Raw genomic sequence first — 72,089 nt, 5'->3', positions numbered from 1 at the left:
CTTCTCGCAGTATACTAATAAAACGATTTTAATACTATATAACTATAATATTAACGCTATCTAAGCGCGCCTTAAATAAATTTAAGGTAATAATAAATAGGAAATAGGAATTAATTACCGCATCTTATAGTGTACTTTCGCCGGTAAGTTTAAGGTTATAAATATTATGGATAGTACTATACTAAAGGATATAAAGGCCCGCCTACGGAGTAGAGATAGACTAGTAATACTAGAATTTGCTAATAAAGAGGATAAGAGTAGAGAAGGTAGTGGGATAGATAGGGAAAATAACGGCGAGAATAAAGACAATTAGGGGTTTAATAGTATAGTGCTACTATCGCGGCGGGACTTATATAAATATTAAACTTAAAATAGTAGGTTAACTAAAGGGCGTTATTAGGCGTATTAAGGTTATACTATACTACTATTAAATCGAAATGTGTTCTTTATATAATATATACTAGGCGCATAAAATAAGCAAAAAATACTAACTGCGTAGAATAAGTAAAGGGTACTAACTACGTAGACTAAGTAAAGTATACTAATTACGCGGAATAGGTAAATACTACTAACCGCGTAGATTAAGTAAATACTATTAAGTACGCGGGAAGAGCAATACTTATTTATTACTTAAAGTGAGTAAGATATATAGAATGCGCGAGGGGGGTATTATATATTAATTGCGCGTTAAGTGTAGAGAGAACTTAATAAAATAAAGGCACTACTTACTTAGGTGGCTATAAATGCGCAATTAGCTGTACCACGTTATTAGATACGGCAGTATACTTATACCACGTTATTAGATGTGGCAGTATGCTATACCGCGTTATTAGATGCGGCAGAATACTATACTACGTTATTAGATGCGGCAGAATGCTATACCGCGTTATTAGATGTGGTAGTATACTTACACCGCGTTACTAGATGCGGCAGTATACTGCACTACGTTATTAAATACGGCAGTATACTGCATCGCGTTATTAGATGCGGCAGTATGCCGTACCTGAGTTAATACTATACGCTACATGTTACAGTGCGCGGATTACGCATTTGGCCGCCAAATGCCGCCAAATGCTACGAAAATGCTAGTAAATTTTTTCCTGACGTAACTAGGACTAGCTTTCTTTCTTATAGCTGCTTTTTCTTACTTCTAGTAGAAGTAGAAGGGGTAGGAAATGCTAGTATTAAGGAGGGTAGAGAGGACGAAGTAGGGAGGTCCTTCTTTAGCCTCTCTGCGTAGGTTTCTTTAGTAGGGGCTACCTCCTTATAGAGAGCTCTTACTTCTTTAACTAGTCCTTTTAGGATATCTTTTGTTTTTTCTTTTCCTTTTATAAAGGGATTTTCTCCTACTAGGATACTACGTATATAGTCCTCTAGCTGTTTAACTTATTTCTTTTTATCTTCTTCTTCTTTTTCTTCTAGCCCTTTATAGGCCTGGGTTAGGCTATCTAGAGCCTTTTATAGGTGTTATTCTGGAGAAAGGGGGGAGAAAGATATACTAGGTATACCAGCCGTAAAAGTTATTAGTTTAGTTGTCTTTTTTATAGGTTTTTGGTTTTCTTTTTTAGTAGAAGACTAAAGATGTCCTCTTTTTTCTCCTGTCCCAAATAGGCTAGGAGAAGGAGAAGGGCTAGAAAAAGTGAATGTAGATATAGACTTATTATCACTTATTTTTATAGGTTTCTTTTTAGGCCTATCGGGCCTTGGCATTTTGTGTCTTATAGGGGGGTTTTCCTAGTTTTTACTATCCTTATACCCTTTTCTCCTTACTAATCCTACTAGAAGATTTCTGGGGAGATTAGGCTAAGAGGTAGTAGAGAAACTAGCCCCTATTTTATAGTTTTGGTATTAGTAGTAGTAGTAGTAGTAGTTTTAGTGTTCCTATTTTATGCCTCGCTTATTAACCCAAGGTACGAGTGGTCTATACTTTTAGGTGTAGGTGTTTAAATTTTTAAACTCCCGCTAAGCTAGCTTTTAATTAGTTAGAAAAACCCGCCAAGCTAGCTTCTAGTTGGTTAGAGAAAAAGTTACAGGCGGTATCTACCTGTAGAATACACGTGACGAACATTAAAATATTTAAGATCTTACTATTAAAAAATTAACCTCTTTATTAACATCTCTATTAATACTACTATATGCGTCTTACCTATAATAGAACCTACTTTAATTAAGTGTAGTAAGTGCTGTTTAATATAACCCCGTATTAATTTTATTAAAAACGGCCTATCTACTAAGCTTTTAAAGTAATGTCAATCATGTTGGTTAAAGGCGCGTTTTTCCTATATATTACTTCTACTTTTACTTATTTTCCTAGGGCTCTAAATATAGTTTAAATAGGCGGAAAGCAGAGCTTGGTTCTACTAAGACTCGTCCTATAAAGCGCCAGCGAAATGCTTTACCTAAAACCGATACTAAGGACGTCTTCTTACCTCGCGGCTAGAACAGTTAAGATACCCCTAAAATAGCTCAACGGCGGAAGATAATTAGGGTAATATAATAAGAGCACCGCATTCTTAATTAGTGGGGTAAAGCTCACTTGCCTACTCCTCCGCTATATACCATAGATAAAGCTCTATATAGTGGGAGAGGCACTCTAAATAACCTAAATGCGTCCTTGTTGCAACTAGCTCCTATACCTACTCTACCGCCAATACCTACTCTACCGCCAATACCTACTTTACTGCCAATACCTACTCTACCGCCAATACCTACTCTACCGCCAACACCTACTCTACTGCCAATACCACCTTCCTTACGGCAAGCTCCCTTATGGCAAGCTCCCTCTTAGTGGCAAGCTCCCTCTCGGCAAGCTCCCTTACGGTAAGCTCCCTCTTAGTAAGCTCTAACTACGGCCACACCACTACCCGTTTTAGCCGTCGATTAGAAGCAAATTAAGAAGTTTAGGAGTATACTATAGGCTAAATATATAGAGACGTGCAGTCGTTATAAGAAGTAGTAGTTCCAAATAGGCCTAGCTACGGAGGGTAATAATATAGGTGTATATAAAGCCTGCATTAAGGACGCTAATAGTCTTAAGGATCTAACCCTCCCCCCCTATTTAGTAAAAGTAACGGGCTCAATCCGGGGCCTGTTCCTAGCTTCCTGCCTATACTTACCGCGGTAGAGGAGCTTCTAATTACGCGCGTACACGTTTATCTACAAGTTATGCATATACGCGGCCAGCAACATCGCTATACTAGCTACGTCTGCTACTTTGGCCAGAATATACCAAAGACTTAGAGGCAGCTACTACGGCTACCTACTAAACTCGATATACTGGTTGTGAGGCCTACGGCAGTAGATAGTGGCGAATACCTAAGCCGGCGGTTTACCAAACGGTACACCGTAAGGCGCTCTGCTATATCACTATAGCTTTACTTTTTAAAGGTTAATCATCCTAATTATCGCAACGTTGAAATATATAGCACCCGGCTTACCAGCTTACCTAAAAATGGCTCTATATTAGATTAGCTACCTTATATTAATAAGCCGAAGTCAGATTCTAGTGGCCTAACGGCTTAGCTTACTCCTAGATTATAGGCTGCGTTAGCTTCTACGGGCAATTCTACTCCTGTGCAACGCCCTCCTACTATTAATCCTCTACCTATCGAGCCTAGCAGTGATATACTAGATAGCGAATTTAATAACAACGTACTAGATACTTTAGTTCCTAATCTAGTACTTAACCTTAATAAATTAAAGCTTTTAAGTCGCGAGGTTTAATAATAATAAGGCCTACAAGCGGGCCTAAAGGTTCCTACTATACGGCAAATACCTCTCTCTAAGCGATTAGCTAGTTTTATTATACGCAGCGCCTTTCCTACTCTGTTTCCTTATAGTAAAGCCGACTTTAATATGCCACGAAGCCGTATAGTTACTCTAGCTGCGTACGCCAAGCATATACTAAAGTATTAGGACGGTCGGTTTGGCCGCTACCCCTTATTTCGCTACTATATGTTTAATTAGATTATAAAAGAGTAAGCCCTTAACGCCACTCGCTTCCTTTACGGCCGATTAAATAAAAATAGTCTATCTTTAGATAAGCTTAATAATCTTATAAATAGTAGTGGGGGCAACTAGGTTCTAAATAAGATTGTATAGTATATATAGAAGCTTAAGGGCACTAGGCCCTACTAGAAGCAGAAAAGGAATAAGCTTACAGCTTATACTAAAAATATTAAGAGCGGGTCTCTATTCTTTATACTTAGCGCTATTAATCTACATTAGTATAATCTACACTCTTATATACCTCTATTTAATAAATATAAGGCTACTAATAAGGTTTAACGCTACTAGATTGCTTCTTAAAATCTTAATAATAATCTACATATTGCTGCTTACTGGCTATATTGCCGCTTCGATCTGCTTAGGAAGCACGTACTTATAGGTCTATTTAATAGCACTAACTTTTAGTCCCGATATAAGTAGCAGGTGTGAGGTAGCGGCTATATATATAGCTTTTTATAGAGTTTAATAGCCCTAAAGCCAGATCCGTTAACTGGTAAATTAAGGGCGGCTTTTACTAAGCACTAGGCTGCTTTTATATCTATAATAAATCCTAATTAATCTAGGCCTCTTAATCTTTAACATCCTTCTACTCTTAGCTATAAAGAACACCTTAATACTAGTAAGCTTCTTACCGCCTGCCTTAATCGATTTCAACAGCACCGTAATTACACTAAATCTTACTACTTAAGATTAAAGAAAGGCTCCACTGGGGTAAAGGAGTGCTACTTCTACTTTTTACGCTCTCTCTGCGATAAGGCCGCTGTATTAAAGGATTAAAATCTATATTACTGGACGTTTTATCTACAGCGTAATAATAAGCTTCTTAATGGCTATAATACAGCTATAATACTAGCGTGGATGGCAAATATTAATACGTCGCCCGCTATAAGCATATTTGTAATAGATAACTATATAGGCAAATATTGCAGTAAGGAAGAGAAGAAGTTAACTTCCTACTAGGAGTTACTCTAATTAGTACAGCTATACGCCAACAGTCTTTATGCCTTTAGTTTAGTAGTAGCTAAGTTTATAAATAAGCTTATTGCTAAACGCGATTAATTAGCATAGGAGGTATACCATCTACTTTTTAACATTTCCCTTTCCGAAGGCTTAAGGAATATAGTAACTTTAGACTGCCGCTAGAAGGATAATTAAAGCACTATATATAAGCTTAAGGATGGGCAACTAAGAGGGTACGGACTGTCTAACTATAAGAAATATAAGCGCCGCCTAGATAGGGTAGAGGACATTACTTTCCTCAATTTTCTACTCTATTTTAATTACTCTACTTATAAGCGTTAACTAAGAGCAAGGCCTTAAGTTATATCGTACTTTCCACGATATAAAGGCGATCCTTTCTATCTATAGTATTCTAAGTTCTATTATATAAAGCTTATTCTTTATTATCCGTAAAGGAAGTATAAGGATATAGCTACTTATACTAATGGATTTGGGGCCCCTAATTATATAGCTTCCTATTAGGCTTACGTTAACTCTTATTAGCACCTACCTAACTACTTCTGCAATCGGAAACTAGAGGAAAGTTATAAAACTGCTAATAATATTAATAAGTTTAAGGGCGATTTCGTAGACGACTTAGAGTATACTAGTCCTTTAAGGCCCTACATGCCCGCGTTTAAAATACCAACGGAGTTAAAATTAAGGATCCTAATAGGCTTAGTAATAGGGAGCTTAATTGTAACTATAACTAGAGTATACATTAGGGTACATACCCGCAGCTTAATAAGAGGACTTATTAGTAGGAAGTACGGCTATAGCCTCTACTATAGAGCTGCCTATCTTAAACGGTAACTCCGTCCTCCTTATAACCAGGCCAGCGTTATATCTATAACATTATAGTTAATTACTATAGGCAGATCTAAGTGGGCCTTAGCCCCTCCCTACTGCGGATTAACGTTAATGGAGAGGCAGGAACCGGCAAATTACATTTTATTGCTGTCCTCTCTACTACGCTCTATAATATGGCAAGGGCTAATAGCAAGCCAATACCATTGGCTTAAGCGGCCCCTACTAGGGTAGCTACCTTTAATATTAACGGCAGAACTATATACAATCTATTAAGGTTGCTAGTAAATCGCCTGTTTAAGGAATTGCCTACTACCAGTCTTACGCCTCTACAATAAGCTTTTAAGGATATTTACTATCTCGTCCTTAACGAGAAATCTATAATCGGGCAAGTATATCTAGCCTAGATTGATCGCCGCCTCCGTTAGATCTACCCTATATATAACAACAACTACTTTAGAGGCTTAAACATCTTACTAGTAGGCAATTTCCATTAGCTTCCCCCTGTAAATTAGGCGGCCTTATACAGCAATCTACCTGCTAGGCTGTTAGAGCTCGCTAGCTATAGAAAAGGAGCCTATAAGGCAATTAACTAAACTACTATCCTAGATTAAATTATGCGGCAGGACGGTAATAACGCTAAGAGCTTTGTATTTAGGACCGCCCTTACAAAGCTATATAGTAATTCTATAAGTAAATCGACCTAGAAGCTTCTTTTAACTAGGTATAAGCAGGGCCTATCTACTAATAAGGTTGCGGGCTTTGACGATATAATTCGGCTATATAGCATACGCGCTGCTATAGGTAAGTATAACACTACTCGGCTTTACAACCTTTTACAGCCAGTAATAGCTATTAAGTTAGTTAACACTAGTGTAGGTATACGGAAAGTTACTCCTAATTAGTGCGATACTATAGAGAATCTAACCCTATATATTAGCGCAAAAGTAATACTAATATAGAATATCTAGATTGAACTAGGCTTAGTAAACAATACTACTAGTATAGTTAAAGATGCTACACAGAAGGAACACGCGGATATTAAAAAGGATCAGCCTTAGTTACTACTAATTACAGTAGATAGGTATAACGGACTTACCCTATTCACTCGGCAGGATAGTAAGAAAGTCGTCCCTATATTTTCCGTGCTTTATAAATAGGAGGGTATAAGAGGCTCTTACTTACGGCGTTAATTTCCAATCACTCTAGCTTTTGCTCTTACCGTACATAAAAACCAGGGCCTAATACTTAACTAGGTGGTTCTAGATATTAAGGAAAAGAATAAAATAGCCGGGCTAACCTATATAGCAATCTCATAAGTTAAGAAGCTTTTAGGGCTTATATTTAAACGTAGGTTTAATATAAAACGATTTCAGTCATCTATAAGTAAGACTAAAGAGGTATAATAAGAAGATTTTGTATAGAGGTAATAGTAACTACTCGTAAACGACTTTCCTAATTAGGAAATCATATACTAGCTCGGAGGTAAGCAGAGAATATAGCATTTGTCTTAGTTTTCTAACTTTTAAATAGCTTAACCGCGAAATCTAATTTTCTAAAATTTAACCCCCCTATCCGTCCTACCTTCTTACCGCTTCTAAAGCTATTAGATATATATATAATAGTATATAGGGAGAATTGGCAGTACTGCCGGATTAATATTGCTGCTATCTATAGCGTTAATCAATTTTTAGAATTTTTTAATTTTTTTTAAAGGGCGGAAATGTCGCTTATATAAGAAGTTATATAACCTCCAAGAATATTTAGGACCGCATATTAGCAGCTACAACTTCTCTACACTATAGTTAAGATTTTATATATACTGTACCTAGAGCTACTTATAATAACTGTTACCTATAGATCTGCCAATTTACAAATCAAAAATTAGACGTAGTTAGAGCTATTAGTAGGGGTTATTAATCGCGCTCCCCGTGACAAAATTTTAGATTTTGGTGATCTAAACTAATAAATTAAATTAAAAGTTCGGAACGTCTAAATAAGGTTCTACTAAGACGCTAGCTAAACCCTAACCTAGACCCTTCCTAACCTATTAAATTCTAAAAATAACAACCTNTACNNAATTAAAAATNAACCTTATCCTTAATAAGCNATCTAATTNGATTTAATNGTTCTTTATTATCTAAGACACAGCTAAAACTAATGAGGTATAGCAGTATATCGACCTATTTAAGAAGAAAGACGATCTTCTAAAGCTAGAACTACTAAGTTGGCCTACACCAAGGGACATACTACCCACGGCTATATTAATAGCAAAGTTAGACCCAAACCAGCTTACTGCCTATAACTAGCTCTACGCTAAATATAAGGACAATTTACGCGTATACTAGAAGTAAAAATAGGCTATAAACAATATTAATAACTACATCGTTTGCACCATATTGGTAGCCTACCTTTTACTTATTAACAGCCTTAGTAGTCGGTTACATTAAATATTTAAGGCGTCTCTACTACTATAGTAGCCACTACAGTGACAGAGACACCCCGTATTTTAGTAAGCAATTAAGCCCATCTTATACGAGAATCTTATGCTATTAGTACTTACTAAATCACGTACTTATAGGGCCTCCTCCCGTCTATAAATACTCCCTCCTCTATACCTTCCTCTCTTCTTCTTTCTTCTTCCTTATAAGAGCTAGAGGTGCTCCAATACCCCTCCCTAATCCCCACTAAGGGATCTATTAGTCGACGTAGCGATATAGATAGCATCTAACGAGGAGACGGGTAAAAGAGGAGATAGAAAGAACGGAGGGGCGTTTAGTAGGTATTAGTTAAGTAACGTTAATGTCTATATTATAGCTGCCTAATCTCCTATTCGTAGGCCTCCTCCCGTCTATAAATACTCCCTCCTCTACACCTTCCTCTCTTCTTTTCTTCTTCCTTATAAGAGCTAGAGGTGCTTTAATACCCCTCCCTAGTCCCCACTAAGGGATCTATTAGTTAACGTAGTAATATAAATAGCATCTAATAAGGAAATAGGTAAGAGAGGAGACAGAAAAGACGGAGGGGCGTTCGGTAGGTGTTAGTTAAGCAACGTTAATATCTATATTATAGCTGCCTAATCTCCCATTCGCAGGCCTCCTCCCATCTATAAATACTCCCTCCTCTACACCTTCCTCTCTTCTTTCTTCTTCCTTATAAGAGCTAGAGGTGCTCTAATACCCCTCCCTAGTCCCCACTAAGGGATCTATTAGTTAATGTAGCGATATAGATAGCATCTAACGAGGAGATAGGTAAGAGAGGAGACAGAAAGGACGGAGGGGCGTCTGGTAGATATTAGTTAAGCAATATTAATGTCTATTATAGCTGCCTAATCTCCCGTTTGTAGGCCTCCTCCTATCTATAAATACTCCCTCCTCTATACCTTCCTCTCTTCTTCTTTCTTCTTCCTTATAAGAGCTAGAGGCGCTCTAATACCCCTCCCTAGTCTCTACTAAGGGATCTATTGGTTAATATAGCAATATAGATAGTATCGGACGAGGAGACGGGTAAGAGAGGAGATAGGAAGGACGGAGGAACCTCCGGTAGGTATTAGTCGAGTAATATTAATAGCGGTTTTCGTTACCCAAAAATTGCGTTATATAATAATATTTGGGAACGTAAATATATACCCCCGTCCCATACTTACACCACTACTAAATATTCTAGATTTTATACTTGGAGCTACTTATAATAGGCATTCCTAGGAAATCTACTAGTTTAAAGCTCTATAATTAAATGTTGTTAATGTTTTATATAGGGGTCGTTAATTAAGCTCCCGGGATATAATTTTTAAAGTTTAATACCACACTAATATTACGACCTTCTTGCAGTGGCCAAGCTACCCCTAATCTCCTCCCCCTCCTCCCCCCTCCCATTACTCGGCGTTAAGCTATTACGTTATCGCTAAGCCATCGCGTCGTTATACGTCCGAACTAGGTAGGTAATAACGTAGTTACTTAATTATATTAGACGTCTCTATATACAGTTATATCTCTTCCTATATATATATTTAATTAAGTTAGGGTAGTAGACTTACTTTAATTCCAGCTATGCGGCAATTTAGTTATTAGGTATTAAAAATATTTAGTATATAAAGCTTTAAATTGGAATTATAATCTACTATATCAGATCCTACGTAGAGGGCTCTATATTAAAGCTCTGCAGTCTAAATATATACTAGATTTGTAACCAATATAATCCTTAAGCCTAGCTTAAGTAGGGCGCCTTAGTCACTATATTAGATCCTTACCTAGCAGTAACTAAGGCGCCTTAATTTTACTACTACTTCTAAATTAAGCAAAAGCTCTATATAGGGGGGTCCTAGGGGGTCTCCCCCTAGAAAACCTTATCTCTATATATATTAATTAAAGTCTATATAATAAAGCTCTAAAATTAATTGGCTTATTACTTATAAACTCGGGTTAAAATTTACGTTGGGGGATTAACATTCCGCATGTTAAGCTAGGGCCACTCTTAAAGAAATTTTTCTGTTGGGAAAAGGAGGTAAAACGACAAATAAATCCACCTCTAGCTCGCTAGGCAGTAGGAATTAGGTCTTGAAAGTTAGAAAATCGATTGTTTTTGATGATAAGATGAGTATGCGTAAGTCTTAGAGTGTGGCGCTACCTTTTGGTAAGGTTGCATGTGTGGTAAAGGTTTCCACCCTTATGGTAGACTTATTAATGGGCTAGGTATATAGGTAAATAGGAAGTTAATAACGTAAATATAACTAGTGGAGCAGGTTGCTTAATAGATTAACTCTAATTATATTCTAAGATTTACTAGAAAAAAAGAACTATTTAGGTAGGGACTATGTCCTTTTAAATATTTAATACTACGCCTAAGAATATACTAAGTATATTAGTACGTCGCTTATATTCCTATATTCCTATATTTCTATATTTTAAACTTATAATATAACTAGCTACGTAACTTAGCTACTCCTTATTTTATAGCCTAATTAGTTCTAGCGCTTTCTATACTATCTTAACTAACTTATTTATATCTCTTAGTAGTTATACTACTACTAATACAAGATCCGTAATACTATCCACCTTCTTTTTATCTTTATTTTTAAAGATATCTCCCATCTCTAAGTTATTTATTAGAGGTATAATATTTCTATTTTTAATTTAATAACTGTTAGTATGCTTTAACATAGTGCAATAGACGTAATATACATTCAGTGCGGTGTGTAGTTGGATTCTTAAGGTTCTATTTACATGCCTCCCTATTTTTATTACAAAGATATTAGTTCCGCTTACCGCCCTCAGTTAAGCCAATAGCGATTTTTTATGCCCGGCATGGAAAATCCTAATTAGTGCGTTTAACGATAGGGCTGGTAGAATTCTACACCGCCACCCTGCCGAATTCTGCCGTATTCTGCCACCCTATTGCATTCTACTATATTCTGCCTAACCGTCTTCTTATACTGGCAACTCTTTTAAATGCTAGAAGACCAATAGAACCTCTCTTGTAATAGTAAGTGTGTTTTAACACATTACTGCTTTTAACTTCTTTGTATCAAATCTCCTTTCGCATTAAATGTCCTTCTGTTCCACCTACTCTATAGCCTATAGTTTTAAGTAATTGGTATCAATTAACTTCTTAAGGGCTATAGATGCCTTGCTCTTAGTTATTAAGTCAGTAGGGTTACTATTACTATTAATCCACTTAACTTCCGTAATCTCTTTACGTTTATATAACTAATAAAGACATATAACGTCTATTATAAGGCGTTTCTCTTATATAGTACCTAGCTTAACGAGATATTTATAAAGTAATTTTAAGTTAGTGTAAAGTACGAGTGGGAGTTCAATCTATAGGAGTTATTCAACGGTTAACTTAACTGTGGCGCCGATATTAAATCCGTAGGCTATTACGTAGAGTTCTGAGGCTAGTACGCTTCTAGTAACTCTCTTACACTTAATTAATAACTAGTGGATAATGTTAGCCTTATATAACGCGTCCTCCAATACCAGTATATATCCTATTTATGACAAGAGGTCCTTATTATTAGTAAATAAGGCGTTAGTAAAGGCAAGTAGGCGTAATATATTAATGTCCAATTTAATAAACGTAAGGCCTCTTATTAGATTATTAATCTGCGATTATAGTTGTTTATTAAGTGCTATAACATCTTCCTTCTTAGGGTTAATTACCTAGGCGGCAAAGGAGAGGTTAAAGGAAGCTTCTGGTTAATATACAGAGGCAATATACGCACCTCTTGCGCGTTACGCAACGTATTGTTCCTTTATAGTTAGTGCATTACAGATAATGCCTTTTAAGCTCGTAGTTATAGCTATCTTACTAAGGCGGACCGTATTCAGGTTCTTACACTAGTATTCCTAGGTTATTATAATATTGCCTTCCTAAGAGAGTTAAATAATGCATTTATTAAATTTAAGTAATTACTCAACCGTAAGTTGCTCGCGTTCTTTTATAAGAAAGTAAGCCTTTTCCAAATGTTGTTGCTCCGCGTCTATAAAGGTGGTATTAGCTAGGAATAGGGTGTTATTAGTTTAAAGGCCAACAATACTAAAGTAGTTGGGAGTGTTGCTCTATAGGAGGCAAGGATTGTACGTTAATGAGTTTATATTCAGCTCCTTAATATAATAATTATAGTAGGTCGTAAACTAGTAATTACCTACTTCTAGAACACCGTATAAAGGCTTAATTACTTTTAGGATTGAGTTCTTTCTAATACCTAGTTAGCTTCCCAACTTATAAGGTGGTCGGATATAGAAGTCTTAATTTAACTTTATAAGAGACTAGATATATACCTAGGAGATATCTTATAGGTATAACTGTGTGCCATTGCCTTATAGTATCGCTGCGATACATAGAATAAGGCGTTAGCTAACTCATTAAATAGTAGGTAACTGGGTTAGTATAATACCCTTTTTAAGATCGTTATACGCTTAGACAACGGGTCTTAATTTCTTAAAGGCTTTATTAGTACTAGGGTTCTTAATCTTATCTATAAATCATAAGTTAAAGATTCTAACTCCTACGGGTATGTCCTAAGGATTAATTATCTTAAATACGCCCTTTTTAATCAGCCCTGTAATTTCCTTTTAATGGGACGTCTTAAACTGCTTATAGTTGCTATCCTCTTGCAAGAATACAGTAATATCGGCAGTATTAACGTAAGGGGGATACTTGCGGGGTCTTCCTCTTCCTCAGCAAGGTGGTTGTGCTTCTCTAGTTTTAGTAAGGGACGGTTCCTATATAGAGACGGTTTCTATAGACGGTTTATATATTTAGGTAGTTTTTAAAACAGTTTCGTTAACTTGGATATTATTAACTTAGGTATTATTAACTTAAATATCTTTAACTTAAATATGTCTAAGGTCTGTTAAGTACGGTTTAATAATAGTGTTACGGAACTTTGTAGGGCCGCTAGGTAGGTTAACAGTATACGTTTCTCCTTTAATATTTAGTAGGTTATATAGTCCTACCTAGTATCTAGGTTATCCTATATTACCTTCTCTCTAGACTAGTACTAGAGAGTTAAGGGGTAGATTATAAATTGCGGTAGTGCTGGGGCTATTATATATATTAAGTATATCTGCAACCTAGCGCTCCGCTTATATCTTCTTTACTTCCTCTATAGCTTTCTTAAATGCAATCGCACGTTATATTACTATAGGTAAAGGTGCGTCGGACTCTATTATTTAGGGGTACGCTCCAAATACCAACAGTATAGGTATTAGGCCGTCTGGTCCTGCGGAGTCGTTAATTACTTTAAAGGTTATTTGCAGTGCTATATCCCTATCAATTCCTAGTATCTTGGAAGTAATAATATGGTATATACGTCGTAAGGGGCCGTGGTAACGCTCTACTATGCCGATTGAGTTGTGAGCTTCAACTGGTGCGCTTTTTGTAGTAGTACTCATATTAGTCGCGTATTACTTAAACTCTCTACTAATAAAGTTCTTACTAGCGTCGTGTACAATTACATTTGGGGGGCCTAGGTATATATTAATCCAGCACACTTATAATATATCCTATATATGCTTAGCGCTAATATTCTATAGCTATCTACCTACTTAAAATCGGGTGCCTTTATTAACAATATAAAGTATAGGCTTGCCGTTAATATATATAATATTAATAATGATATAGTAGTTGAAATTAATGTCGTCTTTTAAAATAAATCTGAATCTGCCTAGTAACTTTCCGTGTTTTTAATAGTATAAGCAATAGCAGGTAATATGCTTAAGGGTCTTGCGATTAGCATTGTTTTTATAGCCAGCGCGGTCCAATATTCTTTTAAGTCGCTCTACTAACGGATATCCAAAGCGTCAGTGTAGGCGTCGCAATTCTATATCAGTTAAGTAGCATGGGTTTTGGTTAAAAGACTCCGTAATAAATATGTATAATAAAGTATTCTATAGTAGAAATAGGTGTCCAAATCGGCATACGACTAATACGGTCTTTAAGGGGGCTACTAGAACATTCTTTAGGTTGTTAAAGTACACTTATAAGTTATCCATATCTGCTAGGCAAAGCAGGAAGGGGGTATCAACTTTAATAACGTGAAACTCCACTGTACCTATTGGTATAGCTACTTTAATAGAACTAATAGAAGATGTAGAGCCTATTCCGAACTATACGCTAACTATACCTCTCATAGACTCGTTTAACTATACTTTATCAATCTTTTTAAGTACAAGAAATTAACTATATCCTACTATAGAACGTTTAGAGGCTCTAGTATCAATTATTATACCCATAAACTTTATAGAGGTGTAGTATAAGGTTATATTATACGCAAACGGGTCTATGTCAGTAGGGAATGCATCTATTATAGTATTAATGGTTATAACTACATAGCTATATGCTCTATTGGCTAGTTCTAACACTATAGCGGTTATATTGTCTAGTTTAATCTTACTATATAAAGTATAGTATACTATAGCCTAGTCGCCCTCATCTAATAAAGTGCTAGGGTCCATGTTGACTACTAAAGCGTTAAATACGTCGGTGATCTCGTCGTCCTTATCGTTGTCCTCGTCGTTGTCGCCTTTATAGTCTATAATATATTGCTTTATTCGCTCCTAGAAGCGGTCCTTAAACTTATTTTTAAACTTAGTCTTAGACTCTTCTTACTCCTCTTTAATATGTTTCTATAAGCGATATCCTTCTTTATTATATATAAAGCAACGTAGTTTCTATCAGTTGCGGTTATATAGGGGGTTGCTACGGTTACTGCGGTTATTACGGTTATAGTTATTATCTCTTCTATAGAATTATCGGTCCGTAAAGAAAGTTTATATCTTCTCCGTATACTCTTTCTTGTATGCTATAATAGATAATTAAAGTTTATTAATAAGGGCTCTAAAGTTATCCGGTAGGTTAGAGACTGCATATCTATATACTAGTATTCCCTAGTAAGAAGTAATAATTTTATTATAAAGGAAGTCTATGGTTTATAAGGTGGGTCTAAGGCCGTGCTGTAGTTAATAAAGTCTATAAATTAGCAATTAGAGGCATTCGCTTATAAACTTATTTATATTTCCTGTTATTACTATTATAAGTATAATGGTATTCCACTCGTCTAGGTTCTTGCATTAAAATCCTAATCCCTTAAAGAAATTCTAAAGGTGCTCGCAAGCTTTAGCAAATAATAGGTAGGATAGTTAGTTTATATAGAAGTGGTCTAAAGCTAGTCCTTTTAATATGGTAGGGAATGCCTTAAGGTAGGCTTCTTAGGGTACGTCCGCTTAATTACAGATATCATAGAATATTGTCAATTTATAGTTAAGGCTTTTATTTATGCCGCCGTATTTCTACTCCTCTGTATATATCTTAGCTGCATTTATAATTTCCTTTCTATAGCCAGTCGCAGTGATAGGGCAGTTCTCCTCGTCTATAGGTTATACGTAGAGTTACTATATTATTATTGCAGATTAAGGCGTAATAGATAGTGTAAAGGTGGAGGTAGTTATAAGTTAAGGTATAGCAGATAGTGTAGAGGTAGAGGTAATTGGTGTACTAGTTAGTTAGGTTATAGTAGCTTTAGCTTATTATTGCTCCTCTAAAGTGCCCTTTATTATATATACCTTAATTAATCTAGATAGTATTAGTCCGTACTTATTATTGGCTAATTTAATCATTTCTCTACTCTATTTAGTTTGGTCTTCTTCTTATACTATTTTATATAAAGACTAAGGGAGCGTTTTACCTTATTTATAGTTAATATTAACCTATACTCCTTTGATATTTAGGTAATTATATAGTTGCTAAAGCCAGTATAAGGGGATTTGCGTAAAGATATCGACCGTAAAGTCCTTAAAATCTCCCTAGAATAATTCCTAGAGTGTTAAGTCTAGTTAGTTATATATCTCCGTATTATACGTAGTCGGTTAGCTCATCCTTAGTGACTTCTTTTAGGTTAATTCTATCTTCCTATTTAGCTACTTCTTCCTCCCAATCTTTCTCTATTCCTAACATCTTGTATTTTATATATTATTTAGGTGGGTAAGGATAAGGGTAAGGGTATTTATAGGGTAAAGGTAGTAGAACGGTTGAGGAGGCGGTTAAGTAGGATAAGGTGTTTTACGCAGTGGTCCTTTAGAATAGATAGAACGAGATATCTAGTAGTCGTCGTGGATACTAGACAAGTACTTCTAGGTAGTTTCTCTTCTTCTCTTTAACTGAAATAGGCTGATATAAAAGGTGGATAAGTATAACTATCTTCCAATCTGCTGTAAGGTAGGCAGTATAACTGTCTTCTAAGCTATCTACGTGTCTCCTAATCTATGCGCGCTTACTAATTAGTGTTAGTATACTTTAATATAGTGCAATAGACGTAATATACGTGCAGTGCGGTGTGTAGTTAGATTCTTAAGGTTCTATTTACACGCCTCCCTATTTTTATTACAAAGATATTAGTTCCGCTTACCGCCCTCAGTCGAGCCAATAGCGATTTTCTATGCCCGGCATAGAAAATCCTAATTGGTGCGTTTAACGATAGGGCCGGCAGAATTCTACACCGCCACTCTACCAAATTCTGCCGTATTCTGCCACCCTGTCGCATTCTGCCATATTCTGCCTAACCGTCTTCCTACAATAACCTTAATTTTTTTAATACCTTTTATTAGGTCCTCTATATCTAATTATTATAACTAGCTTATAACTACTATATTATTACTTAGTAAATTTATACCGTCCTATTCTTATTATACTAAAAATAAGTTAATATATATTATAATTACGGCTATATCTAATTACTAACCTTCTTTATATACTAAGTATATATAAGCGAATATGGAATTATTATATAATGTTTAGTATACCTTTAACACTAAGTATACACGTCTTATTATTTTTTATAGGCGTTTAACGTCTTTTCTAATTTATTATAGAGTTTTGGATTTAATCCACCGCTAAAAAGTTAAAAGACTAACTCTCTGTAGCCTATGGTAACCTTAAGCATTTATATAGTAAGTAAGATTATACTATAGCTAAATTTAACGTCTTTATACTAAAGAGTCTTAAATACTTAATACTTAACTAGCCGCTTATGTTTAGTTATCCTATCTTAAGAAGGGTTATAAAAAGTTTTACTTAAAGGAGCTCCATCTTACTAATAAGGCTTTTATAAACTAAAAGAGGCTAAAAAAAGAAATTCCGTTCTAATAGAGAGGGAAATAACTCTAAGTAACTTATAGTAAAATCTCTTTAGTACGATACGGTTTGCTTAGCCGAGCGTATCGTAATACTAAGGGTATTGTTGTATTATATACTTATATGTAAAATGCACCCAAAATCAAAATTAGGTAATGATATTATGTATCTACGCGCGTGAAGTCGTAACTAGGCGATCGGGTATACTAAAATATATCGCGATCGATTGCTGCTTGGTGTTTTAAGGTCGTCGGCCTTGAATTTAACGCTCGTGCCTTAATAGAGTCGTAATTACGTCTCTATTAGAATTGCTTTACTACTCCTTATAAAAATAAAGCTTTTATAAGGCCACAAGCGCCTTATTAAGCTTAATTTAAAGTTGCTTAACAACCTCTTTATTTGTTTCCGTACCGCAATCGGGCTCTATATAGAGCTCTGCTACGTGCTTAATAAGATCCTCTAATAAATCCTCTACTTTCTTACCTAGTAGCTTAATAAAATTCTAAATATTTATTATAGCGCGAATTCTTCCTACTATAAGTAGTTGTTCTGCTATTTACTGCATCTTATTAACTATAGGAGAATTTAAATAATCTTTAGGGCGAGGCCGTGGGCCTATATAAGAGCTAAATAATATAGATTTAATAAAGCAATTCTTAATCGTTTATAGTGTAACTTCCTTTTAAGCTTTAATTAACTATTAAATTGCCTATAAGACGTGCATCTACTTAATTAGATCCTTATCTTAAAGCGAGAGCTCCACTATAAATTACAGCTAGTATCGCTAGTAGAGCAGCTTAAAGTTTGCAATTATCCCTTAATTAAAAGGTTAATATAATAAGGTATAATTAGTAGGAAGGAACTCTACACGTATATTCTTAAGAGAGCCATTCTTAATAAGTGTTTAAACAGCTGCTTTATGGGCGCTAAAGCCGTTAATTAAAAGTAGTATCTTCCTACCGTGTATCCCTTTATCAAACTAGGTAAGCCACTTAAGTATAATTACCGTTGTTATCTAGGCTTTCTTATTATACCTCTATATAATATTTATAGAGGCTATATTAATCCGATTACTTATAAAGTAATATAGCTTTAGTAATAAGCTAATTATAAGAAGAGAAAACTTATCTAAACTATTTGTATTAGAGTAATTACCTAGAGAGATTCGTGCCTTTTACTTCTTTATTTCTAATAGAGCCTTAGTAGCTAATGTAGTATCTAGTATAGCCTTCTAAAATAACCCTATCTTATCTAGATTATAGACATCCTTTAGTAAATAAGGCGCGATAATTGCTTAAAGCTCTACTATACGATCTTTTGCTCCCTCCATATTAGCTAAGGCAGCCTTACCGTACTACTTCCTCTTATAAATACCCTTGCGAGATTTAAAGCATTCCAACTAGCCAAGCGACTACTTTAGCTTAATTATTATCGCTAGTATAGGTATTTGTTGCTATAATTAAGTGGCGGCAGTATATATAAGGTCGCCAGTAATAGGAATACAAGAGTTTTATAGGCGCTAGTGCTACTTAAAGAGAGCCTTCTCTAGAAGAGGATATTCGGTAGCTCTCTTTCGCTCTTATACACTTTACCCACGTTATAATTTAGCTTAATTAGGCTATTAGGATTTATCGCTTAGTATTTCTAATATTAAGAATTAATTAATATTATAATGAAGGAAGTTACTTACCTAGCAAGAAACCTCTAATTATAGTAGACTGGGGTGTTTTTAGTAGTGGGTGCGTATTTTCTGGCGCTTATAATCGGTAAAGCCGTAACGGCATCGCCTTATAAAAATTTAATGTCTTACTATAATAAATAAGATAGAATTAGGTATAGAGAGTAAGATCTAAGGGTAATTTTAATGGATTTTAATTGTTATGTAATAGATTTAATAGCTAAACTTATAATAAGTAAAGGCTAAATCCAACGAATTAAAATCTGCTTATACCGATATTAGTAGTAGGTGCTTAACAATATCGTTAAAAGTTAGATTATCGTAATGTTGTACCAAAAAAGGCTTGGTTAAGGAGTGTAGGTTATAATATAGATAATATTATTATATACCCTATATCGTGCTAAGGAGGTTTTACTATAGTCTTATTATAGCCTATCTACTTTATTTTATACTATATTTTATTATTAATATCCTTATAACTAATAATTCTTAAAACTTACTATTTGTCTTCTTACTATTTGTCTTCTTCTTACTATTTGTCTTCTTCTTACTATTTATATATATTTACCTTATAAGCTAGTGGCTTAATATTCCTATATACTAGCTCTAGTATTACAATATATTATATAAGGTAGATTTTATTTTAGCTAGTAAGTCTAACTTAAATATAACTAGTAAAATCCTTTATATAATTTTAAAAGGTTCTAATCTAACATAGCCCAATTTCTTACTTAGTCGTTAACTCTTAGAATTTTTATATAGTGTGGAAGGGTACGGGCTCTCTTAGACAGGAAGTCACGGTGCTATTAGTTGGTTTATTCGGTCGTAGTTAGTTAGTAGTAACTAGTAGAAAAGCAGTCTGTAAGAAAAGAAGAAAAGAGTATATTTAAAGAAACTATCTATCTATTAGTCGTGTCTAAGTTATTAAAGACTCTAGGGCTTTAAATCAATTTATATAACTATAGAAGGCCTAGGCTCTCCTAAAGCTATACCTAATCTAAATATTAAATCTTGGGGGCCAAATTATACTACTATATACCTCCCCTACCTAGGTTGTTATCCCCTAACGACTTCTAAAACCTATATTTCTCTCTATCTTTAAAATAAAGGTATAGTTAGTAACTGTATACGCTCCTTACCCTTACTATAAACCTAAAATAGTAAGCGAGGGGACTCCATTCTAGTTAAATAAGACCGCTCTTATCTGTCTAGCTAAGTAGTATAAGACGTATTAGACTAGCGGCTCTTGGATAATATAGCTCTTTCGCGTCCTTTTATTTACTTAGTTCTATCCTATAATTCTTTAGGTAACTTTATATAACTCTGCCTTTCTATAATAATAGGAAGTACCCTACTTAGATCTACTGCAATAGTTAAAGGATTAATTCTATTATTAATAGAGTAAAAGTATAAGCGGCTATTAAAGCGATCTATTTTAGTTGCATATAGAAGCTAAAACGTATCATTGTAGTTTTTAACAGCCCTAAGATAGTAGGAATATATCTATTCCCTAACTTTATTTCTACTATAAGCGAGAAAAGGTTATAGTCTTAAATTACTGCTAAGTAATCCTATTATTATCTACCTAGAAGAGCATTAAATAAGGCGCTAGTAGCTATAAGCTTAGCAGCAGCAGAAAAGTAATATATAATTACGCCGTAAAGGTTAGTATATCTAGATAGCGTATAGGGCGGCGTTTTTAAGTCTTAGTAAGCATCTACTAGCTCTACCTAGGTTCCTTCTTCTATAACCTTAAGGTTATTATAATTATCCTAAATACTAACAAACCGTAGTAGTATTATTCGCTAGGTCCTAGTTAAAGGTCCTTTTGCCGTATAAGGAAGGTAAGGCATAGTTATACGTATATCTCCTTTCTTACACAGCTAAGCTACCTAGTTAGTTATATATTTATCTATATCCCTAGTAATCTAGTTATAGTCCGAGATCTTATATATAAATTTATTACCCTTAGTTAACCCTTATACCTTAAGAACTTCCTACTTTAATTCTAAATAATAATATATACTAGGTAAGATAATTATATAGTTATCCTTAGTCTTTTTTTTTTTTTTATCCATTGTATTATACTACGTACAATACTGCGCATGCAGCCTTAGGCTATGGCGCTATAGTTCTATATACATAAATCCTTTCTAGGCAGCTTAATATGTACTAGTAGCTATGTCCTAGTAGTTTATAAACCCCTAAATTAGGAGTTTATAGTTTCCTAGTAAAATACTAAGATACTACAACTACTAGGGAATGAGAAAATGGTAAGAAAAACTATAAGAAATCCTAACCCCTGTCCCTGTCCTTTTGCAATTTATTTCTGTCCTTTTGCTCTCTAATATCTTTTTAAGAGCCTAGTAGGAGTTGCCTCCTTCTAGAATCCTATCTGTTTTTATTCTTCATAGAATCTTCTTCGCGTACTAGTTTAGCAGCTTTAAGAGTCTCGCAGTCCTTTACTATTAGCAAGTGTTTTTCTTTACAATTAATGCAAAGAGGGGTGGTATGCTGGCAAGGCTTGCCTGTGTTATACAGGTAGAACAGGAATGGTCTTTAGATAAATGTGCAGCCGCACAGTATCTGCAGGCCCTAGTAGAGCACCTGTCTCCTATATGGTCAAATTTTTGGCAGCTCGTACACTGCGTAGTAGGAGAGACTTTGAGGTATTTTACTACCTTAGTAGCTGTACCTGCCAATTGATATCTCTTTTTGCTTAAGGATTTCTTGTCTTTTTTCCTTCGCTCTCTATAGTAAAAACTATAGAGCCAAATCTGGTCTGTGGATCGTGTCCTTTTTACACTAAATGAGATCCATCTAGGTAGTCCTTGTATCCTTATAGGATTAAAGGTCTCAATTTCTTCTTTTAGAAGCTAGAGCCCTCCTTCTCTAGGAGGTAGGGTAGGAACCCCATGGGCTATAATTTGAACCCATGGTTCCAGTTTTTGGTTCTCTTTGAAAGGTAAAGCAGTTATCCCAGATTTCCTTATATTTAACTAGGAATCCGCATTATACTCTTCCGTAGTCGTAAGGAGAATATTTTGTTTTCCTTTAGTTCTAGCTTATAGACGCTAGTATGGCTTTTCTACTTGCAGTTTTAATGCAAATAGTTGGTTGACTTTGTTCCGTATAAAGAAGTATCTAAAGGTTGGTCCTTTTCGTCTGTAATTAGACGTAGCTTTCTTTCTTTGTAGCTGCTTTTTCCTACTTCTAGTAGAATAAACTCCTACTAGAAGGGGTAGAAGGTAAAGAGAGGAGGAGGTGGGAGACGAAGAAGTGAGCCTTTCTTTTAGCCTCTCTGCGTAAGTTTCTTCGAAGAGCTACCTCCTTACGAGAGCTGCTTACTCTCTACTAGCCTTTAGGACATCTTTTGCCTTTTCTTTTCCTTGTATAAAGGGTTTCTTCCTGCTAGGAATACTCCGTGTATAGTCTTCTAGGGTTAACTTTTCTCTTCTTCTCTTCTAGCCCTTATTAGGCTGAGTTAGGCTTTCTAGAGCTTTTTGTAGGTGTTTGGGGAGAAAGGGAAAAGGTATGCTAGGCATACTATCCATAGTAGTCGTCGATTTGTTATCTTTGCAGGGTTTTTGGTTTTGGTTTGGTTTTTTATTTTCAGGAGAAGACTGAGGATGTCCTCTTTTTTCTCCTGCCCTAAATAGGCTAGAAGAAGAAGAAGAGGGGAGAGAAAAGGTGAATATATCAGACTGATGATCACTTATTTCTAAAGGAGGTTTTTTTTTTGGCCTACCAGCTTGGCTTCGGCATTTTATAGGGGGTTTCCTACTATCCTTATACCCTTTCTCCTTACTAATCCTACTAGAAGATTTCTGGGGAGATTAAGGCTAAGAGGTAGAAGAAACTAGCCCTATTTTGTAGTATTGGTAGTGGTAGTAGTTTTGGTGTTCCTGTCCGTGCCTCGCTTATAAGCTAGGGCCACCCTTAGAGAAATTTTTCTGTTGGGAAAAGGGGGTAAAACGACAAATAAATCCACCTCTAGCTCGCTAGGCAGTAGGAATTAGGTCTTGAAAGTTAGAAAATCGATTGTTTTTGATGGTAAGATGGGTATGCGTAAGTTTTAGAGTGTGGCGCTACCTTTTGGTAAGGTTGCATGTGTGGTAAAGGCTGGCGTTATCCTTAGTCTTATTATCTAGAGAAACGCTCCCTTAGATTATATTAGTACCACTTCCGCTCTCTAAAAGGGAGGGAATATTAACGTTAATATAGTAGAAAGCTGTAGAGTTTCCCTTAATGGTAAACTTTATATAATAAGGGTAGGAAATAAGTTACTACTAGCTATTAGGCCTAAGAGCGCAATAGAGAAAGTAATACTAAGGATCCTATTTTATTAGCTACTAGTAAAAACCTTAGACTATCGTTCTTAACTAGCCGTAATTTAGCCGCCTGTTAATTAGACGCTAATAATAGCGGCATATACGCATTTCCTTATTAATTATTACTAAGATGCTAAAATCCTATTACTATTTAAATACGTTTAAGGTTATAGATCCTTCTCGCTACTATATATTTTAGTTATTTAGTAATAGTATCTAATTAAGCAAAGCTTCTCTATTATAGGAAAACCTTAATACTAAGTTATAAATAAACTTATATAGTCCTAAGGAGTTAGGCAGAACTAGAGGTCTATAAGCTATTTTAAACTAGGAGTATATAGTTAGATCCGTTTTTATAATTCTAAGTTAGTTATATATATAATATATTAACCGGAGTCTATAATATAGTGTAGTATAGTTTAAACCCTTTATTACTAAACTAATATATCTTTTTATAACTTGTGTATATATTTAGTAGACCTTATATATCTCCGGGTTAGAACTAGCCGCTCTATACTAGCTATATAGAAGTTTTATAACCTTAATTAGTTTAATTTTAGTGGTTTAGTTTAGGGACGCTTTAAGGTAAGCTAGTATATTATCCTTATAGTTATATCCTTGTTTACGCGGAGTATTACTATAGTATTTATAGCCTCCTTAATGTACTCTATATTACCTTCCAGCTTTATAACGTTTTTATTAAATATTAACTCTACTTCTAGCCCTTCTACTTTTAGGTAAGCAATTGTAAGCCCTCCTTTTAGGTTTCTTCTTAAAGAGGATACTAGTAGCTATAGGGGCTAGCTAACTAGCGCTCCTACGGTAAGAATACTTTCGTTTATAGATAATAGAGACGAGTCTACTAATATAGGTAATCCTTATTAAGACGGACTTTGCATAATACTAATGCCCCTTTCTTAAATAGGTGTTAATGGCTAAAAAGCTAAAGGATTTATTATCTTAGAAATATATTATAAATATATTTGCAGTGTAAGAACTAAGCTTTCTCCTACTTATTTAATTCCAATATTAGTAGCCTCTAGTCCTATAGTAGTTAGTCTTTTACTTCTTAGCGGTAGATCCTTATTTAGAATAAGAAAGCTAATTAAATATCTTTCTAAACTATACTTATTTACTACCTAATCTAATATAGCTCTTCCTAATATCTTAGGCGCGAGTGCGAAATTGGTTAACTATAGTTAAGTAGCATTTTTAATGCTACGTTTTAGATAACTAAGCCTCTTAATTAGGGCTTTATTAACTCGCGCCATTACTTTATAAAGTAGGTAGATGGCAAGCTTTTAGGCTGTAGAAAGGAAGTAGTAGGAAGCTATATATTTAAGCGGCCCGTTAAGAATACCTTATTCCTAGGCTTTTTTTAGAAGGTTTCTCTAGCTTTATTATACTAATTTCTTTAATCTTTTACTATCTTACTAACGTTAGAGATATCTTTAAAGATTAATAAGAATGTATCCTTTCTTAGAGATACTTATAACCTATTATTACGGTTAACGAAATTAAATACTATACTAGTAGTATCTGCGTAGTTTTCTTAGGAGAGTAGGATCTCGCTATAGATTTAAATAAGTATAGCCTAACGCTGATTAACTATAAAACCTCTAACTTCTATAAAGACGTCACTAATCTATTACTTAGCTCCTTTATATAGTATTAATGGCTTACTAGATAAAAATAGAAAAAAAAACCATTCTTCTTCTTCATTCTATTTAGTTTATGCTTTAGTTAATTATAGCTATTTTTAAGGTTTATTAAGAGTAAAAAGCTAAAGTTCTTAATAGGGCTTTCTAATCTAAATAGTCTACTAAATTTAGGTAGCGGTATAGAGTTTTACTAGCTCTAATTATTAAATAGACTAATTGCTATTAGCTTAGTAAAGGTGGTAAGCGAAACTAATATCTTTATAGTAAATAAATCTAGATAGTTATACGTAAATATTCTTTTACCCTTATCTTACTATTAATACGTATTAGATTTCCTAAACTTAAAAAGTAAATAAGAAAGTATAATAGAAATAGCTTTAGGAAATACGGCAAATAAACGGATAGACTATATTAGCGACTTAGTTAATTAAGGCATGAGTACGGTAAGAGGGACGCTTTAAGTACAATGTTACGACTACTTGGAGAGGAGTCGGAAGAAGCTAGTTAGTTAATATAAGCACGGTCTAGGATGGAACCCGTGGAACTATGTGACGAGGAATGGTAAGCAGAGTCACGTGATGTGATTTGTGTAATCTGTGTAATCTGCGAGATCTATAACAGAGTAAATAGAGCAGATAGAGTAGATAGAGCAACGACTTTCTTAGGGGTACGGTTGATATATTTAAGGACCCTTAGTCCCTACCTAGATAGTTCTTTCCTCGTAGTAATTCTTAGAATATAATTAGAGTTAATCTATTGGGCAACCACTCCACCAGTTCTTGTTACGTTATTAACTTACTTATAATACCTATATACCTAGCCTATTAATAAGTTTACTATAGTTCTTACTATAAGGCTCTGTTATATAATTACTACCATAGTTACGGTTTTAATAAGTTAAATAATATGCCACTAAAAGCAGCCACCACAACGCCATTGACGGCGGCAACTATGTTAGGATTAGGTAATAATACCAGTATAGTAGACACTAACTTATAATAACCTATAATAGTAGGACAGTTATAAGCAATAGTTAATTAGTTAATGGGAAATAATGCGGCACTTGAAAATAGGATTAATAGGATAGGAGCAGCAAAGGTTAAGTTACTATTAATTAAAAGATTCTTAGGAGAGAGATTAAAGCTTAAAGGATTCCTTATGTAAATACACTTTAAGGTTGCGTAAGAAGGAGTAAAGCTGGTAATAACTATAGATTAAGTAGCATATGCAGGATTGTTCTTATTAGGAAGAGCACTTAAATAGTTTAAGCCTTACCTTATAGAGATATAAGTAAATGGAATAACAATAATAAACTAAGAAGTACGGTTTATGTTTTTAAGCTGGAATAGATTCGTGGAGTAATTTATATAAATATTTAGAGACCTAGAAGCAATAACTATAGCGGAAAAAAAGCTTTAGGACCTAATATAATGAACTTTAGCAATTAAGTATATAATATAATTCTAAACGCTAGCTATATAACTTAAGTGGAACGATAAGGCGCTTATAGTATAGTATAAATAGGGACTTAAAGCTAAAGTCTAGGACGCAATTATTCTAATAGAAGATGTGGACACCCTAAGGGAATTAATAGATTAAGCAATTAAGATTAATAATAGGATCTTCTAAAGGGAACAGGCTAAAAGGGGCTAGGATAGAGTCCTATAGTTATATAAGACGCAGAGTACGCAATAACTAAAGCTAAGTTAGAAACTATGGTATAGCGCAGAGCTAATAGACCTAAGTAGTACTAAAGAAACCTATAAAAGATAGAGTAAGAAACCATAGAAACCTAGAGGTTAAGGATTAAGTAATTATAGGACTAAGGAGTATAGGCTAAACTAAGGATCTTAGTAATAGAAGACGTTTAAGCGAACTCTATAGCAAAAACAATGGTTTAAAGATGGAGCTTATATAAATTGCAGAAAATAGGGTTATTTCGCTAGAGACTATAGAAGTAGTTAGAGTTATTACGCAGTAAAGGGAACTAGACTAGTAGTATGTGACACATATATATAGAGGGATAATAGTGCGCTGCAAAGAATAAAAGAATGTTTAATTAAAAGTTTTACGTTTTGTTATAATAACACATGCTAAATTTATAAAGACGCTAAGTATAGTATAAGCTATTGGCTATAAGAGCTAGAGTTAAGAGGACTTAAAGGAACTAAAGAGTTAGATAAAGATTAAGATTAACTCTATAAGCTAGATTAAGATATTATAGTAACATATGGATAAAGATTAGTAATAATAATAATAGAGTTAGAGTACTTATTAATTAATAGCGATAAGGATAGTAAAGGAACTAACTAGGGGTATCTAAACCTTAATAACGTAATAGAAGTAGAGACTGAGACCGCCATAAAGTAAGGTTTAGTAACGGGCATTATAATACCGTTAGATACGGTATCTATCGCTTTATAAGACGGAAGGAGTAATATTTAGAGACGATTAAGTAAGCAGACAACTGCTAGTGCTAGCTTACTACTCGATAAAGGTAAAAGGCCAAAGGCTTAAGATTTTTAAGACGAAATAAAAGACAACTAAGATTCTTAAGAAGAGATAAGGTATACTTAAGGACCTATAACGGACGAAAACCGATAGAGCAGAGTAGTAGCTTAGTTTAAGAATATATAAATAAGCTTGGGATAAGTATTCCTAATAGTATAAGACTTTTAAGATAAGATAAGTGAGATCTAGGACTCTTAAGACGAGATAAGGACACTAGTAAAGCCTAGTTAAACTAAGGCTAGAGCTAAGCTTAAGTTAGAAGCAAGCTTAGGATTAAAGAATCTAAGGGATTAGGAATTTAGAGTATAAATTAAAACACCTAGAAGCAAGAGGTAAGGAGCTTCTTTATAGATTATAGAATCTATAATACAAACAGCAGTTAGACTGGGAGACAGATATATAGACCTAGAGGACTTACTAGTTAAACAAGATATTTAGACTAAAGATTAAGAATTTAATACCAAGATTAAGAAGTAGGAGGACTTTAAGGATCTACTCGCAAGATGCGAAAAGAAAGAAACTATAGAGGAGTTTAGAGCGAGAATTACCTTATAGCAGGAACAGAAACTAGATAAGAGATCTAGTATATTAGGACGTATAAGGGATAGAGCACCTATATAAAGGATTACTAATAGGCCAAGAATAGGCATATTAAGAGCTAAATGGCTTACTAAACTGGAAAGTGAAGAGAATTTAGGGATTCCTACTAGGTTCGAAGAACGATATATAAAAGGCTGTTATAACGCAGTAATGAGAAGATACTTCCTTATAAATAAGCCGTATATACTTTAGTAGCTATACTAAAAGTGGTATAGATAGCGACATAATGATAAATGGGAAGATTTCTATATATGGTTAGATAAAAAAGTTATTTAAGACTACCTAATTATGGAAAAAGCGATAAACCATATTAAGGGAGCATTAATTATAATATTAAAGGATCTAGAGGAACGGTTAGAGGACTAGAGAAGTAAGAGACGCGTCTTAGTACCTACGAATAAAGTCGCAACGTTGAGATTAGCGCGATAAAGGTTTAAACTTAAGGATAAAGACGAGCTAAGAGTTAACCTAAAGCACCTAGTATACTATACGCTATTATAGATTGTATACGTAGACGATATATATAAGATACACAAGAATCTAAAGAAAAAGAACCGGAAATACCCTATAAGGATATACTGGATAACAGATAAATAATAGTATAGGAATACTAAGTATATACACAGGTGGCATCTAGTAAAAGTCTAAGAGAAAGGAGATTTAATACTTTAACTAGGAAGATTCCTTACGGAAGAATGCTTAGATAGATAATAATGGTAGGAATGTTTAGAGAATACCTATCTATAGTATATTAAAGACAAAAAGCGAACTAGGTATTAGCTAAAGAATAAGCTAAGTATAATAAGATTAAGTAGCTAATAGTTAGGAAAAGTAGAGGCCTATAGGACCAGAGGGAGCTAGTGGTAGAGCCTTAGACCTTTAAAGGAATTTAAGGACAACACCTAAATTTAGGAATTAAATGGTAAGATTAATAGTTTAAAGTACTAGTAGATAGTGGAGCAATAAGGAACTATATCTTATTAATAGCAGTTAAAAGGATAGGGCTACCATACAGGTAGAAAGAGCACCTTTACCTATTAGTAATAATTTTAGGAGATCCGATAGCCTATAGAGGAGGTATTATTAATCTTAAAATAGGACTAATTTAGATAACCATTAAAGGAAGATAAATTAAGATGTCTTTTAATATATTACTATTAGGGAATAATAAGGCAGTATTAGGAATGCCTTAGTTATAGGAATATAATCTAAAAATTAATTAGGTTATAGGTTAGGTCGATATTAGAGATATATAATAACGTAAAATGCGATAATAAACTAAGTTAGTATAGTACTAAGTTAGAGCGATATATAAGGAGACTAATTAAGGATTAAGCTATATACTAAAAAGATACTATAAGTATAGCAAAAAGCTATAGTTACTAGAAAGTGAAAAGCTGTTAAATTATATAGTATAGGACTATAAGATAGAATTAGAACTAGGAATAAGTTTAAGGTTTTACCTAACTTATAAGTTAATAAAAAAAGAGTTATAAGTACTTAAGGAGTTTGTCTAGGAAAATCTTTAAAAAGGATATATTAGACTATTGTAGTTATTAGCGGGATATCTAGTACTATTTGTACTAAAGAAGAATAGAAAACTTAGACTATGTATTAACTATAGATAGTTAAACAGCATTACTAGAAAGGATAGGTATCCTTTACCCTTAATTAGCGAAATCTAAAATAGGATTGGTAATACGTAAATCTTTATAAAGATAGATCTAAGATAGGCGTACTATTAAATTAGAATTAAGGAAGGTAATAAATAGAAGGCAGCCTTTAGGTTAAAGGAAGGATTATATAAACCATTAGTTATATAATTTGGGCTTATAAACGTACTAGTAATGTTTTAGAAGCGTATTAACAATGTGTTAAGAGAATATTTAGATGAATTTATTATAGTATACCTTAATAACATTATTATCTACTTAATAAGTAAGGAAGAATATAGAGAATACGTTAAATGGGGTTTAAAGAGACTATAAGAAGAACAGATGCTAGTGGCAATTAAGAAATACAAGTTCTTTACTAAGAAGACCAATTTTGTTAAATTTATTATTAAACTAGGCCAACTTAACATAGATCTAAAGAAGATTAAGGCTATAGTAAATTAGTAAGAACTAGAGAATGTAATATAGTTAAGGTCGTTCCTAGGGTTCTGCAATTACTATAGAAGGTTTATAGCTTAATTGTTAAAGGATATTAAGCCACTTATAAGATTAATAAAGAAGGAAGAACTATAGATATAGAGAGAGGAATAAAAGGAACTGTTTAAGAAGATTAAATAGCTGTTTACCTAGGAACTAGTTCTTAAAATCTATTAACTATAGTTAGAGACAGTAGTTAAAACGGATGTATTAGACTATGCACTAGGGGCATACTTCCTATAGAAATATTAAGATGGATGGCACCTAGTGGCATATTATAGTTAAAAGATAATACTACTAGAACTAAACTATAACATCTATAATAAGGAGTTGTTAGGTATAGTTATAGTACTAAAGAAATAGAGATTATTCTTATAAGGTATAGAAAAACTATTTATAGTTAGAACGGACTATAAAAACCTAACGGGGTTCCTAATAACGAAAGAACTTAATTATAGATAGGTTAGATAGGCAGAGATGCTTATAGAATACCATTTTAAGATTTAGTATACTAAGGGTATAGAGAATACACAAGCAGATGCTTTAAGTAAAAAGGCTAAACTATAAAATAATAAAAAGCTATTAGGGGCTTTGTTGCGAAAGGATATAGATAAACTAATTAGGTATAATTATCTAAATATTACAGCAATATAAGAAGAGAAAACCCACGAATTACTAGAAAGTAATTAGATATAAAAGATCCTAAATATATAAACAGAGGATCTAGACTTAAAGTAGTATAAAAATTAAGAAGCAATATATATACTAAAATCTATTATAAAAGAGTTTATTAAGTTATTTTATAAAGGACTAACTTAAGGATATAACGGAGCTATAGGCTTAGTGTTAAGACTTTAAAAGGAGTATATTATTAATAGAATCTAGGGACTAGCTAGGTAAATTATAAAAGAATATCTAGATTACTAAAGGAACAAACCTATAAGGTATAAACTATATAGAAAGCTATAACCTATTAAAATACTAGAAAGACCATAGGAGGTTATATTATAGGACTTTATTATTAAGTTATTAAAGTTAAGAGACCCTATTACTAAATAAGATTATAATATAATCTTAGTAATAATAGACAAGCTTATAAAGTAGGGATACTTTATAGCATATTTAGAGGAAATATTAGCGGAAGATGTCGCTAGAATCTATATTAAAGAAGTATTTATAAGATATAGAGCACTAAGTAAGATTATATTAGACAGAGATCTAAAATTTATAGCAGTATTCTAGGAAGTGTTTTTAGTAGAGTAAGAAGTTTAAGCAGCAACTTCTACCGCATATTATCTATAGACAGACGGTTAAATAGAAAGATTAAATTAGACACTAAAACAGTACCTAAGGCATTATATTAATTATATATAGAATAATTGGGTATCGCTATTACTAGTTATATAGTTTATATACAATATAATACCACAAAAAGAAATAGGCACGTTACTATTTAAGGCGAATTACAGATATAAGCTAAGAACCTTACTATTACCACATTAAGTAAAGAAGATAAGTAGTATAGCTAAGTAAAGAATAAAGAGTTTAATAAATCTTTATACAGACCTTACGGAAATAGCTAAGGTGGTATAGTAAAGGATAAAAAAGTATTATAATACTAAGAGATCTAAGGGACTAGATCTTAAGGAGGGAGATAAAGTGTAGCTACCATATAAAAACCTCAAGAGTTAACGACCAAGTAAGAAGCTAGACTACGTTAGACTAGGACCTTTTAAAATTATATAGAAAATTTCACCAGTTATATTTAAGTTAAACCTACTAGCTAGAATAAAGATCTACCCTATATAGCATATTGTAATACTAGAGCTAGCACACGGAAATATTAAGCCGCTAATCTATAAGGCAGACACGTATAGAGGACAAGAAGAAGACAAATAGTAAGTTTTAAAGATCGTTAGTTATAAGGACATAGATGATAAAATATAGTATAAAGTGAAGTGGATAGGCTACGATAAGACTACCTAGGAGCCACTAGAGAACCTAAAGAACGCTATAGGAAAGGTACAGGAGTATTAAAAGAGAAAAGGTTAGGCAATATTAATAAAGAGAAATTGCTAAAGAATGAGTTACCTAAGGGGGACCTAGGAAGAGCGACTGCCGAACTATTTAGAGTTGTTTCCTTCTCTATTGGAAGAGAATCTATTCTTTTATTACTAAGTTCCTATAGACCTTATTCTATAAGCTTCTACTCCTTAAAATAAACTTTCTTGCGAACTTTCTTAAGATGAATTAGTTAAGTAGACGCAGCAAGACGAGAATTAAGAGCCCGTTGTTAAGCATTAGCAGCCTCTTTCTTAGCGTTATATAAATAACAAAGTTCTACTAAAGTGACGGATAACTTATTATTAAGCTTTATAGCAGTAAATTAAATATAAGACCCTATAATAAATTACTTAGGGAACTTAGAGACTATTAAGAGCTATAGAATATATATACTTAGCGTTAAAAACCAAGTAAATATCGTAAGACAATTAAATGTTTACTCTAGTGCACTTTAAATAAGAGGAAGGTTGCTAAGACAAAGGACTTGCTAATATAATACAAACTAACCCCTCTTTCGCATAATAAGAATATAGAGATAGTATTACTTTACCAAGTAATAGTATAGAAGAGACTGTACGCGTATAACGAAGAGTTAAAGAAGAAGAAGGTGCTTTAGGTATTATAAGTAATAATATTAACCAAATTAATTAGACGGATATTATACCTCTAGTAAACAATTTAAAGATACTAGGTATCTTTAAGGACAAAGATAAAGAGGAGGGAGATAGTGTTACGGACGCTTTAAGTATAATGTTACGACTACTTAGAAAGGAGTTAAAAGAAGCTAGTTAGTTAATATAAGCACAGTCTAGAATAGAACCCGTAGAACTATGTGATGAGGAATAGTAAGCAAAGTTATATAATGTGATTTGTGTAATCTATATAATCTACGAGATCTATAATAGAGCGAATAGAGCAGACAGAGCAGATAGAGTAACGACTTTCTTAGGAGTACGGTTGATGTATTTAAGGACCCTTAGTCCCTACCTAGATAGTTCTTTCCTTGTAGTAATTCTTAGAATATAATTAGAGTTAATCTATTAGGCAACCACTCCACTAGTTCTTGTTACGTTGTTGACTTACTTGCAATACCTATATACCTAGCCCATTAACGAGTCTACCGTAGTTCTTACTATAAGGCTCTGTTACACTATAAACAAGGATCTAAAGCTAAGGAAAAGGAAAGGGGAGGATAAGTAGCGCCGCTTAAGGTTTTATATAATCTACGCGTTACGTAACCGCAATCTACAGTAATCTGTAGCAATTTACTAGTACTATAATATTTATTAAGTTCTGCTAAGTTCTGCTAGTGCCGTAATATTACCCCCCCCCCCCTTAGTAAAGTCTGCCTTTAGGCTTTGTTAGGAATAAGGTAGAAAGGATAGCCGCATTATTTATAATTTTAGCTAAACTTTACTAAATTCTGCCAGGACCGTAGAAAGCTTTATTATTATTCTTATATTATGGTCTTAGGGCGTTCTTATTTTTATACTCTTCTAGTAGCTTATTGTCTTTATTATACCAGCACTTAATTTATTTAGATACTTTAGGGGTTTAGGTAAGTTAGGATATTAGTTATAAAACTCTTTAAGCTTCTAGAGATAGCCTATAAAATTCTAGGTAGGGTACTAGGCTAGATTTGGGTCGTAGCCTTTCTAACTAATATAGTACTTTATTGTTTCTCTTACAAGTTTATAGGCTAGTATTTTGTTAACTTTCTATTTATTATCGCAGTTAACTTAAATTAGTAGGGGAGGTTAATTCTTTTATTTAGGTAAAGAGTTGTTTATAGCTTTCTATAGCTTATCTAGTAAGAAAATAGGGTAAACCTTAATCGAATTTGGGAGCTTTACTTTATACAAGTTACTTATCTTCTTAAGGACCTTATACAGTCCCGCTATTCAATAGTCTAGCTTATGGCTAGGCCGTTCCGTCTTTTAGTTCCTTATTATAACCCAGATTATATCGCTTATAGTAACGTTAGGCTCGCGCCTATACCTATTTGCCTATTATTTTATTAATTTCTAGGCCTTTTTTAGATTTATATAGGCTACCATCTAGGCTTCTTCTAAGCGCTTGGCGTACTGCTAGGCTTCCTTATAAAAGAGTTTCTCGTATATAGTCCGTAGTCCCTCTAGTCTTCTTAGTTAAAGCTTATATAAGGTAAGTAGCCTATTTCTAGTTAAATAGGGGTAAACCTAGTAGACTTATAGGGTAGTAGTTTAGCCTAGTTATTCTAAAAGTAATTAATAAAGGGCCGGAGTCTCTAGTCTAAGTATTAATTTATAATCCCCGTCTAACTATTTATCTAGGGGTAGTATGCTATAGAAAGCTGTAGCCTAATACCTAGGATTTAGGTAAACTTGTTCTAAAAGGCTAATATAAACTACGGCCTATAATTGGATATAATAGTATCTAGTAGTCTGTAAATTTAGTAGACGTAATAGATATATAGTTAGGCCGCCTCTTTAGCATTAATATTTTTAGAATAGGGAATTAAGAACAGGCGCTGGCTAAAGCGGTTAACTAGAATTATAACTATATTATATCCGTTATAGTCTAGGGGCAGTTTATAGAAATCTATAGAGATATACTACTAGGGACATTCTAGTATTAGGAGGGGTTTTAATAGTCCTAGGGTCTTATCTCGTGAAATTATAGACCTATAGCAGCTATTATAGTTCTATACGTACCAGTTAACATCTATAACTATTTTAGGCTAGTAGTAACAGTTACTAATAATCTTATAGGTCTTATTTTTCTAAAGTAGGCCATAGAAATATAAGTATGTACTTTAGTAATAAGCTAAGTCCGTAAGTTCTGTTCCTTTATTACTGCTAGCCGTTCCTAGTGCTTAAAAAGTCCATTTTTAAGGGACTATAAGCCAGTAGCGTCTTTTACCTTTTTTACAGTACTTCTATAGAGAAGGGGCTGTATAGTTTACCTATAGCAGTTTATTAATAAGGTTAAGTTCTATAGAGTTAATAGGGTATATCTTAGCTTCTAAAGATTCTGTACTTAGTTCTATCTATATTTAAGGGTTAAGGTACTTTAGTTATAGTAGTGTCTAGGTCTATAATAAGATCTTAGCGGCTATTTAGTTATCTAGGTTCTGCTTACGCCTTATAAGAGCGTCTACGCGGTTAGTAGCGCCTAGCCTATATATAATTAGGAAGTTAAACTAAGATAGAATATCCGCCTAGCGCGCTTGGCGTACTATAAAGGCCTTGTAATCCGAAACTACCTAAATAGGCTTAGGGGTCTCTTCTAGCTATACGCGCTAGTATTAAAAGCTAGAAATAATAGCTAGCATTTCTTTATTATAGATGGGGTAGTTTAGCTTAGTATCTACTATAGTCTTTAAATAGTATGTAATAGGGTGCTATTTTCCGTTTAGTTACTTTTAGGGGGAAACGATAGCTATTACGCTGTTTAAGGCATCGGTTTTTAGCATTAAGGGCTGTTCTAAATAGAAGTAAGTAAGTAAGGAAGCGGAGACTAGCCGTTTCTTAAGCTTATTAAAGGCCTGCCTATATACGGTATTAAAGTAGAAGGGCCTGTCCTTATAGGTAAGGTGGCTAAGGGGCTAAGTAATCTTACTATAGTTCTTAATAAAGCGTTAGTAGAAGTTATAAAAACTTAAAAATAATTATACCCTCTTTATAGTCTATATGGGTTCCTATTAGGTAATTACGGCCATTTTCTCTAGGTTAGTTTTAATTCCATTTATATTGATAATAAATCCTAGGTATTTTATACGCTTAATACTAAACTCTGACTTTTTAATATTGGCCTAGAGGCTAGCCTTATAAAGCTATTATAGGACTTTATAGACGTGCTCCTTATATTTTAGCTCGTTCTTAGAGTAGATTATAATATTATCTAGATAGGTTATATAGAAGTTGTTAAGGTAGTTAAAAAGTATATTATTTATATACCGCTAGTACGTAGCTAGTCTATTAGTTAGTCTAAAAGGAAGTACCTTATATTTATACGTTCTGTAATAGGTCCGGAATATAATAAGATCCTTAGCCCTAGGGTTTATATTAATTAGTAAAAGGCCTAGCGGATAATAAGCTTTATAAAGACCTTAGCTCTACTTATTTAGGCTAGAGTCTTATTAAGTAGGGGTAGTAGATAGCGGTCGTTGCGGGTTATATTATTTAGCTTATAGTAGTTAATATAGAAGCGGAGTCCTCTATTTAGCTTTTTAATAAAGAAAATAGGTAAAGTAAAAGGGGCTTAGCTAGGCTTAATAAAGCCCTTATTTAGGTTATTAATAAGGTATTACTTTATAGCTTACAATTTGGCAATAAACTGCTAGTAGATAGGGCTAAAGCTAAGGGTATTTTCCTTACTCTACTTAATCTTAATCTTATAGTTATATAGTTAGTAAGGCGGAAGTATATTAGATACTACTTTAGAGAATATATCCTTAATTTTCTAATATTAATAGGGCAGTTTTTATTCTACTAGTTCCTTATCTATAAGTTTACTTTCTTATCCGCTAAGCTTATTTTCCTTTTCCTTAATTATTTAATTAATTTTACATAAGCTAGTTGTAAAGGTAATAGTATTAGGCTAAACTAAGTTCTAGTAAAATCCTATAGCACTAATATAGCAGATATTAACTAGTGGGAGGTCTATAGGTTTCTTTACGGATATCTATTAGGCCGTATTTTACGGTATAAGGTTTATAGTCTTTTTTAGCTTACATTCTATTTTCTATAAGTTATACTTTTAATTTATTAGTTTAGTATAGCGTCTAATACTCCTAGCTCTCCTTTATAGCTATATAGGGTCTAAGTCCTCTATAGGGGGCTTAGCTAGGTTACTACTAATTTCCTAGGTCTTTAGTGCAGGTAGTGTAGTATATATAGTTTGCGGGCGGTATAGTATATAAATCTATTACGGGTTAAGCTATATATCCTTCTTAAAGGCCTAGTCCCTACGTATAGTATTAGCCTGGTAAATAGTATTAATTTAGGGACGTATAAGATTCTCTATTATAATGCTAATTTCTTTTATAAAGGAAGGGGTTAGAGGTAGGGTTTTAGGCTAGATAAGTCGTCTACTCTATATATTAAGCTATAAACCTAGATAGGCTAGCCATTTTCTTCCTAAGATTATATTATAGCTTCCTAGGTCCGTACTAAGAAAGGGGATATTATACTACCTTCGTCCGTTAATACGGAGGCAAATCCGCAAGATAGTTATAATAGGTAGCCCTATCTACCCACTATACCCATAAATAGAAATTAGTTTAGATAGTTCTTTAATAGATGTATTTAGAAAGTTAGCTAGCTTTATAGTATACTAGGTATCTATTAAGGTAAAGGCATTTACTCTAAAGTTAGCTAAAGTAAAGGTTAAAACTTAATATTTATTACGGAATAAAATATAAGGGATAGTGTAGCTTTTTTTACTAACTAGCTAACTTATATCTGTGTATAGCATATCGATCCCTTTTAACCCTAAAGAGGAATCTTTCTTTAGGGTTCCTCTTTTTCTAACTCTATACTATCTTCCTAGATTAATAAAACCTTATCCGCTTTTGCGTTTATTAGGTAGTTTTTTTTATAATATAGTCCTTCTGGCTATAAGAAAAGCAGGCGCCTTAATTACAAAGGGCCTATATATAAGGGCTGCTATATATAGGCTGAGTATTTACTAGACCTATAGTAGGACTAGCTGTATAGCTAGCTGCTAGATTAGTAGTAGGCTATATAGCTAGTGCTATAAGAGTTACTAATTATGCTAGGGCACTATAGGCCGTTCTTATATTGCTTATTATCTAATTTAGAGGGTTTCTGGCTTTATACTATTTAGCATATACCTTAATTTAATAGAGGCTTTAGTTAATAGCCAAACACTAATTTATAAGTTCCTTTAGCGTTTATATAGTAGTGAAAACTAGTAGTACGGCCCGCTGTAGGTCTAGGGTAAGCTTATTAAATAGGTCTAGTATTAGATCTTCCTAGGGAATTTAGGCCTGGCTTACTAAGTATAAAAAGCGGGTCTAAAAGGCCGAAAGGGTCTCCGTTGTTTTATATTTAGGCCTTTATAATTAAGGCGGGCGTTTTATACCTTAAAGGGGTCTTTATAAATAAAAGATAAGTAGTATTTATTTCTTCTTTAGAGGTAAAAGGGTCTGCTAAGTCCTTAGTATATTATAGGCGTAGGTATATCTAGGCATCCCTACTAGTACGGTTAAAGATATAGGCCATTTGGGCCTAAGGGGTAGGAAAGTAGTCGGTATTAACTTTAAGCTTATCCCGTAGTTAGAGCTTCTAGTTATTAAATATAGGGTCTATTTTATCTATAAGTAACGGGGGATTCGCGACCTTTATAAACCGCGATAGGGCTATATAGGGCTTAGTGGGTCTGATAAGGCGTTAGGATAAAGCCTTAAGAACTATAGCAAGTCTCTAGGTATTTAATAATTTATTACTAGATACAGAAGTAGGGGTATCTCTAGCTTTAAGCAGCTCTTATAGTTGTTTAATCTTAGTATTAGCTACTGCTAGCTCTACCTAGGGGTTTAAGATATTAACTGTTTTATTATCTAAGGTATTTAAGGGTCTTATAGCTGCTTTACTAGCTGCTATATTTCTTGGCATTATAATAGGGTTATTAGGTAATTTTTAATAGGTTTCTATAAGGGTTCTAGTCTATACTTATCCTATTCTTAAAGTTTAATTTCTTTTTATATTTCTTAGTTCTTATTTTAGTTCTTATTCTAGTTCTTTAAATATATTTAAGTTCCTTCTTAGAAAGAAATGGTGGATAAGCTTTAGATAATATTAGTAACTTAGTTAATTAAGGTATAAGTATAGTAAGAGGGACGCGCAAGCCTATTTAATTAAATTGTTTATAAACGAGGATCTAAAGTTAAGGAAAAGGAAAGGGGAGGACAAGTAGCACCACTTAAGGTTTTATATAATCTGCGCGTTACATAACCGCAATCTATAGCAATCTGTGGCAATTTGCTAGTACCGTAATATTTACTAAGTTCTACTAGGTTCTGCTAGTGCCGTAATAGACTGCACGGTTATTATCTTCTTAGGGCACTTTATTATTAGCTTTATAGCTCCTCTCTTTTAAGGACTAACCTATAACCTCTTTAATAAGGAAGAGAAGTAGCTTATCCTTTATAACGGTATCGCCGTTATAGTACTACTTTTGCTTATAGAAGACCTAGAGCTAGATAACGTATTAGCTATAACCGCAACTATAACGCTTTTAGGGGAGAGGTTACCTATAAGCTTTATAGTATATAGGAGTTAAATAAGCGACTTAATTGTAAGTATAGCTTTAGAGTCTCTATATATATACAAGGTAGGTAATAAGAGGATAACGACGATAATCTATAATCTCCACTATAGATAGCGCTACTTAGTCAGTAATAGGTAATAGAAATAGGTAATAGGAATAAGTAGGAAAATATATAATGGTAAGAAATAGGGTGGTAAGTTATAAGGTAGCGCAAGCTTTAGTACTAGTAGTTAGTTATATTACCTTAGACTCTATTTACTTTGGGTTATACGCTAAAGACGTATTTTTAGGCCTAGCGGCACGCGTAAAGGCGAGGACATACTGCGTGTTAGCGCGTAATTTGGCATTATTAGCGATACCAATCTCTATATAGTCGGTTAGCACTATTATATAGATATAATAGTAGACATACTACCGTAATTAAGGATTTAGAATTAAGGAGGAAGACCCTTTTTATATATACCTAGGCCTTAAATTACACTACGATTTGCATTAATTAGCGCCCTAATTAGCGGGTAGTTAAATATATAGGTATATAAGGTATAGAGGTCGTTAATAAAAGTTCTTACACCTTCCTAATTAGGAAATTTTAAGAATAATAATACTTATTACTACTTTTTATATTTTAATATATTATCTTACTAAGTATAAATTAAAAATCTAATAAAGAATTCTATTATATATGGTATTGGGCTAGTAAATTAATCTTTAAAGTTTGCGTGCATTAATATACAATAGGTAAACTCTAGCATATACTATATAGGCTATAAAATACGCACCTATACTTACGCGTACATTAGTTTAAAACTTCTTAATTAGGAAGGTGCAAGAACTTTTATTAAGGACCTCTGTATATCTACAGCTTAGCTATATATAGCGCTATAGATATATAAGGATCTTAGCTCGGTAGCTGGCTAAATATATAACTTTTTGGCTAATTAAGCGATTAGCGGTGCATTCTATACTAATAGTATATCCATAGTTACGTTTATATAGCTAAATTAGCGGCTAAGTTACAATTATGCGGGCGAGGAGGCCCGTGCATTTAGCGACTGTAAATATTACCCTATATCTATAGTCGATTTTTAATTACTAGCGATACTGCTCTATTAATACCTATTAAGCGCTATACGTAGAGCCTGCTAAGCGCTTTCTACTTGTACTAGAATAGTAAGAATTGGCCGTAGGTTAATAAAGATATTCGCATTTTAAGTTATGCGCCGCTATTATATAAGCATTCTAAAGCACCCTATTGAACTTACACGGTACTAAAATAAGCCCCTAGGGGGCTATAGACGAAGGTTTTAATAGATAACCTCTTAGTATCTTATTAGAAGTTATATATATAACTATTTTAAAGCCTTTTTACTACTTAAAGCCATTTATAAAGCTAATCTAGTAAGTACTATATATCTGCTCCTGCTGTAAATTAATCTACTATATAGCCGCTTTCTTGCTAACCTTCTAAGCCTATACAACCTGCTTAATCTCCTTAATAATCTTAAGCCGTAGGGAGTACTATTAAACCTTCTTTTACTGGCCGGCCCGCTATTTACTACCCTATTTAGAATTTAGCGCTACTTTAGAAGGATTACCTTCTAGCCTTTCGGTTTACTTATACTAAAGGGCCTATATAGAGTTTACCGCGCGGCTTATATAGTATATAAGTGGAGACCTAGACCTAGGCTCTAGCTAGGATAGCGGCTCTAGCTACGGCTATAGTAGCGGCTATAATAGTAGCGGTAGCGGCGGTAGTGGCGGTGGCGAAGCTATACGGGAAGGAGAGCTTATAGCGCTTGCCCGGGCGAACGTATATTTACTAGATCCTATAATAGATAGAGCTAAAGGGGCCGCTTTTATAGGCGGACGTGGGGGGTTAATAGACCGGCCCTAAGGCTATACTGTAGCCGTTATTATAGCCGCCGTAGCTATAGCTAAAAAGACTTCTAGTTAAAATATAAGGCCTTTAGACGTTAGCAATTAAAGTTATAAAGACTAGGCCCACTAAAACTTATCTAAATAATTAAATAAGCCCTTAACCTCGCTAGCTATCTACTTATATTTAGTATATAGAGCCTTTAATTAGCTAGTAAGGAGTAGCATAGCCTAATGAAAAATTAATAGCTAATTTAGACTTCCCTCCTTTTTCTATAAATAGGGCTCTAGATCCTATATAAAGGTATTATACGCCTTATATTAAAAAATAGGGTAGCTCTATATTAGATAGCTTAGAAATATCTTATAGAGGGCTACTAAGTCCTATAAAATAACCTCGCGGAAGTAAAAGAGAAGGGTTATAACCCCTATAGCGGTAAGGTTATTAATTTAGTATAGCTATAGGTTAAAACGGCCCTTCTATTTATTTGGTTTAGGCTATATTATTAATAGCAGTATATTAGGCAGCGTAATACCCATATAGCGGATTTTAAAGCAGCCTATCCATAAGGGGTATTTTACTATTAACCTTATAAACTCTCGCGGGAGAAAGTTTGGGTAATAGCCTACTATTTACTCTTAGTTCTACCTCCTAGCGTGCTAAATTTGGTCCCTACTAACCCTCTTTAACTTCGCCGTTTTAGCGTTAGCGCTCCGCCTAGTATACGTCTTCTTCTCTAAGAAGACGCCGATATATTAGAAGGTCTTTATAACCTAATATCGCTACAAGTTATATAAGTGGGCCGCCTCGCGGTCCCTAGTACTACTCTTAATTAGGCGTATATTATACTATATTAAGCGCCTACTAAAGTCCGGAAATGGCTTTATACTAAAATCCCAGTAGTATAGAAAATAAAAAGCTAGCCCGCTAAGTATATAAACGAGCAGCTTTCTATTTTATAGGGCCCTAATAGTTTTAAGGCGGCTATACTAGTTCTACTTACCTATATATATAGTAAATATTAAAGGTATATAGCGCCTTTACCTTTAAACTTAAAGGTAAATAGATCTAAGATCTTAGTAGAGCGTCTATTCCCGCTGTAGGTAAATATATAATAGCTTAGTAGGATATTAATAAGTATATAGAAGTAGTGCTCTAGGGATAAAGTAGCGCCCCTAGCCTAAAGCTTATAGTAGACGCTTTAGAACTTATCCTTAGTATAGCTATTAAGGAGAGTATCTCTACCCTTATTAGTAAACTGCTCTTTCTTACGCTATATATTTCTTTACTATAGCGTCTTTAGATATTCCCTAACGCTATCCTCCTATAGAGATAGATGGCTATTTATTTCTATAACTTTTTATATTTAATAGAGGTTTATTAAAGTAGTAATATAGCTATAAACTAACCACTATAAGAGTTATATCTCCTTTTAGGGTATATTAATATCGGCTTTATAGCTCTTCCCTTTTAAGGGCTAGCCTATAACCTCTTTAATAAGAATAAAAAGTAGCTTATCCTTTATAACGGTATTACTATTATAGTACTGCTTTCGTTTATAAAAGGCCTAAAGCTAAATAATATATTAACCATAAGCCGTAATACTTTTAAAAGGGGGGGTTATTACCTTAAACTCCTTCTACTTTAGATTATATATTAAAGATATATTCTTAAGCCTAGTAGTATATATAAGGGCAAAGATATACTACGCGGTTAGTTAGTGCTATTTTATATAGTAGGTATAATAGCAGATATACTACCGCGATTAAGAATAGGTAAGAAGGACTTTCTATATATAATTAGGGCCCTAATAGCCCAAATTACCCTACGGTCGGCGCTAATTAGTAGCTTAATTAGCGGGTGGCCCTTAATACGCGTATCTCTACAGATTAGCGCTGGTGGCGCTGTAGAGATACTCGAATCTACTCTAGGTGGCTAGCTAAATATATAATTTTTTTTTTTTAGCTAACTAAGGATTAGCCGGGCAGTTAATACTAACGTGAATAGCTATTATTAATATATATTATGTGATTAATTATATAAATCTATATTACGCGATTATTATATAAAGGCTATCCAAATTAAAGCAGTGAGAGTTACTAACTCGCTACGCGAGGTAGCTGCGTTAATTCTAATATTAATATAACTAGTTATATAGGAAGGGGGTATATCTATTATAGGACACCCCCGTAATACCTTATATACGTCTACCTATTTCTACCGACTTAGTAACTAGAGATTAACTATAAGATAATAATCTAATAGTAATCTGCGGCAATTTAATAACAACTTGCTATATTCTGCTATATTCTACTAAGTTCTACTAAGTTTTACCAAATCCTACTAAGTTCCACCAGGACTACTACCTAAATCCTATTATACTCCGTATATATATTAACTAAGCAACTAAGTCTATAATACATACCCTTTCTTCTCACATTCCTACCTTTTTTCCTTATATAACGTTTTAACTTCTTATACAGTTTATATATATAGCTTAATAATATCTACCTTGCTATATATTATCGCCGCTTATACTTACTCCGTAATACTATATTACGTTAACTTTATATATTACCTCTAAAATATAAAACGACCCTAAAGCGCCTATAATGGCCGCTAGTATTATATCTATACTCTAAAAACAACTAGTAGAGATATAGAAGTCTTTTATAGACGCCCTTATATAAAACTAAGCTACTTTAAATTAATAATAAGCCGAATAAGAAGTATAATACTAGCAATTAATTAAGGACCTCCAAGAAGAAATCCGTATACTTAAGATGCCTACATTAGGGCCTTAAAACTAAATACTATTTTTAGAAATAAATACGTGGAATATAAGCCCCGAACCTATAATAGCTATCCACCCTAAACTAACTACTATGCTATAATAATCTAAACGGCTACCTAACCCTCTAGTATTTACTAGTAAACGGTAAAAGCTCTAATTATTCCTAAGCTAGCTTAAAAATAAGCTAACTAGTAATACTAACTATTACCTAACTAAAGCTAACCGACTTTATTACGCCCTAAGTTAACTAAAAGGAAAGGTAGCTAACCTTATTAAACCCCTCTACCTAAACTTAGTATAAAGCCTAATTATACTTCTTAAAGCTATATATGGTAATCTAAACCACTAAGCTACGGCTTAAAGAAATATAAACTATATAGCTTAAGGAATAAAAGGTTTCCTAGTATACTTTTCTAAATTTAACTATTATATAAGGGAGACCGGCTGGAACGACTCTATACTAGTTAATAGCCTTATTAAATCCCTAAGCCCTAAACTAAAACCCTCCCTAATAGGCGTAGACTTACTAAAAGCCCTTAATGCCTATATAAACATTATTAATAAACGGTATAATAATATACTACGCCTAATACTAAAGCCTACCCCTTAATATAATACGGCAACCCTATAAACGTCTACTAAGTTATTATCTTAGCCTAAGCACCCTAACCCTATAGATATTAACACTAAAACCCTAGAGTATGCCCTACTAGGGTTCCTTAAATAAGAAAGACGCATTATGCTAGGCCTTTACTTTAGGTACGGAAGTAAGGACTATATCTTAAAATACTATCTTATCCCCTTACCTACGTCCTAAAACAACTTATAAACGGCTAAAACTAGCAGCCGTTTACCGCATTAATTTACTAGTTACTATCTCCGATTTTTATCTAGTACCAGCCCTATATTTAGTAAGTATTACTTATAAGGATAAAGCTATAACCGACGCCCTATAGGAACCCCTTCCCGCTTACTACTAAAAGGTATATTTTAGAGTTAAGTTACTTTTTAGGACAGCTATGCTATAGGATCTTATTAAATACTTTAGATGTTGTAAACCCTAACTCTTAGGATTATAGTATAACCGTTAACTACCACCTTTAGTAAAAAGGCTAATAGGCTAACGCTTAAGTCCTAATTAATATAGGAGCTAGTAGTATAGAATTTATTAATAAGATCTTTATATAAGATAATAGTTTTACTCTAATACCCCTTAACCAATATATTAATATATTTAGATTTAATAATAAACGGACTATCTTAGGCCGTATTACTTACGTAATAGCCCTAAGACTCTAATACCTAGACTATAAAGAATTAATTAAGCTCTTTGTAACAACCTTAGATTACCTAGTAATCCTTAGACAACCCTAAATAAAGCTATATAAGGTAACTATTAACTAGAATAACCTTAAGCTTCTATTTACCGCCTCCCGTTATAAGTAGAAGTGCTTTATAACTTACTATTTAAACCCTAAACTAAATTTTAGAAAATCTACTAGGATTTACTAGCCCAAAATTTCTATAAATATCTACCCTACGCCTAAGGAATCTACTAGATTCCACTAACCTAGGAATTCTACTAAATTCTACTAATATAAGATTTCTACTAATATCTATTAAGGACCTAAAAATTCTACTAAACCCTATAAATTAATCCTAAGCACTATACTACTTAAAGCTAGGCAGAAGCTTAAGCTTACTACGCGAAGATATTAGAAGGACTAGTATTTTACTATAAAAAGAATACTTAAAGAACCTAAACCTAAATCTAATACTAACTCTATACCTAATACTAAACCTAAAATTAAGTAAGGAACTATATAAGAAACTACAAACAACTAGAGCCCGCTTAATACCCTAGATATCTATATAATTGGAGCTACCCCGCTAGTACGACTTGCTAAGAGACCCAAACATACAATCTTCGCCGTCACTATAGCTAATATTAAAAAGGCATTAGCACTAAAAAAGCACACTAACCCTACCACAAAGGTACTAGTAGAGTATTATTACCATCTAGATATATTCTTATAAAAAGAAGCTAATAAGCTACCGGAACACTAACTATACAACTATAAGATTATACTTAAAGAAAGTAGCCCGGATTTAGACCCTTATATAAATTGTCCTAAAATAAACTCTAAGTACTATAAAAGTATTTAGACTAGAACCTAAGTAAAGAATTTATTAGAGTAAGCTTATCGCCTATAGCCATACCAGTAATCTTTATTAAGAAACCTAGCGGTAGTCTATACTTCTATATAGACTACTAAACTTTTAATACTGTTACTATTAAGAACTAATATCCAATCCTATTAATATAGAAGACACTAAACTAATTAAGTAAGGCTCACTACTATATAAAGCTTAATATTATCTTTATATTTAACCGCCTCTATATAGCAAAAGGAGATAAATAGCTTACTGCATTTTATACTCAGTATAGATTATTTAAATACTTAGTAACGCTATTTAGCCTTATAAATACTCTAAGCTTGTTTTAATATTATATAAATAACACCCTATATCCCTACTTAGATATCTTCTATATTGCTTATATTAACAACATCTTAATATATAGTAATAACCTAACCAAATACCGGAAATACGTTGATCTTATTCTATAAGCCCTATAAGGAGCTAGTCTATAATTAAATGTAGATAAATATAAATTTTATAAAATAGAAGTCTTATACCTTAGGCTTCTTATTTCTATAAATAGTATATAAATAGACCTAAAAAAAGTTGAAGTAATTATAAACTAGTAAGAACCTAAGAACGTTAAGGATGTAGTAGGGCTTTGCAGGCTAATATTATTATATATAGTATAAGGCTTAAAATTAAACTAGTTTTTATATTTATTAGCTAGCTATAAATACTAAAGCATTAATATACTTTATTTTTAAATTTTAAATTATATTATTATTTTAATTATTTTAATAATACTAATTGTCTTAATTACCTTAATAGTTTTAAAAGTCTTAATAATTTAGATAGTTTAAGTAGCTTTTTAATAAGCTTTTGATAAAAACCTAAGTATAAAAATCTTTTAGAGATTTTAGCAGCTTTGATAAGAATTGTTAAAAGGTATAAACAATTTACTAATAAAGGGGTGAGCTATACGGCCCAGGCAGGAATCCCAATATTAATGCCTTTAAAATTATTTGTTTTTACTACTACTAAATCCTTTATTATAAATGGTTAAAACCGGCTTTATATAAGGGATCTTTTATTTTTTATTTATATATATGCCCGGGAGCTTTTAAAGGTACCTTTAGTTAAGCCTTAGCACCTCCTTATAAGCCTTTTAAGCTTACTACTTTTTCTCTATATAAAGATATTGTCTATTTTACTCTTTATTATATTATCCTCTTCTATTGACTCTCCTATAGCTTATACTCGGCTTACTTACTCTCTCCCGTACACTCTAGCAATATACTTTATACTTTATTTTATAGAGGTGCTCCAAAATCTATTATATTATTTTAATATATATTTTTTTATAAATGGTGGGATGGCCGAGTGGTTATGGCGCCAAGTTCAGGTAGAAATATCTTGGTTCCGCGAGGAGCGTGGGTTCGAGTCCCACTCCCATCATCTTTTTGCACTATTGTATATATTAAATTTTTAGTTATCTATATAACAATTAATTAGATCACACCTAAGGCGAGGGTTAGCCTATCTTTTATTACTTTAATTTATATTATATATATAAATTATAAAGCTTATACTTTGTATATAATATTATATAATTTACGGAACGTCTTTAGGCATAACTATTTACCTTAAAAACTTAGACCAAGAAATCGATTGCGGATATAGAAACATCCAAGCCGTCCGCTAAGCTAATTTAGGACGTCAATCGTCTTTTTAGTCTGAGGCCCTTTGGCGAGATTTGTAGAAAACCTAAACATTATTTACATAAAAAGACCTTATTAACTTTAACGAAATTAATCTACTCTTTTATAATACCTGTCGATATAAAAATTATATAAAATTATAGAGAAAAGCCTACTTTATAAGTTATAAGATCTTTAGCTCCTTATACACGCGTAATGTTAAAAGAAGTTTGTCGCTGGAGAGGCTCCAATTCCATTTTTGCACTACTAAGCCGCGTAGTATAGTAAACACTAACACTAAACGTTTATGCCTACGCAGCTAGCCCTCCTCGCACCTAGCAGGTATTCCATCTGCTATATACCTATTTAATTTATTTACTTTGCAGCCCTTTATAGGTTATAGTATAGGCCTTAATAAAGTTGTAAGCTTTGCGTCTGCGTAGAGCTGTAAAGCTTTACGAGAGCTTTGCGGAACGAAGTTTATAGGGAGACCTACACGGAGCTTTGTACAGAGCTCTACTAAAGCTTTGCAAAAGCTTTGCACGAAACTTTGCAAAAGCTCTGCTCGAAGCTCTGCTCAAAACTCTACTCGAAATTCTACTTAAAGCTCTGCTCGAAGCTTTGCTCGAAGCTTTGCTCGAGGCTCTACTTAAAGCTTAATACGGAGCTCCAAAGCTCTACTAACATGCAGCACTGATATACTAGGAAGACTCTATAATCGTCTGCATGAACGGCTTTATAAACGTCTATATCAGTGATGCAAATGGACCGGTTCTGTTTTGGATTGGTTTGGTTTTCCAATATTTAAATCTTAAACCAGTTCGGAGCTTTAATTGGTCTAATCTGGATTAGTTTTAAGCTTTAGCGCGAACCGGTTTAACCAGTAAAACTAGATCTAGAGGTAGTATAGAGCCTTAGTGGTGAGTGGGTAAACGCTACCTAAGGAGTTAAGCCTATTAAATCCGCTATATACTTACTAGCTGTATATTAAGGATTGTTCTATAGTGTAGCGATACCCTAATTTAATCCGCTAAAGCCTTATAGATAACCCTTATCACGTCGCTCTTATCGCGTTACTCTTATCGTGTTACCCTTATCGCGTCACCCTTATTATTACCCTTATTGCTACCCTTATTGTTTATTACACGGGGATATAGGTATATGGTAGTGTAAGGACTCTATAAGGTGGAGTAGTTACAAAGGATAAGAATATATATAATAGGCGAAGCAATTACATGATCTTAGGAAGCTGCTATAGATATCTACATACCCCCACCCCCCCTTACTAACATTGTTTAATACCGCTAATCCTATAAAGAGCTCCATTACTATAACCGACCGGATAACGCGTAGAGGTAGTAGTAGTTATATTAGTAGTAGCTATACTATAGGCAAGGCTCCTACTGTTCCTTAAAAGCGCGTTAATAAGGCCTTTAGTACTAAAAAGCAGAAGAGCTAAAAGACAAAAACAAATATAGTTAAACTAGAACCTCTTATTTATTACAAATCTAAATCCAAATCTAAGCCAAAACCTCCGCTATTACGCCTAGCAACTAAGCCAAAACAAATTTAACTCTATAGCTAGTAGTACCGAAAAACTAATAAAATCGCTAGATAGAAGCGTAGTAAAAAGAAGTCCTCGTATATATAGGGTAAGGGAAAAGGCTTTGCAATTATTTATAAGACCGTAGGAGTTAAATACTACTATTACTATTAGTATTTGGATAAGAAGAAGGATATAATATATAAGCCACCTAGTAAGAGAATCCGTTCTCTATACTACCTATTTACTAATTAGTAAATAGCGCTTAATGGCAACTTTACTATTCTTAGCCATTAAAAACGGGCTTATTAACCTAATAAGAAAGGTAATTTAATTAAGCCTAAAGGAATAATTAAGCAGTATATTAAGCAGTAAGATTATATCTAAAATATATAGTTTAAAGCTTTTAAACTTATACTAATTTGCTAGCTAGTATACTACCATATTACTTACTACTAAATTAAATATACCTACTTCCTAGAAATGGTTTAGTATATACATAAGGGCCTAGCGAAGTTAATCCCTACGATTTATAACTAGATAGTAAGTAAGTTTAAAAAGTAGAATAGATAGCTATAAGATGACTTACAAGACGCTTAATTAAATATCTACCTATTATTTAACCTTTAGACGTTACCAAACTATTACGCGATTATTATAATAGTTACTTACTATATTAATAAAAACGACCTCTAATAGATAAAGCTTCTTACTATATAACGCCTTAAGGGCGAATATAACGGCGTAAACTAAGCCTAGATTGTTCTAGATATAATCGGCGAGTATAAGATTAGTAGAAAGATAGGATATTTTATGCCTAATAACGCGTTAAGCAACAATAGGGCCATAAATTTAATACTTAAAACGCTCTATCTAAAGATGTTAAAAAAGTAGCAGAAACCTTGTTAACCGCGGTGTCTTGGCTATATAGTTAACCTATATGCGTAGGCGTTTCTTCTAGGTAAGAAGGCGGACACTATACTAGAGAAGCTTAAGCTAGCTTATAGTAGGCACAACTTTAAGTTAATTATAAAGATCTAGAGGAAGTAGGGCGCTTTTAGATATCTATACAACATTATACAGTATATCTAGATATCGCTATAGCGTTAGAAAGAGTTTTAGATAATTATAATAGGGGGGGAGTAGTTAGAATTTAATATATTTAAGGCAAGTATATAGGCTCTAGATAAGATTTAGTAATATTCACCACCTAATATATTAAATTGCATGGGTTTAATTAGCTATAGCGTCGGATTTTATAATATCCGCCCTATAGTCGCAATATTCTCGCTCTATAGTCGCAATATTTAACCTTTTACTAACTTCTTTATATTATGGAAGTAGGTATAAGCTATAATATAATGTACTAAACAGGGTAGTAATTAAAGAAGGTTACGTACGCGTAACTATACGTGGTTAATATAAAGACATTTAGATATAAAAATAAAATAGGTTAAGTTAATATAGTTAAAGAAATAGGGGTAGTTATAGGATGTATATGGGTGTTACAGGACGAACGTACGTGGGTAACTCCTATAATAGTACCTCCCTCTTACTTCCGAGCTCCTATAAGGCGTTATATTATATTATATATTAAAAAAACCTAATTACGGGAAAAAAAATTTATTAGCCCTTTTCCGCCCTTTTATGTCCTCCGCTATATAGGCTTCTCCAGTTTAGTTCTTCTATATTTAATTATTAGGCTACTAACTTATTAGGCTTAAAGTATAGCCTAGCTTTTATTACTAGCTATACTTCTATCCTTACTACTTAAAGACGCATTACTAAAGCTTATATAGTCCCTTTCTTACTTTTAGCAGCTCTATAGTCTTCCTTTATATATCTATATATAGTTCCTCCTTACTAGGCCTCGTCCCACGGCTAATAGGGCCCCCCCTTCCTTCCTTTCCCCCCCTTTATAGGGGGTGTGTTATATAGCGTATATAGGGGTAAGTAAGTAGGAAAAACGGATATTAGATTACAGTGCGGTACGGTATAGTATAGTGTTCATAGTTATGGTAAGGTATCTTCTTAACAGGTTTTTGTTAATGCGGTATAGTATTTATAATTATAGGCAGGTACTTATTAGTAGCACTATAGTGCTAGCGTAGGTTCCGTAAGCATATCGGCACAAGATCTTATTAGATTTGGATAGCAGTATAGTACTAATAACGTATTTAAGTTCTATGGGCGAATCGGCACAGAGCTTATTAGTTTATATAGTAGTAATATAGTGCTAGTAACGGGGTCGTACGGCTTAGGACAGTCTGGGTATTGGATATAAATAGCTTTAGCAATAGTAGTACAATACTAGCGATAGGTTTAGGCGGCTTAAGATAATTTAGGTATTAGATACAGAGAGCTTTAGCGGTAGGTTTAAATAGTAGTAGTATAGTGCTAGCGACGGGTCGTCTTATAGGCGTATTAGCATGATGTCTTATTAGTATAGGTAGCAGTACAATACAAGTAATAGGGTTATAGGCGTATTGGTACAATGGGTTATCGTGGTCGTTTTGCAGGCGTATTGGCGCGAGGTCTTATTAATACGTAGGGCAGTACGGTACAAGCTCTAGTAGAATAGTAGTAAGATACTAGCTTCCGTGTTCGCATTTATATAATAATAGGATGCTAGCTATTAGGTTAAACCGAAGGGTAGTAACATGCCTGTTTGTAATTGGTAGTAGTAGGATATAAGCTATTAAGGTCCGTATGCAAATTGGCGCGGAATCTTATTATACTAGTTTAAAACCCCAGCGTCCTAGTCTACCTATAGCTAGCAGCTCCTATTTTCACACTTTTATTAGGCGTAGAAAGGTATACTCCGCGACTAGCAGCCTTAGACCCGCTAGGTATAAAAAGGGATCTAAATATAGTGTTATAGAAGTAGGCACGAGCTAGAATACAATACACTAAATGGGGTAGTAATTAAAGAAGCCTACGTACGCGTAACTATGCGTAGTTAATATAAAGACATTTAGATATAGAAATAGAATAGGTTAGGTTAACGTGGTTAAAGAAATAGGGGTAGTTATAGGACGTGCGTAGGTGTTACGGGACGGACCTGCGCAGGTAACTCCCATAACACTCTACTAGCTTATTTAAAGTAATGCGACGTAATAGAATTTATATTTTAGCTCTATTATACAAGCTATTAATTATAGGCCCAATATATAACGATTCTGTAATAGCCATATACTAAAATGCGGCAAGGGTATTAAAAACGATTAACTTACTACCTACCACTAGTTTCTACTTAAAAAGCTCTCCTCTATCCTCCAACCGTTCTATAAAGCTACTATATATAGCTAGGACTATAAGTATATACTCTACCGCTGGTTTATTACTATAGATTAGCTTCTTAACTATACCTATAACGTATTACGGCTTATATAAATACCTCTAAACTAAAGCTTGTAGAATACTATATTATAAAGATATTAAGCTAAGGAGAAGGAAAAGGGGTCTCTAGTACTGAAGTAAATACATATATAGGAGCAGCTGCTAAGGCGCTAGTAATGGGCGAGCTAATCGTAGGTCGGTAGAATAAGTAAAATTGGGCAGGTAACGTACCATAGCGCTATTATATCACCTCCCCTTTTAAAAGAAAGCTTACCCTTAGGCTTAGTTAGGAACAAGATAGCACTAGGCTTATAAAATATAAAATAAGGAGGGGGAAAAACGCGAGTGCGTCTAGATTAAGCATAAAAAGGTAACTATAGGTTATATAGAAAGCAATAGGTTAGAAAAGCCGCTAAAAATCTTAGTAAGGATCTAACTAATTAGATAACTTTAACCGGCGGTCGAAGTTCCAATATATTTAAAGTTTTACAGTACTAGTAGAAAATAGCAGAATTTGGCAAACAGCTATATTAGGGCGTTTTATCCCTATATTCTTCTAGTGGCTTATTATCTTTATTATATTTGCATTCCATCTACTTATTTAGGTACTTTAGGGGTCTAGGTATATTAGGGTATTAGTTATAAAACTCTTTAGGCTTTTAGGGGCAGCCTATAAAGTTCTATATTGGGCACTAGGTTAGGTCCGGATTATAGCCCTTCTATTAGATATAGTATTTTAGCATTCCCTATACTATCTTATAGGCTAGTATTTTATTAACTTCCTATTCGTTATTACCGTTTACTTAAATTAGTAGGGGAGGCTGGTTTTTTTATTCGGGTAATAGGTTATTCGCAGCTTTCTATAGCTTATTTAATAAGAAAATAGGGTAAACCCTAATTAAATTTAGAAGCTTTACCTTATATAAGCTACCTATCCTTTTAAAAACCTTATACGGTCCTACTATTTAATAGTCTAGCCTATAGCTAGGTTATTTAGTCTTCTAATTCCTTATTATAACCTAGACTATATTATTAGGAGCAAAGTTAGGCTCTTAACAGTGTTTATTCGCCTACTATTTTATTAACCTTTAGGCTTTTTCTAGGTTTTTATAGGCTACCGTCTAGGCTTCCTCTAAGCGTTTAGCGTACTATTAGGCCTTACTATAGAATAGCTTCTCTTATATAGTTTAGGGTTCTTTTAACCTTTTCTAGTTAAAGCTTATATAGGGTAAGTATCCTATTTCTAGCTAAATTGGGGCAAAACCTATAAAGTTATAGGGTAGGGTTACTTGGGCGTAGTCTATTAAAGGTAATAGTTTAGACTAGTTATCCTAGAAGTAGCTAATAAAGGGGTTAAGCCTCTAGTCTAGGTACTAATTTATAATCTCTGTCTAACTGTTTATTTAGGGGTAGTAAGCTATAAAAAGCTTTAGCTTAATGCCTAAGATCTAGGTAAACTTATTCTAGAAGGCCGATATAAACTATAGCCTATAATTAGATATAATAGTATCTAGTAGTCTATAAATTTAATAGACGTAGTAGATATATAGCTAGGCTGCCTCTTTAGCATTAATATTTTTTATAATTGGGAATTAAAACCAGGCATTTACTAAAGCGGTTAACTATAACTATAACTATATTATATCCGTTACGGTCTATAGGTAGTTTATAAAAGTCTATAAAGATATACTACTAAAGGTGCTCTAGTATTAGGAGTGGCTTAAGTAGAAGAGGTCTAGTTCTTTACCATATCTTTAGCGTTTAGAACCGCTTATTTAAAATTAGTATATATAGTAATCCGCGATAGGGCTCCTACGCGCTTTATTTTATTATAAATTGCTAGCTTAATTCTAGCCTAGATAAATCTAATCTTCTTCTTCTTATAGATACTGCCGTCCTTATTTTTAAAGGGCTTTAAATCTATCTATTAAGTACGAGTTTTTATAAAGTTTATAAACTGGCGGAAGTCTTAATAGTCTAGCTATATACTATTCCAGAATTATTCTATATTATTATATTATACAACATATAGATCTTAGGTTTAACCCTTTAGAAAGGTCTATAGCTATAGCCATATTATAATTTACTCTTTATTAAGTTAATTAAACATAATCTGGTTTAGTAATTGGTCCTTAATCTTACTAATAATCTAGTATATACGCTCTCTGGTATTATCTTATATTATTAGTATCTTAAAAAAGTTATCTACTTTATAAACCTAATCGTCTAAATGCTAGGCATTAGGCTTATAACAGAGTTCTAGACTACTAGACGCCTTAACTAGTTAGTCTATATCCTTTTTCTATTTATTACGTAGGTGCCTCTCTAAGTCTTCTATACCTCCTTAGGTGAGTATTAGGTAACCCCTAAAAAGCCCTTAGCCTTAACTAAGTTATAAAAAAATTTACTTATCTTAGATTAAACCCTACTAGATATAGATTTGCCCTTAAAGGGTTCTAATATATTTATTAATAGCTTCCTCTTCTATAGCTTCCGAGAGCCTTATAATAGCTTTCTAATATCTATTTTAAAGGAGATTAGTATAGGGCTCTTAACCTTCTAAACTTAGGCCTAGGGAAGCTCCTGCTATAGAGGTAGTATTAGCACTAGTAGCTAGTATAGGTTTCCTAATAAGCCTTAGGTCTTAAGTTAGTACTTAAGTTTAGTTTCCTAAAGGAGTAAGCCCGCTTAGCTTATAAGCAGTTTATATACCACTACTATACTAATTATAGGCTGCTGGTTTTCTAGGAGGGTTCTAGTTAGGTCCCTAGTTAGATATATTAGTATATTTCTCTAGCATTTCTAGCTTAGAGGAAGATCTTAGAGTTGCCTCTAGTACTTAATCTTCTAATTAGCCTAGGTGAGGCTAAAGGGGTTTTAGTTACTTTTTAGTAGCGTTATAACCGTTATAGAGGATATCTATGTTTTTTTTAGCGGTGACTATAGGTATATAAGAGTCTTTAAGCTTTTAGCGCATTTAGGTATTAAGGCTCGTTTAGCTATCTTACCTAGAGGTTTCTATTATTGCAATCTCTTGCTATTAAAAGGGCCTTCCTACTTTAGCGTAATGGCTCTCTATAAGGTGCCCATAGAGTTTCCGTTTAGGTTATTACGAGATTTTTAAAGGAGAATAGTAGTTATAAATAAAAGATGTAAATAAATAATCTAGTTTTTAAGCTAGCTACCCTCCTAAATAAAGTAGGAAGGATTTAAATATAAGGGGGCTTTATAGATAGGGGACTATAAGGTACGATTATAGAAATAGGATAGATTGGTAAGAGAGACGAATTTTTAAGGAGGTAATACCTTTAGGATTGTAGAGACTATATACTATGGGTACGTGCCTCCAATATATAACCGGCAACTATTTAAGGAGTGTTTAAGAGTTATCTTAATGGCAACTTAAGGTGACCGCAATAATATCCCTTATACTATGCCAATATATAATATACTAAGTACTTTAATTTAACTCTTAACTTATCTTTATCCTTAAGTTTAAACCTTTATTATACTAATCTAAATATTACTATTTTGTTTACAGGTATTAAGATATATTATTTGCTTCTCTAGTCCTCTAATTACTCTTTTAGATCTTTTAATATTATAATTAAGGCTCCCTTAATATAGTTTATACCTTTTTCCGTAATTAGTTAGTCTTAGATAACTTATTTATCTAACTATATATAAAAGTCTTCCTACTTATTATTATATTGTTACCTACACCACTTTTAGTATAGCTTCCTAAGCGTATATAGTCTGTCTATAAGGAAGTATCTTCTTATTACTATACTATAATAGCCCTTTATATATCTTTCCTTAAATCTAATTAGGATCCTAAGATTCTCTTCTTCTTCTAGTTTAGTTAGCTATTTTACTCTTAGTGTGCCTACCTTAGGCCTATTAGTAACTCTTTATATAGGTAATCTTTTCCTTAAATAGTCTATTGCTTTTAGTATCTACTTTTATTATATAAAGATTCTTTTCCTAAATTCTTTATTACTTTTATTTAGCTTTTTTCTTACTAATAGGTTAAAGCCTTCGTGCTTTTTAACCGAGGTATTAACTTTTTAATCCTGTTACGGAGTCTTACTCGCAATTTCTTTAATAGTCCTTATTCTAGCGTTAGAGTCTTAATCCTATAAGATTCTTAATCCTAAGCTTGCTTCTTTCTTAAGCTATACCCCTACCTTAGTTTAACTAGGCTTTAGTGGTATTCTTATCTCGTCTTAAAAGTCTTAAATCTCGCTTATCTTACTTTAAGAGTTTTACGCCGTATTTCCTACTCTAATGCATCCTCGTAGACAGCTAGATTATATCCTTATTTATTTATTAAAGTCTTAGATCTTACTTATCTCTTCCTAAGAATCTTATACCTTTAGCCTTTTACCTTTATTAAGTGCTAAAGTGGCTTATTATTCTACTTCTCTTACGTTTTGTAAACGTTATTATAATAAAACGCGAAACTATTAATTAAACACTCTTTTATTCCTCACAATATATTATTATCCCTCTATACGCATATATCGTCTACTAGTCTTATTTCCTTTACTATATAGCTTCCTTAACTACTCTTATAGTTTCTAGTAAAATAACCCTATTTTCTATAGTTTATATAAGCTCCTTTTTTAAGCTATTTTTCTTATTATAGAGTCCGCCTAAACGTCTTTTACTACTAAGATCCCTAGTTTGGCCTCTACTCCTTAGTCCTATAATTACTTAATCCTTAACCTTTAGGTTTCTATAGTTTTTTATTCTATCTTTTAGATTCTTTAGTACTACTTAAGTCTATTAGCTGTGACGGTGCTAGTGCGCGTCACCTGCCACATTCAACCAATTAGGATTTTCCATGCCCGGCATGGAAAATCGCTATTGGCTCGCGTACCACTAGCGCCTTGGCGGCCCTCGCGACATATCTACCTACTGCCCCTAAACGATTCTCCTTCTTCTTCTTCTCCTTAGCTTAGTATCTTTACTAAATAGTAATCTATAAGCTTTGGTTTAGAGGCATTTATGCGAGCCGTTATATTATACTAAGCTCTCCTTACACTGCCTGGGAAGGCCTTAATAATATCCTACCCCTAAAAAAGAGAAGATCTTCGTCTACAACGACGCGTTAATACGCTATACTTAGATATTAAAATAACTCTATACTGCCTGCGAAGGCCGTAATAATACCCTACTTTATAAGTTAGATAGGACTGGACCTATACCCCCCGGAATTAAAACCGAATTATATAATTCCGATAAACCTTAGGAAGCTAATAATGGCACCTAAAGCGAGCTTATTTAAAAAAGCTGCCCTAACCTAAGAAGAACATGAGATTTAATTGGGATCTAAAATTGAAGATAATAATGATATTATAGATATATATAAGCAGATTCGTGCCCTAACGGCTAATTAAAAAGCCAACTATCTCTAAGCTTAAAGTATATAGGAGACCCTATAAGAGATCCTAGACAGCCTTACAGCTCTTTAAAGTAGCTTAGCTCCCCCTTTTAGAAGTCCTAGTTAACCTATCTACTTAACTAAGGATAATATACTAGGGAGTACGGAAATAATAATAAAGCAATTAAAGTCCGTTAAGCTCCCTAACCCCTAACCACTATTTAATGGGATAGACCCTACCTTTAAGAATTAGAGGATTTAAATATGAGGAAAGCTCCGCGTTAACTATAACTATTTCCTTTCTAAAGAAGCTAAGATACTTTACCTCTTTGGTTAAACTATTAGGAACGCCTAAAAGCACCTCTAAGCTAAGTTTGAGGATAAATTACCTGTTTGGTTTATATCTGTTAATAAGATACTATAGCACCTAGCGGCTATTTACGTGAACCTAAATAAAGTACGCGACGCTAGGTATAATTATAATCGCCTAATAATAAGACTAAACTAATCCTTTGCTAAGTTCTAAACCTAATTCCTATACCTAGCAGGCGAAGGCTAGGTCCCCCTTAAAAACTACTAATTAGACCTATACAATAAACTAACGGTTTAATTATAAGAGAAGATTATAGTAGCCCTAGACGACCTACTAACCTACTAAAGACTTACAGCCCAATATCTATTATTGGATTTAGAACTATAGCGAATTAATACCCGCACCGATTGGTAGAAAAAATCCTATAGTAATTAAAAACTAATAATTACACCTGCTAGGGCTGGCACTAGAAAACTAGTGGAAAGTATCCCTATACCTAAGGTAGGTACAACTGCCCTTTAGCGGGCCTCTCCCAATTAACTACATACTACGCCCCTAACTAATACCTACCGTAACACCCTAATTAACCCTACTATAGCCACGTGCTTTAACTGCGGAAAAGATAGATATTTTATCTTGTCTTACCCAGAGCTAAAAGATATAGGCGATATTAAGGAGATGGAGGAAGGAGAAACGTCCGATGAGTTAGGAAAAGAAGAACCCTAGGGAAAGACTCCCCCCTAGGGTACCCTATTAATCTTAAAGAGATTAATCTAAGTTAGTTAATAGGTGGAAAATACTTTATAGTTCTATGTATAGTATCTTAAAATGCATATAGAGTTAATATAACCGCCCTTATTAACACTAAAGTAAATGGCTTTGCCTTTATAAATACTGCCTATATAACTAATGTTACTAGGTTTCTAAATATAAAAGCTACCTAGCTAAAGAAGCCTGTTTAAGTAAAAGGCTATAACGGCTAGGCCGGTAAGGCGGTTACCTATATATTAAAGTTATATATTTCTCTTAATAGACGACGCCTATATAGTATACCCTTCTATATCCTAGACCTAGGTTCCTATAATATAATCCTTAGTTAGAAGTAGATATTCTATTTTAATATCTAGCTAAACGTATAATAAAGGCAGCTTATTTAGCTGAAGGATAGACCAAAATTACCCTCCTTTATTAAAGAGATCTAAACTAACTATAGGACATTAGCCGCAGAGGCGGATCCTACCTATAAGTAGGATATTAGGGACTAGGACCTAGCCTTTATATAAAAAGACGCCCGTTATAAAGCTAGTAAGAACCCTATACTAACAAAGATACTCTCCCGCAGTACTACGGTTAAAGAGGACTCTACGTACGGAAGCGGAATAGATAGTAACGTAGAAGTCGCCTAAGTTGCGGAGATCTGACCTATATAGAAGAGGACCTACTAATAGGATACGAGAGATAGCCTCTAAAAGATGCAGTAGGAGCTAAAGAGAGGAATGAGAAGGTTAATACCCTAGAAGCCTTAAAAATCACATACACCCCTACTATCGCGTAACCCCCCTACGTTGGATATCGCGGCTATTAGTGCTATAGGGTTCTACTTTAATATATACTAGAAGGACAATAAGGTTTTTATAACTAGCTTATATAAAATTAACTAAATTATTAATAAGAAGAAAGAAGGGCTAGCTAAGGAAAGTAACAAGGAGCTAGTTGAGCGCCTTCTTCCTACCTACCTCTTAGGCTATAGAGACGCGTTCTTAAAAGCAGCTTTAGATATACTACCCCCCTACTAAACGTATAATTATAAGATTTAATTAGAAGCCAATAACTTACCAGGATATAGCCCCCTCTACTAATAATTAATGGACAAGCTAAAGGTAATAAAGTAGTATTTAATTAATAACCTTAATAAAGGGTTTATCGAGCCTAGCTAAGCCCCTTTTACTTCCCCTATCCTGTTTATAAAAAAGCCTAATAGAGGCCTTCGTTTTTATATTAACTATTAAAAGCTAAACGCTATTACTTAAAAGGATTAGTATCCTATTCCTTTAATTAACGAGACCCTTATACGTCTAAGCTAGGTAAAGATCTTTACTAAACTTAATATCCGCTAAGCTTTCTACCAAATTAGGATAGACCCTATATCTAAAGGTTTAACAACGTTCCGTACCTATTATAGGTCCTATAAATATAAAGTCCTTCCTTTTAGGTTAATAAATGGGCCGGCTATATACCAAAGGTATATAAATAATGTCCTTTTTAACTACCTTAATGAGTTTTACACGGCATACCTGGATAATATCCTTATATACTTAGATAACGAACTTAAGTATAAAGTTTATATTAAGAAGGTCCTAGAGAGATTACAAAACACGGGCTTATAAGTTGATATTAAGAAATATAAATTTAGGGTAAAATGTATAAAGTATCTTAGGTTTATTATAAGTACGGATAGGATTAAAGTTAACCCTAAGAAGGTTAAAGCAATCCGTAGCTAGAAGCCCCCTTATACTATAAAGGGGATCCAGTCCTTCCTTAGCTTTTATAATTTCTATTGCTGGTTTATCCGTAACTATAGAGTTGTAGTAAAGCCTCTTATACAACTTACCTAGAAAGATACACCTTTTATATTTAATAATGACTATATAGAGGCCTTTAGAGAGTTAAAGGATCGGCTTATCTCTTCTCTAATCCTGCGTTATTATAACCCGGATCTTAAATTAATACTAAAAACGGACGCTTCCGACGGAGTTATAGTAGGAGTCCTATTACAGTTATATCTGGATAGCGAATAGTACCCTATTGCTTTCTTTTTAAAGATAATAAACCCGGCTAAGTATAACTACAAAGTATATAATAAAGAAATGCTAGCTATTATCTAATTATTATCCTAATAGCGCGCGGAGCTTAAAGGCACGAACTCTCGGATTAAGGTCTATACTAATTATAAAGCCTTAGAGTATTTTATAATAATAAAGCAGCTTATTAGCTGATAGGCTTAATAGGCTAAAATACTCTCTTAATTCTTCTTTATAATTATATACTGCCTAGGTATACAAAACTCTAAGGCTAATACTTTAACCTAAAGAGAATAGGATATAGGCCCCTAGAATAAGCTAAAGGCGCAATATCGGACACGCGCCCTCCTCCGTCCTAAATAGCTCGACCTACGCATCCTTAAGGAACTGAGCTTTAAAGAGAATAAGCTAGTACCTATAGAAGGAAAGTTCTTAGACGAGCTAATAGGATTAATTAACCGTATCTTAACCGCAAACCGCATAGTTAAATTCTTAAAGGCCCTCTATAACTAGGCCTTAAAAGGTAACCCTAATTTAGAAATAAAAGAAGGACTACTCTTATACTAAGAACGACTTATAGTTTTAGATATTAATAACCTATAGACAGAGCTAATCCATAAGGCCCACTATTAAGTCTTAACAGCGCACCCTAGTTGGGATAAGACCTACTAACTACTAGCGCCCTATTACTATTGGCGAGGACTCCTATCTAATATAAAACAATTTATTAGAAACTGCTACGCCTATAAACGCGCGGATGCCCCTAGGGATTAAACTCCTAGGTAGTTATATCTATTGCTAGTTCTAGAACGCCCTTAGCAATATATTATAATAGACTTTAAGTTATTTCTAAAGGACGCCCACGGCTATAACGCGGCCTTTATAGTAATTAACTAACTATATAAGCAATCCGTCTCCCTCCCTTACTTTAAGACTATAACTGCGAAGGATATAGCTTGCCTTTACGTTAACAATATCTATTAATTCTACGGCGCTCCTAAATTAATTGTCTTTAACTATAGTCCCTAGTTTATATCGGACTTCTAAAATAAATTCTGCTGTATCCTTAGGATTAAGATTAAGCTCTCTACCGCATTTTACCCTTAGACTAACGGCTAAACCGAGATTATAAACTAGTACCTTAACTAGCGACTACATCCCTTTATAAACTACTATTAGGACAACTGGTTGGAATTACTACCTATAATAAACTATGCGTAGCTTACACTCCCCTATAATAGTATAGGGATGTCGCCATTTAAACTGCTTAACGGGTACGCACTATAAACGTCCTTTAATTGGGATAGGCCTACTAAACCCGCTACGGCTTACGAACGCCTTAGCTATAAAGAGGCCTAGGCATTTGCTAAGAGAATATATAGGGCCTAAGAGACTACTTAAATAATTATAAAAAAGGCGTAAGAGAAGAAAGAGGCCGATATAAATTAGTATTGTCGTAAAGTAGACTTCTAAGTAGGAGATAAGGTATAGGTGTTAATAAAGAACTAAAAAACCCAGAGGCTAAGCCGCAAGTTAGACTACTAAATGGCTAGTCTATATAAGATTTTAGAGAAGGTAGAACACTTCTTTAGGGTTAAACTACCGGATTTAATAAAGATCTACCCTGTTTTCTTCCTAGACTAATTATAAAAGGCTATAAATAACCTACTGCCTAGATAGTATAACAACCCTCTACCGCCAATTTAGATTATAGAGGATAAGGAATAGGAAGTTAAAGAGATCCTAGTAGTTAAGAAGGTCCGTAGCGTCTTAAAATACTATATAAGCTAGGTTGGCCACGATAAGGACCTAAAATAGTATCCTACATCTAATTTTAAGTACTCCCCCTATAAACTACAAGACTTCCACCTAGCCTATTTAGACCTCTCTAGACTACCAAATAAGTTAGATAGCTAGATTAAATGCTAAGAAGAAGGGTTAGATAATTATAATAATCTAGACAATAATAAGGAACTTAGACAACGCCTAAGGGCAGGCTTTTTTAAAAGGGGGGGGTGATGTGACGGTGCTGGTGCGCGTTACCTACCACATTTAACCAATCAGGATTTTCCATGCCCGGCATGGAAAATTGCTATTGGCTCGCGTACCACTAGCGCCTTAGCGGCCCTCGCGACATGTCTACCTACTACCCCTAAACGATTCTCCTTCTTCTTCTTCTCCTTAGCTTAGTATCTTTACTAGATAGCAATCCACAAGCTTTGGTTTAGAGGCATTTATATAAGCCGTTACATTAGCTCTAGTCTACCATTTTATAGTTTTTAATTTTAATAATATTATTGCGTACTTTACGCCTTATATAACTATAGAACTCTATCTTACCCTTTTTTAGCCTATTCTCTTTAGTAGATCCTATTATTAATCTTAATCACTTAATCTATAAGTTCCCTAAGTATGTCCGCATCTTCTATTAGGATAATTACGTCCTAGACTTTTACTTTAAGTCCTTACTTATACTGTGCTATAAGCGCCTTATTATTTTACTTAACCTATATAACTAGTGTTTAAAACTATATTATATACTTAATTGCTAAAGTCCGTTATACTAAGTTTTAGAGCTTTTATTCTACTATAGTTATTACTTTTAAGTCTCTAAATATTTATATAAGTTGGTTTATAAATCCTTCCTAGCTTAAGAATATATACTTAACTTCTAGATTAGTAGTTATACTCCTATACTCTTATATCTTAGCAAGGTAAAGTTTAAACTACTTAAGTACTCTTCTTGTTAGAAATAATCCTATATAAACCACTTAGTCTATTAATATAGTGAGCTTTTTTATATTACCTTAAAACGTATTTATATAAGAAATCCTTTAAGCTTTAACTTCTTTCCTAAGAATCGCTTAACTAATAGTAACTTAACCTTTACTGCTCCGATTCCATTAATTCGTTCTTTAAATATTTAATTATTATCTATTAATTAATTAACTATTTCTTATAACTAACCTACCGTAATAAGTTATAAGTTGGTGTCTTATGTACTAGTATCTCTACTTATTCCTAAAGTAGTTACTACTATTAACGGCGTTATAACTAGTGCTTTTAGTAGTATATTACTTAACTTTTTTTACTATAACCTTAGTAGTAAATATATAATAAAGCCTTATAGGAAATACTATGGTAGACTTATTAATAGGCTAGGTATATAAGTTAAGGAATAGTTAATAACGTAAATATAACTAGTAGAGTAGTTACCTAATAGATTAACTCTAATTATATTCTAAGATTTACTATAAAAAAGAGAACTATCTAGGTAGGGACTGTGGTCCTTTAAATACATAATACTGCGCCTAAGAAATGTACTAAGAACGTCAGTACGTCAGTACGTCGGTACGTCGCGTTCCCACGTCCCGAACTTGTAACGTGACTAGCCACGTGACTCGGCTACCCCTCATCCATGGCTCGATCGGTTCCGGCGCCTCCCGTACTGTCTCAACCAACCCGTTTATGTCTCTTCCCGATATAAGGTCCGTAACACTAAGGAAGGATATTTTTAAGGAAGGGCCTAACTATAGTATTTACTAGGTATTATAATAACTTTAAGACTATTTAATGGGATATAGTATATGCTTATAATTTTAATAATACGTTTCTTTAACTTTAACGAAATTAATACCAAGACTAAGTAATAGCCGTATTATAAAATTTATACTATTTGGAAGCCCTAAGTCTTAAAAAAAAGTAACTATATTTAGTAATAATAACACGTTATATAAATTAATAAATTTAATCTCCGTAATCTCCGCTTAGCGGATTTTGCTTATGATTTTAACAAGACGCGCTAAACACTCTTAGACATGATTTTGCGAGGACGGCCCTACCGTTATTCCAACGCTAGCCCAAAAAAAAATCAGTCTGACCTCGCTGAGGTTATGGATAACGATGTCCGGTCGTCGCTGATGACTGTTCCAGACAAAGTATCTTTCACCGTGGGTATTATCAAGTCGTTCAACTTGGGTATTACTTAATTCCGCAGCGATGCCAAACTGCAAGAAGGGAGGGATTCTAGAACTACCATTTGAGACGGCTAGAGAGAGGGCTCTTTACCAGTAGATCTTCATCTGCTCACCGCAGCCGGTCAAATGGAGTTGACTAACGCCTGAATTAGATACTATCAACCTTCATTTTCGCAGCACTTTGCACCGGACCATGTACCCCGATCCTCGTACGATACAGCATTATCCGCCTTCGCTCAACTTGCGACTCTGCGTTTGAACACAAGGCGTGCGTTAATATCCCTCATTGACCGGACAAATGAATATATTCTCGCCGAGGCTACGCAGACATTATCTCTCCAGTCTGATTCGGTGCACAACGATCAGGACGAACTATGGTTTGGATGTACAACGTTGCCCAGATCGCTAGGGCTTTGCGAGAAGGTTCTTGAGATACTACCTCGCCCCCCAAAGGACGGGGTTCGTCCCAAGTCACGGAGGTTATTGCCCTTGATTATCAATGATCTTACTCAAGACGACAAGTTTAAGGATCGACCTTTCGTTACGAGCCGCCCATCCTTGCGATTTTGTGCTGCGATATCGATCAGTACTAAATCATGTTTCAACATCGGAACCCTGTCTGTTATGGATGATAAGCCAAGAGAGGGACTAAGCGATGTCGAAATAAGGTTCTTGGGTGACATGGCAATTACCATTATGACTCATTTAGAAATGGCCAGAGTCAAGGAAGAGCACAGACGCAGTGAGAAGATGGTCAAAGGCCTTAGAGATTTCGTGGAAGGAAGGAGCACTCTGCGCGAATGGTGGCTCGAGGTTGGAACCAACCAGGCATGGCGACAACAAGACTCGAGAGACGGAGCAGAAGCACAAAGTAGCAACAAGGGTAAACCTCAACTAGATTTAGATTCAACGTCAGCTCTCAATGGGCGTACCTCTGCTAGCAAGACCATGGAACCCGAAGTCGCAGGGCATTTCAAATCGCTTGATGGCCATTTATCTCTTTCTCACTCTAAGCCGACAGTAGAAACTCCAGCCGAAGTTCAAGCTGACCGCACGGTTGAATTGCGACCAGTTTTAGCAACGCAAAGAGAGAGTGATGAAATTTCCACATCCTTGAAGTCGGGAAACCAGGAAACTCTCTCCTTTCCAACTCCGGTGTTGAACATCTCGGCGACGCTTGACAGCGCACATGACCCGTCACCTATACCAAGCAGAGGAGAGGATCAGCACCCACCCGGTTCAAAACAGAACTTCAGAACATTTACGACAGACTTGCAGGCAACCATGTTATCCGAAAAGCTCAAAGAGATGTTCTCGCGTGCCAGCAACATTATCCGGGAATGTATCGAGGTTGATGGGGTAATCTTTCTGGATGCCAGTATCGGTACGTTTGGAGGATACACAGGCGAGTCGCATAAGACGCTTGGTCGACCAGAAATGATGGCGGGACAGAGTCAAGAGTCTGTTATATCAAGCGGGGAAGAAGAACGCTGGAAGACTCCTACCGGTGATGCGGAGTCAGCAGAAGTGAGCCTTGCCGGTAGCGACGTTAGTCAACCGTCAAAGAAGGCGTTGACCGAAAGAGGCGATGAGGAGCAAAAGACGTGCAGAATACTAGGATTTTCGACGGGAGAAAAATCTAGCTTGGAAGGGGATGAGGCTTCAGAGAATTATGTTCCAGTTGCAGAGGCGTTTCTCCAGAGTCTTCTGCACAAGTACCCTCGCGGACAGGTATTCAACCTCGGCGAGGGAGGCCCGGTCATCTCCGGCATAAACGACACCCAACGTACAGTAGGAGACGTCGCAAAGGTCGAAACTGGATCTTCCGAGAAGATTTTGCGAACACGAAAACCCAGGGAAAGTGCTAAGCAGGCAGAAGCGAAAGCCCTACTTCGGATGCTTCCTGGTGCTCGTAGTGTTGTCTTGTTTCCGCTGTGGGATTCTCATCGGGAAAGATGGTTTGCGGGCAGTTTTGCGTGGACTACTCGGTCGACGCGAGTACTCACACGTACTGAAGACTTGAGCTATCTCGCCGCTTTCGGAAACAGTATCATGGCGGATGTTGCTCGATTGGATGCGATGGCTGCAGATCGAGCCAAGTCGGACTTTATCTCGTCCATCAGTCATGAACTCCGCTCCCCTCTTCACGGTATCCTTGCCTCTGTGGAGTTTCTACAGGATACAACGATAGACTTATTCCAGAACAGCATGATTGACACCATTGAACGATGTGGGAGGACTCTTCTGGACACAATCCAACACGTACTGGACTTTGCGAAGATCAACAATTTCACCAAGCCAAAAAGGAATAAGAGAAAGGACGAAGGGTCGTCTGGCGGAGGTCCCCACTCGAGAATAATGGGCTTAAGCGTCGATATCGATCTTAGCGTGATCACTGAGGATGTCATCGATTCCGTGCACGCAGGTCATGAATTTCAAGGTAATTCGTCACTCGTGGTGGCCGACGAAGCGAGCGGTTTCCCTTCCGAAGGCTTACGGAGAAGTTGGGTTAACGACAGTGATATAGCTGCGGATCTGCCTGCATTGAAGAAAGAGCGGCTTGAAATTATTATGGACATTGACTGGAGATCAAACTGGGTTTTCAACACACAATCCGGAGCTTTGAGAAGAGTTTTAATGAATCTCTTCGGTAATGCTTTGAAATATACGGATGCGGGGTGGGTCAGGGTCTCCCTTCAATCCAAAGACATCATACCGACATTATCTCAATCTCAACAATCCATCATCACGATCACTGTCAGCGATTCTGGCAGAGGAATATCTCAAGAGTTTTTACACAATCACCTTTTCATACCCTTCACACAGGAGGACTCTCTAAATCCAGGAACTGGGCTAGGACTGAGCATAGTGCTGCAAATTGTGCGCTCGCTGGGGGGTACAATTGACGTTAAGAGTGAGCAGGGCGTTGGGACCGAAGTGAAGGCATCTTTCACCTTGAACCAAGCACCACTTCCTCCCCAGCCCCTCCCTCTAGACGCCAAGCATGAAAACCCCGTTATGAGTGTGAGGAAAAAGACAAGCGGCCTAACCTTAGGCCTTGTGGGGTTTGATGTCTACTCAGGTATTTCTGGAAGACGTGCTGGTATCCTTAACGTCGAGCCAGGTCCCTCGCTATCTCTCCAAGCGTCGCTCGAAGGCATGGCCACCCACTGGTTTGACATGAAGGTCACGGCATCGCAATCATGGGAAGCTTCACCACCAGATATCTACATTGCAAATGAGTTAAAACCCCTCGAGTCTTGAGACTAGTGGCTCTACTAACTAGTAATAAAGACAACCTGGCCTCCATGGTGCATTTAGCGGGGCTCCGATTATTGTGCTTTGCTCTAATGCATCCGTGTACCGCGAGTACGCTAGGAGGACGGTGCAAGGCACTCAGCGCAGCGACAGTGGACTTGTCCACTTTGTTTCTAAACCGTAAGTTGCTCCAAGCTGCCCATACTTCCAGGCCTGAGTTGCAACCTTGAAATTGCCGTCCGTTAGAAATCGGAGATGCTGATCCATCCTGGATAGATGCGGTCCTCACAAGCTTGCCAAAGCTTTCGCGTTTTGTTTAGGTGACGCTTCATACCCATCTATTAATCACGGATCTCGATCGTCTCCCCTCGGAGCTACGTACAAAGATCTAGTTTCTCCACAGAGTTTGTTCAAGGTCTCCCCGGATTCATCATTGTATCGAGGGGAGCAACATTTACGAGAGGAATACTTCCCCAGCAGTGCTGCTTCCCCTCCTAGGACCCCCTTCAGAGCAAGTGAATCTTTAGCACTCGCTGCAGATGCCAACAAAGCTGAGAGACAAAAACCTGTGCTGCTCTTGGTCGAGGATAACGAGATCAATCTCAAGGTATGTCTAGATCATAAAGAGTTTGGAAATTTCTCTCATCTGTCATTACCAGTATTGGGACTGATGCTGGCAAAGCTTCTCGAAACCTTTACAAAGAAGAACAACTACGAGTACGGCACTGCTGAAAATGGCCTGTTAGCGTTGCAGGCATTTCAGAATGCGCGACATCCCTATGACATTGTATTCATGGGTAGGCAAATTGTCTCTAAACACTACAGCGTCCTAACTGGAAAGCAGACATCTCAATGCCGGTCATGAACGGAATAGAGTCCACGCGAGAAATTAGGAAATTGGAGCGTGAGCGAGGGCAGAAGCCTGCTATGATTATCGCCTTGACCGGTCTGGCTTCTGCCAACATTCGACAGGAGGCCTTCTCTAACGGGATAAACCTTTTTCTGACAAAACCAGTCCATTTTAATGAGCTCCGGAAGATTCTGAATGATTGGGCCCCGGATATGGAGCCCCAAGACCAGTGAAGGAAGTGGTGTGGTTTAGAGCTAGATATAGATTAGATAACCACATTCAGTTGGATAACTAGATATACCCTTTTGGACATGGTGGTTAGGATAGGATAACGATCTGATAGTTAACCATGGTTATCCAGTTATTCAGATATAGTTTTGGCCTGGTGTTTTAGTATTTGATGCCCTAATTAGTGGTAGTGGAGACGATTGACGAGCTGGAGACCGCATACCTTCGGAAGGACTTTGAGAAGATTACGGGAATTTGGAGGGAGCAGGGCGCGCTTGGACGACTCCACAATATCGTTCGGTGTATCCGAATGACGCCTTAGCGGCGTGAGGAGTTTAGGAGTATCAAAATCGAAGGTCAGAAGTGGGAGGAGTTCAATGGGCTGGAGGTGAGGTTGACTAACTTTCATATATTCGCCACCGCGGACGTCATGATTAGTTAAAGCGCAGCTGAGGTTGGTTTGCCGCTCCAAAGCTAACCTTACCTCCTTATCCAACAGCTTATCCAATCGAATTCAACGCGCTGGATCCCTACTTTGTCTCAATTGTTCGAGCCCTCAACTGCCGGCCGCGAATTGAAGCCTTCTGCAACACCTATATGCCTAAAAAGGGCGATGGTATTGATAAGACCGTTTAGGCCCTGGGCACTGGCTCCTCGATCGGCTTCACGACGTCCTCCACTCCTTCCACGAGGCAACACTCCGTAGCGAAGGCAAGCGGGGTCATCTCGGGCAATGGATTGTCACAACGGATTAGCTTCTCAACGAAGCCCGGACGTCTCAGGAGACATTTCGTCAGCCGAAGAAGAGTTTCCCCGATCGGGAGGAATACTCTATCTCGCAGCTGCTTCCGCAGCCCGTTGGACGAAGGTTGAGCAGTACTACAAGCCGGCAGATTTCAGCCCTGCGTACTACGCCACAATTGCTTTACAGCTGAATGTCAAATGGCACTGGTTTACTCGGGAGTCGAAAGGATAAGGTTGGATTGATGGTACTGGCGTTGATGCGAAGATCAACATCAAAGCCACTGTTGAGTAGCTGTGGGAGGAAGAGTATAAGGGCAGGTATACTACTTTGTTTTCAACTGACAAGAAGCAGCAGTAGCAGCCGGAGGCTTCAAAGCCATATCACAGAATCAAGAGCGATCGTTTTGGCGGCCTCCACGCTTACTATTAGCTCAGCGATGATGATGGCGAGTTAGCTACAGAAGAAGAAACCAACTACTTTAAACTGTTCTTTGCTGACAGCCGCCTTAAGAAGGAGAAGAATTAAGATGCGCTAGCCTACTAGAACGCTTGATATGAGACTGAACCTGATCTCGCCCGCTTCGCTTTAAACATGCTTGCTATCCCACTAATGTCAGGGGAGTGCGAGCGAGTCTTCTCCTTCGCTAAGCACCTTATTACTGGCTCTTGTGATCGACTTCAGGTCGATATTATTGAAGCAAACGAATGTCTTAAGTGGTGGTTCGGCTTGCCGAAAAAGGAAGTGTTCTGGAATAACGACGGCAATGAGGATGGTATTCCAATACTAAGGGAGAAGGAGGCTGCTGGGGAGGTCCTACTACCGGGTGAGATCGTCCAGAAGACGCAGACGTTAAAAGAGAAGGAGTTGGAAGCAGAGATGGGAGCAGAGGCGGAGGCGACCAGGAAGGCTCATGAGCCAGTAGCTGATGATAGTAGTGGAGAAGAAGACGATCTGATTCAGCTCGGGGGCGACGGTGAGGTTATTTTCGATGATGGAGATGAGTTTGATCAAGCAGAGATAGCGGATTAGATAGGTAAGTCACCTCTGCTGTCCAAAACACCATAATCTAACGTATCCAGGTCTATATACTATCTTAACAATTCAAGCCTTTCAAATCTTCCGGAACTAGCCCGAGTCAATTCAATTCGATGATTTTAGAGCGCCAAGCAATTAATTCAAGTCCGAGGTTGTTGGAAGACTTGAAAGGCTTACTGCCATGCCTGGTAATTACGAAGAACCCAAAGCGTTCGAAACTACATGGAGAGCTCGGATAACCGTGAATTAATTAGTATGGTGGAAACAATCAGTGGTGATGGAGAGGTTCTGCCTCCCATGATCATCCTTTAAACAGCCTTGTTTTTGGAGGTCTGGTTCGACACCTTGATCAATGTTGACGACGATTACTACTTCAGCGTTACT

General features: G+C 34.9%; 2 protein-coding genes and 1 non-coding gene across 3 annotated transcripts; all 3 read left to right on the top strand.

Annotated features, from left to right (window-relative positions):
* Positions 1–47,899: 47,899 nt before the first annotated feature.
* K441DRAFT_t11 lies at positions 47,900–47,988 on the top strand. The gene has a single exon. It is a non-coding gene; the product is annotated as a tRNA-Leu (tRNA).
* A 17,450-nt stretch (positions 47,989–65,438) lies between these two features.
* On the top strand, positions 65,439–70,239 carry K441DRAFT_25009 (uncharacterized protein). Its single transcript, XM_067640768.1, has 6 exons — positions 65,439–65,682; positions 65,742–68,831; positions 68,884–69,027; positions 69,124–69,454; positions 69,530–69,644; positions 69,692–70,239. Exons 1-6 carry the CDS (start codon positions 65,612–65,614, stop codon positions 69,928–69,930), a joined length of 3,990 nt encoding a protein of 1,329 aa, XP_067506405.1. The 5' UTR covers positions 65,439–65,611; the 3' UTR covers positions 69,931–70,239.
* An 842-nt stretch (positions 70,240–71,081) lies between these two features.
* Positions 71,082–71,848, top strand: K441DRAFT_25006 (uncharacterized protein). Its single transcript, XM_067640767.1, has 2 exons — positions 71,082–71,703; positions 71,750–71,848. The coding sequence occupies exon 1, from the start codon at positions 71,262–71,264 to the stop codon at positions 71,697–71,699; it is 438 nt and encodes a 145-aa protein (XP_067506404.1). The 5' UTR covers positions 71,082–71,261; the 3' UTR covers positions 71,700–71,703; positions 71,750–71,848.
* Positions 71,849–72,089: the final 241 nt, after the last annotated feature.

This window comes from Cenococcum geophilum, assembly GCF_001692895.1.
Source record: "Cenococcum geophilum 1.58 unplaced genomic scaffold K441scaffold_11, whole genome shotgun sequence".
Lineage (NCBI taxonomy): Eukaryota > Fungi > Ascomycota > Dothideomycetes > Gloniales > Gloniaceae > Cenococcum > Cenococcum geophilum.
Note: the sequence above shows the minus strand (reverse complement) of the source record. Positions and strands in the feature narration are given on the sequence as shown.

Bases quoted from the DNA above. Each gene is read 5' to 3' on its own strand.
- K441DRAFT_25009 (XM_067640768.1), top strand. From the start codon at position 65,612: ATGCCAAACTGCAAGAAGGGAGGGATTCTAGAACTACCATTTGAGACG. The intron at 65,683-65,741 runs GTAGATCTTCAT...CGCCTGAATTAG, and splicing joins AGAGAGAGGGCTCTTTACCA to ATACTATCAACCTTCATTTT. The intron at 69,645-69,691 runs GTAGGCAAATTG...ACTGGAAAGCAG, and splicing joins CTATGACATTGTATTCATGG to ACATCTCAATGCCGGTCATG.
- K441DRAFT_25006 (XM_067640767.1), top strand. From the start codon at position 71,262: ATGCTTGCTATCCCACTAATGTCAGGGGAGTGCGAGCGAGTCTTCTCC.